Source organism: Zingiber officinale, unplaced genomic scaffold (assembly GCF_018446385.1).
Source record: "Zingiber officinale cultivar Zhangliang unplaced genomic scaffold, Zo_v1.1 ctg130, whole genome shotgun sequence".
Taxonomy (NCBI): domain Eukaryota; kingdom Viridiplantae; phylum Streptophyta; class Magnoliopsida; order Zingiberales; family Zingiberaceae; genus Zingiber; species Zingiber officinale.
In genome coordinates, this window is record NW_024589826.1 from 1 (window position 1) to 69,778 (window position 69,778).

At 37.8% G+C, this 69,778-nt stretch overlaps 8 protein-coding genes across 11 annotated transcripts; 2 read left to right on the forward strand and 6 right to left on the reverse strand.

Moving 5' to 3' along the window:
* Nucleotides 1-3,578: 3,578 nt before the first annotated feature.
* Nucleotides 3,579-8,411, forward strand: LOC122036011 (coronatine-insensitive protein homolog 1a-like). Of its 3 annotated transcripts, none has more exons than XM_042595179.1 (4): nt 3,579-4,336; nt 6,376-6,862; nt 6,956-7,754; nt 7,932-8,411. In XM_042595179.1, exons 1-3 carry the CDS (start codon nt 3,858-3,860, stop codon nt 7,745-7,747), a joined length of 1,758 nt encoding a protein of 585 aa, XP_042451113.1. In that variant the 5' UTR covers nt 3,579-3,857; the 3' UTR covers nt 7,748-7,754; nt 7,932-8,411. The 3 variants fall into 3 exon arrangements, with proteins under 3 accessions (XP_042451113.1, XP_042451114.1, XP_042451112.1); XM_042595180.1 differs by having other exon boundaries at nt 7,965-8,411; XM_042595178.1 differs by lacking the exon at nt 7,932-8,411 and having other exon boundaries at nt 6,956-7,913.
* Nucleotides 8,412-8,679: 268 nt separating this feature from the next.
* LOC122036019 lies at nt 8,680-11,680 on the reverse strand. The gene is made up of 6 exons (XM_042595189.1): nt 11,246-11,680; nt 10,925-11,021; nt 10,500-10,675; nt 10,354-10,420; nt 10,204-10,264; nt 8,680-8,955 (listed from the first exon to the last, which is right to left on the reverse strand). The coding sequence occupies exons 1-5, from the start codon at nt 11,369-11,371 to the stop codon at nt 10,248-10,250; spliced, it is 483 nt and encodes a 160-aa protein (XP_042451123.1). The 5' UTR covers nt 11,372-11,680; the 3' UTR covers nt 8,680-8,955; nt 10,204-10,247.
* Nucleotides 11,681-12,336: 656 nt separating this feature from the next.
* Nucleotides 12,337-17,384, forward strand: LOC122036018 (mitochondrial substrate carrier family protein B-like). 2 transcript variants are annotated; one of them, XM_042595188.1, is made up of 7 exons: nt 12,337-12,811; nt 13,556-13,732; nt 13,822-13,971; nt 14,350-14,451; nt 14,532-14,602; nt 14,688-14,755; nt 15,154-16,495. In XM_042595188.1, the coding sequence occupies exons 1-7, from the start codon at nt 12,557-12,559 to the stop codon at nt 15,183-15,185; spliced, it is 855 nt and encodes a 284-aa protein (XP_042451122.1). In that variant the 5' UTR covers nt 12,337-12,556; the 3' UTR covers nt 15,186-16,495. The 2 variants fall into 2 exon arrangements, with proteins under 2 accessions (XP_042451122.1, XP_042451121.1); XM_042595187.1 differs by lacking the exon at nt 15,154-16,495 and adding an exon at nt 16,502-17,384 and having other exon boundaries at nt 12,343-12,811.
* A 1,266-nt stretch (nt 17,385-18,650) lies between these two features.
* On the reverse strand, nt 18,651-20,008 carry LOC122036020 (noroxomaritidine/norcraugsodine reductase-like). Its single transcript, XM_042595190.1, has 5 exons — nt 19,823-20,008; nt 19,487-19,694; nt 19,194-19,410; nt 19,008-19,114; nt 18,651-18,922 (listed from the first exon to the last, which is right to left on the reverse strand). Exons 1-5 carry the CDS (start codon nt 19,909-19,911, stop codon nt 18,746-18,748), a joined length of 798 nt encoding a protein of 265 aa, XP_042451124.1. The 5' UTR covers nt 19,912-20,008; the 3' UTR covers nt 18,651-18,745.
* A 3,911-nt stretch (nt 20,009-23,919) lies between these two features.
* On the reverse strand, nt 23,920-25,269 carry LOC122036012 (CAX-interacting protein 4-like). Its single transcript, XM_042595181.1, has one exon. It carries the CDS (start codon nt 25,141-25,143, stop codon nt 24,208-24,210), a length of 936 nt encoding a protein of 311 aa, XP_042451115.1. The 5' UTR covers nt 25,144-25,269; the 3' UTR covers nt 23,920-24,207.
* A 3,703-nt stretch (nt 25,270-28,972) lies between these two features.
* On the reverse strand, nt 28,973-33,402 carry LOC122036022 (ras-related protein RABE1c-like). Its single transcript, XM_042595191.1, has 9 exons — nt 33,214-33,402; nt 32,986-33,129; nt 30,242-30,314; nt 30,050-30,150; nt 29,859-29,924; nt 29,676-29,773; nt 29,504-29,566; nt 29,340-29,429; nt 28,973-29,273 (listed from the first exon to the last, which is right to left on the reverse strand). Exons 2-9 carry the CDS (start codon nt 33,056-33,058, stop codon nt 29,190-29,192), a joined length of 648 nt encoding a protein of 215 aa, XP_042451125.1. The 5' UTR covers nt 33,059-33,129; nt 33,214-33,402; the 3' UTR covers nt 28,973-29,189.
* A 17,031-nt stretch (nt 33,403-50,433) lies between these two features.
* Nucleotides 50,434-50,956, reverse strand: LOC122036016. The gene has a single exon (XM_042595184.1). The coding sequence runs from the start codon at nt 50,930-50,932 to the stop codon at nt 50,765-50,767; it is 168 nt and encodes a 55-aa protein (XP_042451118.1). The 5' UTR covers nt 50,933-50,956; the 3' UTR covers nt 50,434-50,764.
* Nucleotides 50,957-52,459: 1,503 nt separating this feature from the next.
* Nucleotides 52,460-55,366, reverse strand: LOC122036024 (fatty acid desaturase DES3-like). The gene is made up of 8 exons (XM_042595194.1): nt 54,936-55,366; nt 54,772-54,861; nt 54,619-54,685; nt 53,722-53,814; nt 53,453-53,638; nt 53,272-53,352; nt 52,946-53,083; nt 52,460-52,792 (listed from the first exon to the last, which is right to left on the reverse strand). The coding sequence occupies exons 1-8, from the start codon at nt 55,313-55,315 to the stop codon at nt 52,601-52,603; spliced, it is 1,227 nt and encodes a 408-aa protein (XP_042451128.1). The 5' UTR covers nt 55,316-55,366; the 3' UTR covers nt 52,460-52,600.
* Between the last annotated feature and the right edge of the window lie 14,412 nt (nt 55,367-69,778).

Consider the following 69,778-nt stretch of genomic DNA (forward strand, 5'->3'; position numbering starts at 1 on the left):
CTTCTCAGGGAAACTCAACTTCATCCTAGTTGTGCCTGATAACTCTTGTACTATTTTAATACATTTTTCTTTGATTATCAAAATAAATAACAAGTGAAAATTGGAAACATACATGAGTTTTGTTGTTGAAGTTAGGGAGTTCCATGCCTATAATTTAACCTGGGCAAGTGTGATGTTCTATGATGTACTTCTATTGAGGGCATTGCACCAAGCAACTAGTGTTTCTAGGATGGAATGAACTTCATCTTGATTCAACGTAGATGATGATAGGAATGAGAGGTCATGTTAAAGCCATAGAGCTCCATGCCCATAGCCAGTAGGACCGCATAGACAAGCTCGCAATGGTCCATGGTGTTTTTTGTACTTGTCCATATGGAGCTATGGGGGTGGACTCACTAGCTTCTGCACATTTCTTTGGAAATATTGTTCCACACTTGATCATAGGCAAATGGAAGTATCTGCAACCTGGGATGGTCGTTTCTCTCCTTTTCCTTTAAAGGGTATATTGTCTGCAGCCTTCTCACTAGAATCTTCAACATGTTCTCACCCCAAACATAGTTATCTTTGTCCAACATTCATAATATAGTGCAACGGCTTGGAACTACGGTCTCAGCAATGCCTTCATCTTCTAAATTGGCCTCATCAGTGTAATATTTATCCTGTACCTTATGCTGTTTTCATAATTACTTTCATGTGAAGTTACATGAATTTCCGTAAAACAGAATATTGTTGAAGCCTAGTCAAACACACACACACACACACACACATGGAATGTTAGCGTGGTGATATAACTTGAATTTGGTGGAGGGTAGAAATTTCTTAAGAAGATTCAAAAGTGATCCATGATTCATGTTCTAGCAGATACTGGGCTGCATATTAGTTTAAAAATCTAAGCTGCAAACTTATTTTACCCAATTTATATTTTTATGGCGGCAAGATATGGAACCAACCGATGCCTAGTAAAGGCATTTTCTCCTACTGAGCTTCACAAATTTAACAAAGAAAAAATTATTAATTTTTTGAATCAATATTCTAAACATAGTAAAACAATAATGCACTTCCAACAACACTATGGCCTACAAACAATCAAAAATACATTTCTCCTGTCCTAGTTATGGAGATGCAGGCACATAGGTCCCAAATTTTGCGTCTCTGAAATGACTAGGCATTTATTATGTAGATGCCACGCACATGAATAATTGGATGATGGATCATCTGGAGAGGTCAATGTTAAGATGTTTTGTTTCCTGAGACCCAAAAAATTGAAAATAAGTAAAGCAAAGAAACATTTTGAAACAATGATCAGATTCTAATGTATTAGGTTCGGCTTATGAGAGAACAAGTATACTACTATTATTTCTTGAATGTTGTTGAGCTTTTATTTAGCATCTCTGTTAAATCGGAGAGAATTTTTAGGGTAGGAATAAGAGGGAGTTTGTTTATTAAATCCAGGAATTTTGAGAAAGCCATACAACAAATATGGCTTCCAGAAATAATATATGATGGCTAACAATCATCTTCTGACTCTTTTTTTGGTGGTTTCAGGAGATAACTAAAATGATATTAATTAACTTTGGTATCATGAAGCGCAGTAAGGAGACCCGTTACATTCACATTTGGAACTTAAATTTTGCCTCGCGTCAAATATATGCTGATGAAGCAGATCCAATGATTGTTTCTTGAGTCCATTTTGTCAGATGTATCTGATGATCCTGTAATCTCTAGATTGCAGCATCGTATTCTTATGGAGGTTTAACTGATACTTTTGAACTGTAAAGGTTGATCGAATTTCCTGTCCAAATGTTGTTTTTTTTGCTTCGTGTATGGAAGTCGATAGAATACCAGAATTGGTCCTTTACTTTTAAATGTTGTAAATTTGTTTGTCTGATCTGCCTTTAGAATGTAAAAGATATGATTTGTCTGCTTAACTTCATTTTTAAGGATCGTCATTTTGTTTGTGCTCTCATGTGCACATGGAATTAGGGATGAGCAAAAATTCTCTAAAACTGAATTAATGTAACCAAATCGGGTTTGGTTTTTATTTTTTAAAATTCAATTTGGTTTTCAATTAATTTGGTTCAGTTTTTATTTTAAAAGTCACAATTTGGTTAAACAATATTAATTTAATTAGTTTTTATTTAAAAAATATGATTAATTAAATAAATTATGTAATTAATTAAATAAAATTTAAATTTGATTATTTTGGTTTTTAAATTTCGATTAATTCAGTTAATTTGGTTGAAAATCTATTTAATCAGTTTGATTTGTTTAGTTTTTTATGCAAAATTTAGGATTTGTACATATCTTTCCATGAAATAACCTACTAATAAACATTCAACCACTCAAAACTTAGGTAAAGACAATAAACTATATGTCTTCAACACACAAATCATATGATATCAAACTTGAATCATAAGTGCTGGAAATTAGGACCACCTAGAACAATAATTTGATGGATTCTTGGAATCCTTAAAAAAAACATGAACCCTAGTTGTTGTGATATGATCCCGCCAACAAAACAAAAGAATATTATATTAGAAGTCATAATTAGGTTTGAATGTTAGAAGAAGTAATAATTAGATTAAACGGTTAAAGGGATTACTTAAGGCTGCTCCATGTCTATTCACATTTTGTGATACAAATAAAATTGTATTTGATATTTAATATCATAAAGAAACTAGAGTGAAAGCTAAAAGTAATAAAAGGTAAATTTGCCCAAAATTTTAGGAATTGGATAGAGATATAAATGAGAAAAAATTGTTGGCCAAAATGCCTCTTACAATCCTAAACAATGAAATGCTTCCAAATAATATCATTTTTCCTAGAGATATAAATAATTTTTTGTTTAAAAAATTTTTTACTAAGATTAAATTAAAACAATTTAGCATTGATGGAGTGAGAATCTTGAGTGCTCAAAACTCTCCAAAAGTTTACATGATAATAAGCACTCCAATAACTCTAATCTGGCCATCTCAATCTGTTAATACTTGTTTTAGTCTTTCAGAAGGTCAAATATAATCATTGAATTCTAGCTATTTGATTGAATTTCATTTTTAATCAACTGCTTAAGTCTCCAATTGATTAAAATAATATTGAAGTAGTTGTTGTTTTATAAAAATATTGTTTAAAAAATTTACGTCCAAGCTAGTTGTTAAAAAAAAAGGAACTATTTTATAATTTTTTTAATAAGGCATCTTTAATTTTGATTAAGTCATTTATTTTGTAAAAATTAATAAAATAATAAAATAAAAAGGTGATTCCAAAACTGATAAAATTAATGATTTAAAAATAATACAATACAGTGTGAATATATAAACAAGTGATACAAATGAATATAGTTATATTTTAAATTAAGTTTAGATGTAATTTTATTTTATTTATAGTTTATATTCTGTAATTTCTGTAAATTGTTGTAACCGTTTGATTAATTTTATATAAATTTGTGCATTATATAAATATTACAAACGGTTTATGAATGGCTAAGCTTATGGATTTGGCAAGTAAAAAAAAAATTGTAAGAAATTTACAGCGGAATGATTACTCACATTCACTTCGTTTTTCTTGTCAGGAATGGAAACATTTTGTCGTTTTTGGGCTTTTTCCTCTGTCCATCGGCGACGACAACACTTAAAATTAGGGCTCGCGGCTCAGCTCGATCGCGATTTTCTTGATCGTCATCATCTTCACCTACCTCACTCTCGCTCCTCCTAGTTCGGTTCTTGGTTTTGCCGGCGCCAATCTTGGAAAGAATGGTTTAGGGTTTGGTTAAGCGTCGGAATCCGCCGCGGATCTGGTCGATAAGGCTAACCTGGAAGTAGGTTTAGAGGGGGGTCTTCAACGTGCTGGTTGGAAGAAGGATGGAGCCGAAGAACTGCCAGATGAGGCTTGAGGTTCCGGACGCCGCGTTGGAGTTAGTGCTGGGTTACATGGACGACCCGCTCGATAGGGAGGCGGTCTCGTTGGTATGCCAGCGGTGGTACAACATCGACGCCCGGTCGCGGAAGCAGGTGACGATTGCTATCTGTTACTCCACAAGCCCCGATCGGCTCCGCCGTAGGTTCCCCAACCTGGAGTCGCTAAAGCTCAAAGGCAAGCCCCGCGCTGCCATGTTCAACCTCATCCCAGAAGAGTGGGGTGGCTATGCTGGTCCGTGGGTTCGTGGCCTCGCCGAGTCCCTTAGTTGCCTCAAGTCCGTCCACTTTCGCCGTATGATCATTGAGGACGAGGACATTGATGTGCTGGTTAGGGCTAGAGGGGACAAGCTCAAGTCGATTAAGATTGACAAGTGCTCAGGATTCTCAACAAACGGCCTCATGACCATTGCCCGTTCTTGCAAGTAACCATTTACTTCACTTGAATGAACTGTTCTTAATTGCTTCTTTTAATCTTTGCTCCTTTTGGCCTATCTTTTCTTGCTATATAATTTTGTGGCTATCACTGAGAGTTTTTTTTTTTTTGGAATGAACTGTTTTTTTTTTCACTGAGGGTTAAAGGTATGGTATTTTGTAAAATAAATATCACCAAGGACAAATTTAACCTTATTTTTTTTTATTATTCTAAAAACTTGAACCTATGAAAACTTCTTGACTAAAGCAATTTAGTATAAGGATCCAATAATGCCTCCTGTACTCTTCATTCCTATACTTGCTGCAATTTTTTTTTTTTTTTGGTGAAAAGAGCCCCTCCAAATGGTTTAGTGAAGATGTCAACCTTTTGTCCATTGGTCCTGTAATACTCAACGTGAACAGCACCTTCATTCACAAGCTCCCTTAAGAAATCGTGTCAAATTCAGATAGATTTTGTTTATCCATGAAGAACTAAATCCTTCAAAATTAAAATTGTTGAAATGTTGTCATAGAATAGGATTGTTGAACCTTCTTAAACATGCTTGAGATTCTCCTAAATATCATGCAACTAAAGTAAATGATATCTTGGAAAAAGAAGGGGGAAAAAATTGTATTTAGCTTCTATGATAGAGAGTGCAATAGTAGGTTGGTTTTTTGAATCATACTATTGCTCCACTTGCAAGATTAAAAACACAATTCACACTAAGCTAAAGTTTCTCAGTGACAGTGTAGACAACAATATTAAGTGGCACATTGCCTAATAGAAAGCATCATAGCCAAGAGTCTTTTCACATATCAAAGAATTCTTTTTTGTTGGCTCCCAATGGTTAGAGAATGGTTTTTTTGGGTAAAACTATGCTTACTAAACTTACAACACACATAATGTCTATTAAGTATAATAAGTTTCCAACCAAACTTTAAAACATGATTGAGTTAATCAACTTCCCTTCAATGTTTGTTTCAATTTCAATCCTGTAATAAGCATTCTCCATTCTATATAAATATTTTAAATCTCTTTTGCATAACTCTTTTGAGCGATGAGAATTCCATACTTGGATCTAAGAACTTTAATTCCAAGGAAATGGTGTAATTCATCCAAATCAATCATCTCGAATTGAGAGTTTTAAATCATTTAGTATCTTCAAATCATTACTAAAATAAGATCAACACAAGGACTTACAAAAGGTAACAAGGTGAAGATTATTCAAGATTGAAAATAAATTCAGATTGGTGCATTCATAATGAAAGGTAACAATGTGAGGAATATTCAAGATTGGCATGCAGATAATAAATTGAAGATTTAATTTTTATTGTGTGGTAATTAGCATTTTTTTATTTTAGTAATATAGAAGAATAATTATAATCCCAATTAAAATTAGTAGATTTTTATTTAGAATATTTATCTTCACATTTGTTGTAGAATTGAGTCTATAAAAAAAAAAAAAAAACTCCTTTATTTTTATCATCTTTGCAATAATATAATTTTCAATTTAATTTCTCCATGTGAGATTTACCTATTGGTGAAATAATTTTTTTTCACTTTATCAATTTTGTACCAAGATCTCGAGTGGTTCAATTTCGATAATGTCTATTCCCTTTAATGCATGTTCTTTGTGGAAGTTAAGAGGATTTGATTCAAAGTCACACATTTTGACTTGCTTAAAAATCAATGGCATAGTTGTGTATGTTTTTGTTTCTGTTCTTCAGTCATATTTGGAATTACAAATGGGTTGGAATCATGGTGTACAAATGTTTGCTACTCGTAGATTGTAAAGATCAGTGTAATTATTTAGCCACTATGTACAAGTAACAATTAAACAAACAAAATATACAAAAAGTTGGCAGACCTAAGCATATTTCATTTGGTACAGCTAATTTGATTAATTATCTGGTGAAAGGAATCCAAGGCTTCTTTTACAATGCAAATCACTACAACTTTGATTAATTTGCTCTCTCCTATAATGATTTTCCTATAAGTTTATCTGTTTCAACCTATCCATGAATACTGGTTCTCACTTGTAACATGCAGAAACATGACAACATTATTCTTGGAAGAAAGCTCAATTGTTGACAATAATAGTAATGACAATAGATGGATTCGAGTTCTTGCTCTTAACAACTGTGTGTTGGAGGCGTTGAACTTTTACATGACAGAACTCAAAGTTACACCGCAAGACCTTGAGCTACTTGCCAGGAATTGCAAATCATTATCTTCTTTGAAAATCAGTGAATGTGATATCTCTTTTCTAATCCATTTTTTCCAAGAAGCAACGTTACTAGAAGAATTTGGCGGGGGATCATTTAATGATCAGGTTGGAGAGATCAACATGTATCAAACAGTTAGATTTCCTCCAAAGCTGTGTTGCGTTGGCCTTATGTATATGGGTACAAATGAAATGCACTTATTATTTCCATTTGCTACTTCGCTCAAGAAGCTGGACTTGCAGTATACATTTCTCCAGACTGAGGATCACTGTCAGCTGATCCAACGCTGTCCAAATTTAGAGGTTCTAGAGGTAAAGGCTGCCTGTCTATAATCTTTCATTGTGATTCACCCATGCACTTGCCCGTTATCCAAAAATCTAATTTACAATCTTAACTGATATCAGGTTAGGGATGTGATTGGAGATAGAGGGTTAGAAGTCGTGGCCCAGACATGTAAGAAACTGAAAAGACTCAGAATTGAGCGAGGTGATGATGAACAAGGCCTGGAGGACGAGCAGGGTCGAGTCACACAAGTTGGTCTATCCATGCTAGCTCAAGGATGTCCTGAGCTAGAGTACTTGGCAGTATATGTCTCTGATATAACAAATGCAGCCCTTGAAGCTCTCGGCACTTTCAGCAAAAACCTCTGTGATTTCCGGCTTGTTCTGCTTGACAGAGAAAAGAAAATAACAGATCTACCCCTTGATAATGGTGTCCGGTCTCTGCTCAGAGGTTGCACAAAGCTCAAGAGGTTTGCTCTCTACCTTAGACCAGGCGGACTGTCGGATTTAGGTCTTGCTTATATTGGAGAGTACAGCGGCAATGTCCGCTGGATACTGATGGGCAATGTTGGTGATTCTGACATCGGATTGCTGAGGTTTTCGAGAGGATGCCCGCGCTTGCAAAAGCTTGAGCTAAGGAGCTGTTGTTTCAGCGAGCGTGCTTTGGCTATTGCAGCTCAGCAACTGCCTTCTTTGAGGTACTTGTGGGTGCAAGGGTACGGGGCATCTCAGAATGGCGCTAGTTTTTTGTCAATGGCACATCGGTTCTGGAATATAGAATTAATTCCTCCAAGCCAGGATACTGCTTCCGAAGAAGTGGAAGATAGGCGTGGAGAAGCGCAGATACTTGCCTACTACTCCCTTGTTGGTCGGAGAAACGATTGCCCAGAATCTGTGATCCCACTCCTGGCATGAATTGATTGTACGTACTTAAGCTTTTATTTTTTGTTTCTGTTCAGTTGTCTCATTTCCCCCCTCTTTCCCTTTGATCTCTGTATTGGTCGCGAGGGAAATACATGCATCTCATCTCAGCATAACAATTTGAGTAGTTAATCTGATGTTCTACTTTGTTTGACCTTCACTTTTGTTCGATCCGAAGAATTAAATGCAATTGCATCCACCTTTACACTAGTAAGTTCCATAACGAAGGACAAGTTCGGTTTGATCGTCCGCATATGAATGGTCAAGTTTCCTTGAAGAAGAGGAAAGGATCACAGAAGCAGAACATGGATTCAGAGCATAGTCATGGTCGTGCTGCTGGCTTAGTGGGTTGGATTTGGCATCTTCGCAAGGGCTGTGGCGGCGCGCATGTGGTGCTGTATACATGCGCAAGCAATTACTTGCCATGCCATCTAATGGCACCGGGTGGGAAAGCACCGAATGCCTGGACGTCTAAAGACGATGGGTATGAAGGAGTGATGAGATTTTGGACGGATGAGAGTGGGTGCGTATGGATGTTGGATGAATACTACTTTTTATGATTGAATTTTAGATGTCTATATGTTCTCATATACGCATTCAGTTCGTAAGGACTATTTTTAACTAGTGCATATGAATCTTGTATGTCTTTTAACTTGATGAGCTTAATTTGACTATTTTTACATAGTGCATATGAATCTTGTATGACTTTTTAACTTGATGAGCTTGAATCATAGAGATTGAATACTCGAGTGTTAATGGAGTTTATGCACAAGGGCATGATTGTGATCTTGATTGAGCCTAGTAACCAAACAATGTAGAGAAAGCTGGTCTATTGGGGCAATTGGATAAAAATGTCATTTGAGACGAGTGTTAAATAATTATCAACTACAAAACTACTTGTATAGAAATATCTGAAAACTTTAAAATGCTTATCAACTACGAAGAGTAATTTTTTTTTTTATTAGTGAGTCACGGAAACATATTGAGCTACCTTACAACCTCACAGATATAAAAGCAGGAGGCGAAGGTTTGCTGCCTAGACTTGATAAACAGTTCACAAGACTATGAAATACTTCAACGACCAAGTCCCATGCTACCTGTTAAACTAAACTGCCACAACCAAAAGAGGCAAAGAACAGACTCCTGGATTATTTTTACCGTCGCGAACTAGATACATGAACAGCAGCAACTCTCTGACAGATCTGTCACAATAAAGAGTACAAGACATTACAATATGAGATATTAACCAAAGCAGTATGGAGTACTAAACCTCAAGATATCTTGAAAAAGTCCCATTATTTTAATGGTAATAAAGGTTCTAACTCAGACCTTATCTACTTCTTATGCATGATTCTGAATTTGAGACGAGCAGAGATAACCTCCAAGTGACAGATTCACAGATAATTTTTGGCTTCCATCACTTAGATTACCTTCCTCCTTGCATGCAGTGTGGTTGATTTGCTTTTGCCTTTGATCTAAAATTAGCAGCATCACACTCTAAATTGACTAAAAGGAGAATGGATGGCTCCCTAATGATACGAAAGGAACTTCTGTACCCCCTAATTGGTATGAAGAGGAAGATATTATTCCTTCACCATGTGAAAGTTTGTGCTTGAACATTAGAAGGAAGCTGGGAAGAGAGAAAACCTCTCTCAAGCGATCCACACAATACACAAACCATGTTTCTAAAGCCTTGATAAAGGTTGGTATGAGCCAACTTGAGCCATACCCACAGCTAAATAGCCTTGCTTTCTCTCAGAGTACAGCACAAGAAGTTCCATTGGGGTTCAACCCTTCACACAACAATGTGCTACCATAACAAGTATGAATAGTACACCACACAACATAAACTGATAAGCGATATACTTCCAAGCAATAATAGAATTATAGCAGTAGTTCCCTATTGTAGGCATGGATTAAGGCGGTTAAAGAAGTCAAAGCCGACCACACTCGTTGCTCCCAGCCTGGATTTAGCTATCAACTAATTCTTCACTGAGACACATTACCAAACCCAAGTGTGTGTGTATATATATATATATAAACCAAAGTAACTCCTGATTAAAAAGGAAGGCCGCCAATTAGCATCTTGTCAAAATCCTGACTAACTTTCACAAGTAGAAATCATTTTCAAAACATGAAAAAAAAAACCTAAAGGACAGAGAACAACATGGGTAATGTTTAAAGAAGGCAAAACTAAGGGAGGGGCAGCACTTTCTTCTGCAGTCTGAAACAATATAGTCAACAATATAACGACAAGCTCAGTCCAGATGTAGTGGTAACAACTAAGCATAGAAGACACAAAAGAATAAAATCACATCAAAATATAAATTAATTTTTGTTCCAGATCACTTGCACATGAGAAATAGCAATGAGCTAAAATGATGGCAAATATTTTGCAAGTATCGAATAGAAGGAAATGGATGAAGGAAAAAACCCATAGTTCAAAGTACCTTCTTTAAATATTGAGTGAGAGCATACTCATTGAGTTGGTACTTTAATAGTACAGAGAACCTGATAAATGAGTTAAACAGAAATCCAATTTAATAGTGGATTTTTGAATGCAAGAGATTCAAGACAACGCCAATTCACTTGAAGAATACCTTGCCACCATTCACCTCGATTGGCAGCATCAGAGTCATCTGGATTCTCCCCATTGCTATCTTTATACTGAGACAATTGAAAGGCAAAGATTCATGTCGTCACAACATTGTTCTTCCTAATTTTTGCAATTTATTGCGTCACTTACAGTTTTTGGTGATCCAGAAACTTGAGTGGATGCTGAACTGTCATAGAAATCACGACCACCATAGTGCACAGAAGAGCTAAAATAGGCAGATTCTTCGTATGGACTAGGAGCTACAGGTTCTCCATCTTTGTTCCGCATCATTTGTTTCTTAGTTGGATTGCTCTGAGATTTACCACCTGCAGAAGGATAATTTGATAAAACGTCTTTCAACCTAAATTCTAATCCATCAGAAATTCAGAACCAAACAAATCCTCATGAAACCTTGTGTCATGGAATTAAGACTTCAGCCTCGCTTAAATGATAGGAAGATGATAGTGTGATCTCAAAGATTTTACTTGAACAGTTCCAAGATACAAAGTTCAATTAAACTGATCGAAATCCCTAATTGAAATGAAGGACTAAAACAAGCCTACTCATTCAACGACCTGGAGCTACGCCCTGAGCGTTCCCAGCTTGTCCATCCATCTTTGGCTTGCTCAACGTCCAGTACAAGTCGCTCTGTGAAGAATCTTTACCCACCACCTACAACGCCATTTCGGAAGTCACAAGGGAAAAAAAAAACATTTTGAAGGTTCAACGACAGAGAAAAGGGAATCAAAATGACGAGAAAGCGACACGCCCATCGAATGATCGACATGCAAGAATCTAATTTCAAAACCCTAAAATTTAATCCAAATTCCACGCTCCCCCAACCAACCAATCAATCAATCAATCCACGAAATCAAAAAGGGAAAACCTTGACGTACCGCGGAAGCAGGGGGGAAGACGGTGCTAAAGTAGCCAGGCGACGAGGAGGACGAAACATCCTTACCCGCGGGGAAGAGCTCGTCGGCCACCGACGATGAAGACGGCTTCTTTCCTCCACCTTCCATCCGATCTTCACCCTAATATTGTCGCTACGATGCGTGTGCCCTCCGGATCGACCGAGCAGAGGTATAAATAGACAGGGGAGGAACACGTGAAGAGAGCCGATAAGGTTTTAAAGCGAAGTGGGGAAGGAGATGCAATGGCGGCGGCACTGCTGCTGCTTCGATCAGGCGCTGTGTCGGCCTCAAAGCCGCCCAGGTGGCCGCATTAATACCCTACTCGATCCTTCAATCTCTCTGCGAGGAAATCTTTGCAGATCTCTTTCCATGTCGATCTATCCATGACTAATTAGAAAGGAATGGATTTGGATCGGGATCCGATTTTATATTTTTGATCTCCGTCCTTATTTATTATATTCATTCTTATTCCATCAGATTTTTAATTTTTATTTCCATTTTTATATCCATGAAAAATCAGATATCCATTCTCTTACCATAAAACATCATTATTCCATAAAAACATAATAAAATTAATATCATATTAAAAATATATAATTAAATAAAATAGACCTACTTCCAATTTAATCATGAGGTTATTTATTATTGAATTTTAGTTCTATAGATTAACATGATTTCAAATCTAAATTTAATTAAGTTTTGACTTGGTTTGATTATTTCAATTTTATGAAATCTATGTATTTGCAAAATCGTAAATTATTATATTTTAATGTGCATGATCAATTTCTTAAAATATTGTATAGGAAAGCATTGCAAAAAAAGATAATGCATTTCAGTAATAAAATTCTTTATACAGTGTCCATTTAATTTGTTTTATTGTTGGTAAGGTATTTAAATTTGAACATTTTGAATAAATGCAATTTACTTTTACTTTATTCGATCATTTAATTTAATTAAAACATTAAAAATGATGGACCCAGAATTGTTATTGGTTAATAATAAGGGCCCCGCAGTTCTACTCCGCATCAATCTCCGAGATGTTAACAACGGGCAAATGGAAACAGTCGAGAAAGTCTAGTTAAAAAGGTCAAAAACTGCGAGAAAAGGCGAAGAAGAATACGAACATACTCGAGAAAATTGATTAGATTTCGGCGTTGCGGCAGAGGCGACGACGTGAGCGAGGGTTTCCCGTTTAGGGTTTCGAATCTCGTTTCCAGGCGAGGTTGTCGATGCACGCCGGAGCTTTCCGGCTTCGCTCTAGGGGTTCGAGGCGCGCACGCGAGGTGGGGGGAGATGCATACGGACGCGCGGGTGGGGGTTGTGGTGGAGGACAGCAGACAGAGAGCTCTCTCGTCTGGCCACGGAGGTGGTGGTGTTGGTGATGGGAAGCAAATGTACTCCACGCAGCAGAAGAGCCAAACACCGAAGCAGCGCTTGCAGCACCAGCCGCAGATCGGAACGGCGGAGCACCTTATAGCTGGTGGCGTCGCTGGTGCTGTCAGCAAGACGTGTACGGCTCCTCTTGCTCGCCTTACTATTCTTTTCCAGGTATCCTTATTCTTCGCCTCCTCTAGCCTTTGAATTGAAAGAAATTATTCTTCATTCTTTTTACCTTCTCATGGTCTATTGATCCTTGGAATTTTCTTCTATTAGAACCCTCCTGCAACTCGCAAATACTTGGCGTTAATTACTTTCTGTTCTAGGATTCGAAGAAGCTTTATAGAATATATTATAAGCTGGGTTTTGGGGGGCGACAATGGAATCTGACGTTTCAATTTTTCCACCTATAATAGATTGATTAGCATGAATAATCATTGTCTCTGAGAACTCATAACATTGAAATTGTATTTTGTTGCTGCTACATACTTGTCAGCATAAAGAATTGCAAAAATATAGTTAATCCAGAGCTTCATCGAAGTTTTATCAGGAGCATTATTAACACAAGTACCACTTTGGAAGCTTAAAAACACAACTTGGTATCCTAAAAGGGAATTTGGCAGGCGCATCTGTTTTAATTGCTTATACTGTTTTAGAGATTTTAGCCATTCGATGATTTTCTCCCTTTATCATGTATCACTTAATTTGGTTCGAGCTATTAAGTAATTGATCTATGATATCAACTAGATTTTTAAAAATAGTGTATTCTTTGAATTAATTTTCATTTATTTAGATAATTATCTAACTTACAAAGTCAATGTGTGTACTCCAATTTTTAATTTGGACTGCAAAGATGCTGTCACTTCATTTTCTTTTTTATATGCCATGGCTTTTATTATGGGTTGCCACATTTAGGTCCAAGGAATGCACGCTGATGTAGCCACTCTGAAGAATGCAAGCATATGGAGGGAGGCTTCTCGAATTGTTTCTGAAGAAGGTCTTCGAGCATTTTGGAAAGGGAATTTGGTGACAATTGCTCACCGTTTACCATATTCTTCTCTAAATTTTTATACTTATGAGCGATACAAGGGTGTAAGTTGGAAATTTCAATAGAGATAGTATGTTAATTTTATATAGCACCAGTCTTTTATTTCTATTCTCTAAATTAATTATTTTTGCAGTTGGTGCAAATGATTCCTGGGTTAGATAAGCATAGAGATAATGTTGCTGCAGATGTTTGTGTAAGATTGTTTGCTGGTGGTTTGGCTGGAATAACAGCTGCATCAGCTACATATCCATTGGATCTTGTGAGGACACGTCTTGCGGCTCAGGTAACAGCATACTTTTTTTATATAATAACAAGCGGTATTCTATCTTTTAGTCTTTATGGATAACAAAATCTTATTTGAAGCTCTTAACTTTGACATATCCAAAATTTCAAAGCATATAGATGGTGTGAAAATGGAATGAATTATAATAATCTGTTGATTTCACTGTAATTCAATTATAAACTGAAACTTTCATTTATATCATTTCAGGATTTGTGTTGTCTGTAGATGTAATTGTATTATATTTAAATTTACAATATTTTTCATTTATGATTCTGACTGTTAATTTTAGCTGTATAGTTATGACTGTGATGATAGTTTGATTAGGTAATTGCAGGATTAGTTGATTCATAACATTTTATATCTCCTAATCATTTGCAGACGCGTACTATGTATTACAGGGGCATGTCACATGCTTTGTATACGATCTGCAGAGATGAGGGTATGCGAGGCTTATACAAGGGAATTGGAGCAACATTATTGGTTAATTTCCTATTAACCTTCATAATGTTATTAAAATTTAGTTATGTTCTGGATTCCTAATGACCATTGTTGGATTGCAGGGTGTTGGACCTAGCATAGCAATTAGCTTTTCAGTTTATGAAACTTTGAGATCCTGCTGGCAAGTTGAAAGGTTAGTCATTTTTTGTGATTTGTGCTGGTGGTTTCTTTCTATATAAAATGTGTTTTTTATTTTATAATATTTATTTATGTATCAGGCCACATGATTCTCCTGTATTGGTTAGCTTGGCTTGTGGAAGTCTTTCTGGTATAGCATCATCTACAGGTATGTTACTAACAAACATATTAATATGCTACACAAATAGAGGTTAATCTGTTTGACATAAAATAGTTATTGTGGAAAACACAATTTATCTTCCTAATCTATCAATTATAGGATTGCTGTGAACTAAATGAGTCGCTAGTTCTTAAGAAGTGTCATACATATAGAATTATTAGTTTCGAGGAAGTGAATACTTAGTCTCAAGGAAGTCACAGAAAGAATGTGCAGGGAGAAAATGTGTATATGCTTAACAATTCCAGCTTGGTTATTTTTTATGGATCACTCTGATATAACATGTTGTTGGGGTGTCTGTCATATTTCCTCTTAGTTATCTTAGGTCTTTATTTTGATCAGCATAATTAGGAAAAAATGTTGCCTTTAAGTTGGTTCAACATTGGCAGACAATGTAGAAGTGGGTGATGAAGTTAATTGACACAATACCATCTTCATGCCTCAAACGTGATGAAGCTGACTCTGATACCTCTTCATGCAGTACAACTGTGTGCCTCAATTGACAATTTTGCTGTGCAATAGAAGGAGAGGAAGGAACAAGAGAATTTTATTTAATGATTCAAAATTTTTCTTGATCAATAGTTTCAATTATCTTATATATTTGCTTTTACCACCTTGGTAATAAACCTACTCTATTTGAAAAGGTTAACTAAATAAAATAGCAGTACGTCTGGGCACAAACCAAGAAAAGGTTCAAGCTTTGAACTGGTTTGTTTATTTTTCACCTGTAAATCTTAATATGAAATCCACTCGGCTTCAAAATAAGCAGTATTTTGAGGAAAACAGCCACTGTAATAATTCTTGAGGGGGCTATAATTGATGAAGTCACAGAAGTGGTTAGTGCATGGACATTTAGTAGAGATAGCTCATGTAAAGAAATTAGATTCATAAGTGAACCGGCTGATATTTGTTTGTGAATGTTTTGAGCAGAATGTCCAATATTTGATGCTTGTGTTGACAGCTTGCCATTTGAGTCATCCATTTTTTGTTGTGAAATTGTAAAAATATGTTCTACCTATAGTTTAGGAACCTCAAGATAAGATCTCGTTGGTCCCACAATATGTGGAATTGGGTTATGTTTGTGTTTCAAGTAAAATAATAATAATTATATTTTTTTAGATTATATGATAATTTATTGGTTTTTTTACTAATTCTGGCAGACCTGATAAATATTGCACTGAGTCTCATGAGACTGGACTAATATAGTATCTATAAAGAATCCATATATTGTTCAATTCATTCAATACATATGGGTTACAATCAATGATACTAAAACTTTGGAGGTCCTCCCTCCCTCATGAGATTACTGATCAAGGCATACTGTCGTGAGATTGCTGGGATCTACACTCATCTTGCGTCAATAATTCAATGAGTTGATGACTAAGAATCAATTATTCTGTCATGCCCTTACTAGTAATTTGCAGAATTGCCTAGTTGAATTTGCTTCTGTATAATATAGTGCACAAATTTGTGTGCCCCCATTGTGTTCTAGTGTGTTATGTGCGGACACTGAACTGATGCAACGGAACAGTGCAACCTGACTTGAAATATGTGCTAATTTCATGATTGTTTTGCTGATTATTCTTTGCAGTTTCAAGCATTGTTTATGCATTGCACTAGGTACATTTTTAGGAAGGAGAATGCATGAACCTTTGTGCCTCATGTCATGTGACTGTGTTCTTAGGACAGAATAAGAATTCAGGTTGTTAGCCACACTTTCCTTGTGTTTTTCTGCAGCAACATTTCCGCTGGATCTTGTGAGACGGAGAATGCAGTTGGAAGGGGCAGGCGGAAGGGCACATGTTTATACTTCTGGCTTGATTGGGACATTCAGGCATATAGTTCGGATTGAAGGAATTCGAGGTTTATATCGAGGTATCCTGCCTGAGTACTTCAAAGTTGTACCCAGTGTAGGAATTGTTTTCATGACCTATGAAACTTTGAAAATGATCTTGTCAAGGAGATCAACAGCTGAATAATGCACTGAACATTGCCATATGCCTGTGGCACTGATGCTACTGACTCATTTTTTCAGTTCCATTGGTACAAGATAAAATAGTTTTCATCACAAAGGCATCACATGATGGTGAGTTTTGCTGTTGACGCCATGAAGGTTTTTGACGTACATATATTATTTTTTTGTTCAAGTGCAAGTACAAGTCAGGTTACTGATTACAGTTTCATGGGTTTTCATAAGCCTTGGTACCATGCAGAACGGCTTATAAAGAAATGGAGTTCTCCCTCTTTATTTGTTGATATGTACAATTATGATTCATCAATTGCACTGAGTAATCAGGCAACGTTCTCCGTCCTTTTTTTATTTTTTAGCTGAAAGATGATTCTGCTGCAGTTGAGTGTCAAGTGATAAAATTACATGGATTATCCTCAATACAGCCAGGGATGGAGCTCAAGACATGTTTTTGGGCTCGCTATAGCATCAGATAGTGGATCTGGTGTATCTTCTGGAGACCTTGTGATCACCAATTGATTTGTTTCAACAGTGAAGTTAGATACCTAACAATTTGTTCATTGTAATTGGTTGGTCACATGGCGACACTCATAATATAATAGGGATTCAATTTGCTTATTCATGATTTTAATTGGTGAATAATTGTGTACCTATATCATTCTTTGTTATCAGTCGTCGCCTTGATTAGCCAGCACTGGTTTTAATTTATTAGATATGAATCTGAATGCTTGACTTGGATTTATGGTAATAAGTAAGAATAAAGATAATATAAATTGGGAAGTAACGTGTTGAACTCCACCAAATATTTTTAAATATTTTTGTGACTAGTTCTAAACAAGCAGAAATTTTCCAGTACCTTCTTCTGCATGACATAGATTATATTATCCCATACTCTCTGTATGAAAACATGAGAAGTGACTTTGTTAAACACGGACTGATTTGGTACATGAAAGATATGAAATATGTAGCTATATTTACAAGCCATAATTAACATCGCAAGAGCCAACCGATATCTGTTTGCATAACCCTGATCAGTTAGTAACTAATTTCTCTGTATCTGCAGCACATCCGAATACAGGAAAGAACTATATGATTAAGATATGGTTGCCGAAAGCTTTAAGATGAAAGCAATTTGAATTAAGTATTCGAGAAGGTGCCGTTCAAGCTGAGCTATAAGAAACCTAATAATAGAATGCCTTCTCCATCACATCTTTATTTAAACTTGAATGATTTTTAAAAACAGGGACTTTAGGTGGTAGTGGAAGGCGGCTTCGTATGATAATTACGTGCTACCTAATTAAACATTATCATTGAATTTGGAGAAATTTTCATTTTTGTCCTCAAAGCTTTTTCCGTCTTTCGAAATACCGACATAGTTTTGAAATTATTATTTTACGCACCTCTTATAATTTTTATCTATTAATTATTGAAATGCCATGTCTATTGTTATACTGTGCAAAATTGCAGAAGTGTATGGTAGATTCTTTTTTTTTATTTTAAAAAAAAAACTATAGTTTTAAAATTTTCCAAAATTTAGAGTCAACATTGGTCCCAAAGTCTCTCGATTTCACTAGTTTTCTAAAAAAAAAAGATTCGGAATTAGTTGAGGCATTAAAAATTTAAAATGATGACTAATGAGTAGGTAGAGTTTGACGCAGCCGGTAGAGAAAGTCTCGATTTTTAATTAAAAGTATGGTTGATAGGTGGTGCCCAAGAAAGTCAATTGTTCAAATAGAGTGGGTGTGGATGTCATCGAAAGTCATCACCTAAAACTGCCAAGTTATGACCAACGGACTCTCACATTTGACTTCCAATCCGTTTAGAAAATATGCATTCAATAAAATTAAATACGCATTTCTTTTTCTTTTTCTTTTTTGATAAATTGCCAATAATATTATTAACTAAGAGACATGTAAATTGGTCAATCAAAACACAATTCTTACGACTGAAAATACAAGGAAATTGCCAAACGGCCATTGCATAACAAACAAACTCTGGAAGGGCAGCAGTGCTCAGTAGTAGCCATTCACAACGCGTCCTCCGTCGATCACAATGACTTGTCCGGTGACGTAGGACGCCGCCGGCAAGCAAAGGAACGCCACCACCGGAGCCACGTCCTCCGGCACTCCCAGCCTCCCCAGCGGCACGTGCGCTGCCTCCCTCTCCACGAACTCCTTGTTGTCGAACGCCTGTCGATCGCCCCAAACTCATCAAACCAAACTAAAACTAAAACTAAAACTAAATTTGTATCTTAAATTTCACAGTTAGGCCTACCGGCTTCATCAGCGGTGTCTCCACGGCGCCGGGGGCGACGCTGTTCACGCGAATGTTGTCCTTCGCCCACTCGCAAGCAAAGCTCCTCGCAAGCTGATTCAGCGCACCTAAAAATATCGCCAGGTCAGTTAGAATTTCTATTCGATGATGATTCAATTCTTTTTCTAGATCTAACAATCTCTAGACCTTTGGTGATGCCGTAGATGGAGAGGTATTCGAGAGCGATGATGCCGGAGATGGAGGAGTTGAAGACGATGCTGCCTCTCCCGGAAGCCTTGAGCAGAGGGTGAGCCAACTGGCAGACGTGGAAAGCCGCTTCGACGTTGGTCGTCATGATGAATTTGAAGTCGTCCGCCGTGCACAGCGTCGCCGGCTTCGGGTACCCTGTTCCCGCATTGTTCACCTGCGATGAATTAGGGCAATCAAGAGAAGAGAAGAAGAGGAGATCGAAATTGAGGAGAAGTCATATAGATATATACGAGGATGTTTAGCTTTCCGTCGAAGACGGCCTTGACATCCTGTAGCAGGCGCTCCCGGTCAGCCGGCGAGGACACGTCGCAGACGGTGCCGGTGATCTTGAAGCCCTTCTTCTCCCAGTCCTGCAGGCACTTGTTGAGCTCGGCTTCGTTTCTGGAGCAGGTGTGGACTGCGGCTCCCAGTGCGGCCAGCTCTTCGACGATGGAGAATCTACGAACAGAAATTAAAAAGACGCATGACGATCGAGGTGCGATCGAATCGAGAATAATTAATTAATTAAATCGGTTGCAAAAGACGTATGAAAGAAAGAAAGAAAGAAAGAAAGAAAGGGAAATTACCCGATTCCTTTGGTGCCGCCGGTGACGAGAGCCGTGGATCCGGCGAGAGACCATCTGTTTGATAAAATGCCGTTGTGGGAAGCCGCCATGATTCTGGATCTGTGGGAGTTCAACCCTAAGGACTCTGTTTACTAGTTACTTACTAGCTAGCTAGCTAGAGATGATGGATGAGTGGCGAAGATGGAAGAAACAGATTTGGTTTAATAGAGGACGGAGGATGGGAAGTCAGAGTTGCGGTATTGGTGGGTGGGGAGTTGGTGGGGGATTGGTAAAGGAGACATCTTTTCTTTGTTTAGTTTTCATTTATATTTTTCATATACGGACGGCTGGAGATGCGCCAACTCGATCCATTATTGCACGTCTTTACTTGGTCAGTGGATCATTTCATTTATTTCTCAGTTGGTATATATATAAACTTTAAAAGTAAAATTAACGACATTATTGAACATAACAATATTTAAAATATCTAATATTTATAAAATTATAAATAAATGATCAAGTCTAACTTATTTTACCTGAATTATATATATATATATATATATATATATATATATATATATATATATAATAGAAATGATTTACACGGAAAAAATTTAATAGGACTTGCGTTTGTATTGACTTTTTTTTTAATTATTTATTGTGGATATCTTGGTTTTTATGTTATAGTTTTTCTACTATTGTTTTTTTTAGAATTGTTTTTGCAGATATATAATAAGATTCACAGCATAATGGGTACGTAAAGGTTAGTCCATGAACTAATATTACATGAACTAATATTATTGAATTAATGTTTGTTCAGATGTATCTATCCTTACCATTCATTTTCCTTGTACGTTGAATCAGGGGACCTTTGAATGCGTTCTTGTATTCACTTCTAACAACCATATATATTAACTTCTTTCTTTTTCCTTGTACGTTGAATCAGGGGACCTTTGAATGCGTTCTTGTATTCACTTCTAACAACCATATATATTAACTTCTTTCTGCTTTAATTTGACAATTGACATGCATGAGCCTCCTCATTCACACTGTTTTACTTTATATATATATATATATATTTTGATCCTGTCCGAATGCTGAATCAACGGACGCTGGGCACAGGGCACTTTCCGACTGTTGACGTGGATCTTCGACTGGTAGCACGAAGCTCCGACGAACCTGCACAGAAGTCGGGCCGGGAAGGGGTTCCCGGCGGCGACCCTCCGACGCTCAAGTCAGGCGAAGCTCAAGAGAGAAAAAGTGGCTCCAAAACTCATAGAATGCCTACCTCCGGCGAAGGATGAGGGCCTTTATATAGGGCAGCGAAGAAGCGAGTGTACACATATCGAGGTGTACACGTGTCCATGGCCCATACCCTAGTAAGGGCTTGTCAGTGAGCTTACCTAACCCATACTGCTACAGTCCAAGCATGTCCTCGATGGGACAGCGGAATCCCCCGTCATAAGATTTAGAGTATGACCTACACGTGAAACATACCTGCTATCAGAAAAAGATGTCCCTTGTCCTTTTCCCCTTTACTCCAGATCTAGTGTCTGGCCGGACATTTCTCTCAACATCCGGCCAGATATATGCGATGGTTTACTTGGGGAGATTCTCCATCACGTGCTTTGTGGAGACTATTAGCAGTACGTTACCTTATGACTTTGGCCGAGCGTGCAGTCCGCTCGGCCCTGCGACCTTCTCCACTGAGCGCCGGAACCCTGATTTCGACAGGGCGCCTTTAACCATCAGCCGAACACCGGGCGGTCGGCCAGCCGGTCGGACCCATCCATCTCCGGACGTTCGATTCCACCGGACGGCCGGCCGGCCGTTCGGACCCGGCCCTCTCCGGATGGACAACTGCCACTTTGACTTCCACGTGGCGTTGACTCCACAGGACGGGATCCCCTGTTCTTACTACCGGATCATATATATATATATATATATATATATATATATATATATATAAAATTATTTACAATTACATCAAATCATAGCTTATTTCAATCATAATTTGTTACAATCCCTTCGTAAATTCATCAATCTCCTAAATTATAATTTATATCAAGATGGATGATCGGAGACCTCCCAAAGTCGTCTGAAGGCCATCGGCGATGTACAAATAGTCAAGTTGTCAGACGTTAAAGGGGATGACCTTCGACTACTCGTTCCGATTCAAACTATAATATGAGGGATAATCATAATTCAACAGTAATTTCAAATGATCCATCTTCTATATTTTTGTATAGATAAAAAGATCTGATATCAAAGTGTAGTCAGGCATTCAATTTTACTATTGTCCTTATTTGATATTATATATGGCAAGTCTGTTTAGGCATCACCGAAAATTTGGAAGGATAGCTAGTCACAAGGTTAATTTATTTCATTCTTCGAATAAAAAACAAAATAAATAGACATTTTCAAAATATAATTTATTTCCTTTCTCCACTCCTCTCTCCTTCCAAAACAAACACGAAATAAAAGGAAATTGTGCGATCGTCGTAATCAAATTTGATTTCTGCATTCATATATTCCTTTATTCGACAACACAAGCATCCAATACCTTTATTCATATTTCTAATACAAGTAACTACTTGAGATTTTTTTTTCATAAAGACAAGCATGCATCGATGAGTTTTCCACATTGAGACTATTTTATTGACATATAAAAAATATTATCTTTGGAAATTAAAATTATATATAAAAAAATAGACTTCTAGAAATTAATTGCTATTTATTGATTTGTTTTTTTAGCTTATCCATTTATTTCCAATCAATAGGAATAGGGATATGTAAAACTCCTTTTTCAAGTTGCATGCATCAATTAAATTAACTTGAGTCTAGTCATTTCCCAATGATAAATAGTACGATGCAATGCAACAACCAAAATAAAAAGAAAAAAAGATAAGTTCAAATAATTTTCTTCCATGAAAATTAATGTGTTTGTTTCTTTTGTTAAATAGACGACATCTTGTCTTTAACTTGTAAGTTATGTTACCAGAATTTATACAGAAAAGAAAAGCTATTCACAATAGGAACCTGTTTGCACTTGTGCTTGACCTAAACTTGCAAGATTAAGTGTGAATGAATATGCAGCTACAATGTGGAAGAAAAATACTTTCATATTTAGATTACCAAGGTGGAAACTAATGAACTGTCTATTCCTTAAATTCTTGTTTCAATAAATCAAAGAATTCAGAATAGAGGTTGCAGCACCATGCCTCATTTTCTAACTTCTCAAAAATATTTGCAGCATGGAAGAATAATCACTTCAAGAAGATATGTATCCTCCAACATCTTAGTGTAATAAAGTCTGACACATATTCATTGCCACTGTTGAACTTAAGTTAAAATTTTAATGAACAAATCCAAAGAATGGTAAAGTATGAACATTCCATATCCATCATGACTAGAATCACAACAATATTTGTCAATTTCGATCATCCTTCATTAGGGCCGTAAATAAATTAAGCATTTGTGAAATGTTCGACTTGATAAGAACTTGTTTATGTTCATTCAATATACACAAAATTGATTAAACAAACAAGCTTGAACAACTTGTTAAGCTAAACAAACAAGTTTGAATACATATGTGTTCAGCTCATTAACGTTCGTGAACAATGTTCACAACCCATATTTATTAATAAAATTCTTTTAAATATGCTAAAAAAATAATAAAATAAATAAATAAATTTAAATTATCAAATTCAATAACCAATCAAACAACTAAAACTTTCAAACAATCAAACATGCTTAAATTGAGAGCTCGATAATATATAAATGAACCAAGCTCGAACCAAGCTCAAGCCAAGCTCGAACCAAGCTCAAGTCAAGCTGGAATTGAGAGCTTAATAACATCTAAATAAACCAAGCTCAAGCCAAGTTTCAAACAAGCTCAAACTCATAAAAAATAAACCAAGTCAAGCTTGAACACTCATTTCAAAAGTTTGGTTCATTTTAAGCTCGGCTCGGTTATCTTATCAAACAAGCTTGAACATCCCAAAGCTCAACTCGGCTCGGCTTGTTTACAACCCTATCCTTCGCAGGCATCTTATAATTCCGAAAGAACAATTGGGTAGTCTAAATCTTATCATTTAAAAGACAGCATGCAAGCAGAATTCAAGAATGACAAAGCATGATAGCACAATCATCACAAATTACAAGATCATATGTCCATTTAGAGACGGCTTTTGAAGTTTTAGCACAATATAACATCTCAAACATATAATTTGAAGTCTTAAGAGTTAAAACATTACAAAAGCAAACCACAAATACTGTTTTTATAGCATAAGAAAACCCTACTGACCGAATTATTTGTCCATCGTGCTTGTGCTTGGCACTCTTATCTTCGCTTGATTTCCTCCCACCATGCACATCTCAGAACCATCACTCCTCTGCTTTCTGTGTCAATCATGGTGCCTACGAGACTTCTTCCGGAATTTGGCTTTGTCACTATCGCCGTCATCAGAATCATGATGCCCCCGTTTGTGATGGTGATGGTGTCGGTGTCGTCTATCAGATTCATCTTCAGAGTCATCAGATTCATCCCTCTTCCGGTGGCTCTTGCTCCTCTTTTTATCCCTCCTACTCCTCTTGCTGTGCCTGTGCCTGTGCCCGTGCTTGTCCTCTTCCACATCATCGTCCGAGCCCCTACGTTTCCTCCTCTTCTGTGTCTTCTCGTCCTCTTCGTCACTGTCGGATTCATCACTATCATCAGACCTCTTCCTCCTGCTCCGCTGCCCGGATCTCCCTCTGTGCCGATGGCTCACCTTCTCCCCTTTAGAATCATTCGCTCTCTGGCGGCCGGTGCTCTTCTTTGACTTTTTACCGAATCTTGCGGCAATGATCTTCTCAATCTCTGGATCCACATCAGAGTCCGAGCTTTCAGTCTCCTCTTCTTCGTCTTCATCGTCCTCCTCGCTGCTTTCCGGCTTGAGTCCGTTTGACTTCTTGATCTGCTCGAAGACAGCGGTAGCAGCAGCCTGGAGGGCGGCGTCGTTCTTCTCCTTGTCGGGATCCTTGGCGCTGAGGAAGTTGCGACACTGGAAGGTGAGATGGCCGACGCGGCCGCACTTCTTGCAGGCGCCACGGGCCTCGTTGGAGCCGGAACCGGTGACGCGTGCGAGGGCGAGGAGACCTTGGAAACTAGCGTAGGCGTTTTCCGAGGATGCCGCGGCGCCATCCTCTCCGGGGAGGGCGGATCCCTTGTCGGCGTCCTTGTTGGTGGGAGCGTAGGGATCGTAGCCGATCGCACTCTGCCAGATGCCGTGAGTCTGCAGGGCTGCGCTACTATGCACCCGGTTGTTCGCCGGCATGCGAACGCGGCCCGCCGTCGCCGGCATCTTGTTCGAAGAGGATTGGGGAGCCTAGGGTTTCTTCTTCGAGATTGGGGATTTCCGACGTTTGGGAAAGACCGAAGACGTGATAAATAGGAAAAAAACGGTTTTGTCGCCCGATATAAATTCTGACGGGGTTACTAGTTAGAAAGGGAATGGAATTGGATTGCGATTCGATTATATATATATATATATATATTTTTTTTTATTCCTCTTATTTATTATATTCTTTTTTATCCCATCATATTTTTAATTTTTATTTCCATGTTCGTTGAATCGTATCTTAGGAATTAGATATCCATCGCTATATCATAAAATATTACTATTTTTTATTTTTAAAATATATGAGTTGAAATATTAAATATTTAAAATTATGATTAAAATAATTTTTACCGACTAGAGTTATTTCTATTCATAATTTTATTTTTTATCAAATTAAATTTAGTCAATAATTTTTATTTTTATTTTTAATTTTACTAATAATTTTTTATTTTTTATAGGTTAAATTTAAATTTGATTGTTTTTAATTTTTTACTCGTTAAAATTGGATTTGATAAAATAATTTATTTTTTATTGTTTGTTTGGTTTTTTAATTAAAATTTCATTTATTTGTTTTAGATTTGATCAAGAATTTTTATTTTTTTATAGATTAAAATTAAATTTGATTGTTTTTAATTTTCTATCATATTTGATAAATAATTTTAATTTTTAAGTTAGATTTGTTTGGTAATTTATTTTTAATTTTTATTAATAAAAAATTAATTTACTGATTAAAATTAAATTTGATTAATAAATTAAAAATATATATTGATTAGAAATTGTTTTTTCTTTTATAAAAATTATTTACATATTTAATATTCTACTTATTATTTCTTTGTAAATTTTATTTTTATATTTTCTTTCTCGTTTCTCTTTCATTACCATTATACCGTTATATTGTGCTTGGCTCCAAAAGTTATTATGCATATTTTTAAAATAATTTATTAGTTAAATATTTTTATTAAATAAATTTAATTGATAATTTATTAAAATTAAAATTAATAAAATATAGTTTAATTTATGGAGCTTCCATAGATATATAGGATTTCGAAGAAGGATTTATTGTATATATATATACTATATCTATTATACACGATGGCTATTTTTTTTAAAAAAATACTAATTAAAATTTTAGGATCGAATGTGCTATTGGGGGGTGAATAGCGCTCGTGACTTTCATTTTCGTTTCGAAAAACTATCGAGTAAAATATGCAATGGAAATAAATAAAATAATTGCAAACACACGAACACCAAAGGTTTTACTTGGTTCGAAACATGGGGCGACTCCTGCTCCAAGGCCCACACTTGTTGAGTGTTTACTTCGGACAATCACTATAAGCTCGGAAATATACAATTTTGATTTACAATATAAAGTAAAATGGAAATTATACCGATAATGAAAAAATGGAGAGTTTGAAGTTTTAGGTCGTCCGTGTCGAATTACATCTTTGTAGAATCGATCTTTAAGCAGCACACAGAAGAAGGATTGTCAGTTTTCATTGTTGTTCTTGTTGCTGGTCAAACCAGACATATATAGCCTGTTGAGGGCGCCCTTAATCTCATTGAGGGTGCCTCCAATCCCCGGGTCAGCTGCGCATGGATAAGCCCTGCTTCGTCGCTGCTTATCCTCCTGAGGGCGCCCTCCACCTAGCGTCCAGGGCGCCTCCAGCTCCATGGAGGGCGCCCTCCACCTAGTGTCCAGGGCGCCCTCTGCCATGCTGCGCGGAGGTCTCCGGTAGTGCACTCGAGGCGCCTCCAAGCTTCATGGAGGGCATCTCGGGTACTGTTCATCCGAGACTTAAAGACTTTTTCACTCCCTGTAAGATGTGTTATTCCAAAATACCAAACATATCATGCAGAACAGAGTTTAGCATAATAAAATAAGATTAAGATAAATATTTGACAGTCACCGGACTGTCCGGTTCTGACTTCGGATTTCCATCCGGAAACCCTATGTCGAACCGACGTCTACTTTTCCCTCACCGTGGAACACGTCCTCACCTACTCCACTCAGGAGAGTTTACATGTTACCAGTTGATCCTCCAGACCAACTGGACTTTTGCTCAGCGTCGGAAGCTTCCGGTCTTCATGTTGGACGTCCGCTCCACGACCCGTCCAGTCTTCTACCCGGTTCGCGACACCAGGATTTCAACCTAGGGTTACCACCCCCTAGGATTTTGCCCGAAGCTCTCGACCCGCCAAGACTTTCCGCCTAGGGTTACCATCCCCTAGAACCTAGGGTTACCGCCCCTTAGGGTTTTTTCCTTTGCCTAATCGCGGCTAGGACTTTTCCTCACATAGGGTTACCACCCCCTAGGGTTTTCCACCTGCCTAACCATAGCTAGGACTTTTGCCTGAGTACACTTAGGACTTTCCTGCAATCTCATTCAAACTCATTAGATAATAAAATAATTTAACTTTAGACCCTTTGAACTTAAAATGAACCAAACCTTTGAAATGATTGTTCAATCTTGACTTGATTTATTTTTTATGAGCTTGAGTTTAGTTCGTTTAAATGTTATCGAGTTCTCAAATCAAGGTTGGCTAGAGCTTGGTTAGTTTAGATGATATTGAACTTTCAATTCAAGTTTGTTTGATTGTTTGAAAGTTTTAGTTGTTTAATTAGTTATTGAGCTTAATAATATAAATTTATTTATTTATTTTATTATTTATAGCATATTGATAAAAGTTTTATTAATAAATATGGTTTGTGAATATTGTTGACGAACATTGTTCATGAATATTGTTCACGAACGTTAACGAGCTGAACATATATATATATGTTCAAACTTGTTTATTTGGTCTAACGAGCTATTCAAATTTATTTGTTTAATTTATCTTGTGTATATTAAATGAGCATAAGCAAGTTCTTACAAAGTCGAACACCAAACTTATTTACGAATACTTGATTTATTTACAGCTCTACTCCCAACCACTGATTTAAATTAGAAATACAAGTCGACATTTAAAAAAGAATATTTCGTCAAGATAATATTTTTTTAAAAAAATGATCACATATTGTTTAAAATATAGAACCAATCATATGATATTATGAAATCAAAAAAGAGTTTGATAAAGTTTTCCAATTAATTAGAACGATAGAGTTTGATAACCATTTGTTAGTTCAGAAATATAAATATTGTAATAGACTAATAGGTCTGAAAACATTTAATATAAAACATATAAAAGTTAGAGTAGATTTATTGATTAATTTATATCTTAAATGTGTTGTCTGAATACTCAAATAAAATAGGTAAACTTTATTTTTCCAAGATTTTTACGTGGTTCTTGAATTTACTAATTTAGTTTTAACCGGCGAATATCTGGGCTATTCCTTACTCTTACCCGGCAAAGTTCAATAAATATTTCCATTTTTCAATTAATTAATAGAGTTCTTATAACTATAAAATCCATGATAGATTTATAAGGCTTTAAAATTCGCAATAGATGAAAAATAAATGCAAAATTTGTGATAGATTTAGCAGCAAAACTTGTTCTAATTGCTAAAACCAAATGCTCTTTATTACATTAAGCCGCATCGTAAAAGCTAACCTATTAAGAAAACAAGAAATTAAATTGCAACAAAAGGTTGTGAATTGTGATAGCTTTACTAACATATTCAAACTTTTACACTAATCCGAGCTTAATAAAACAACAGTGTTTTAGCATTTATAATTCTGATAACAATTGCCAGTGATATTTTCCAGTGACGTGAAAGTCATAAATTAAAGCATACATTTCAAAACTTATTTCACAAAGATAAGAGAACAAGAATTGCAGGTTTGCAATACCAAAAGAAAAAAACAAAACAGCGAGGGAGGGCGGAATTAAATAAGTAAACCAGCCAAAGATTCCATGTAGCAAAAAAAAAAAAAAAAAAAAAGTAAAAAAGAAGGATCGAAATTACAGAGCACCGATCATGAGTCCATTATGTTGATAACTTTTGTTGCTTACAACATGCAAATTAGTTATCAACTACATTTGGATGCATCCCAGCCACCTCAATCCATCTCTTAAGATCCACAGCATGCCGATCTCGGGACTACAGCAGTCTCAGCAGCTCCCTGGTCTGGTTTGTTGATCTCAATTGTCCCATGCTGCAGCAAATCAATAAATGCATAAGAATATTACGCAGAATTTAGCACAAGCACATTTCTTTCTACCTCAGCTTTGTCCGTTTCAGAAAGTCTTTGCTTAATGTCTCTAGCTATTGAAAAGAAGACCTGTTCCACATTCAGATTTGTCTTGGCACTCTATGCGGCTCAAACACTAGTGGTTAGAAAGTAGAAACAGCCATCAAATGCAAAGAGGCATTTACTCTACTTACAGTTTCGAAGAACTTGATTCCATATTCATCAGCAAGTGCTTGTCCCTTTGCAGTAGGCACAGCCTGTGAAATCACAAATGTAAAGCCTTGACAAAGGGGAAACCCAAATCACTATCATAGTTCGAGAGATAGAAGACATAATTAGTACCTAAAATGGACCTAGGGAACATACCCGTTTGCTTTCATCCATATCAGCCTTGTTACCAACCAGAATTTTGTTCACATTGTCTGAAGCGTGCTGTTCAATGTTACGGATCCAATTCCTAATGTCTGTTGAGATAAGCAGGCAATAAGGCAGAAAGAGGAAGAAAACAATCTAAATAATTAATTATAGAATAAATGTAGATATGATTACTGTTAAAAGATGACTCATCAGTGACATCATAAACAAGCAAAATGCCCATGGCACCTCGGTAGTAAGCTTGTAAAACAGAAGAAAAGAAATATTGTGTTAGTCCAAAAAAGTTTTAGGAAAAAAAAATTCTAGAATGCAAAAGTAGCTCCCTCAAAGTACTTGCTTCAAGAAAAAACACAATGTAAACCTACCAGTTGTTATAGTTCGGAAACGTTCTTGACCAGCTGTGTCCCAAATTTGCAGTTTAATTCGCTTCCCATCCAATTCTACAGTTCTTATTTTAAAATCAATACTGTGCAAAAGACAGTAGTCATAGTCAGAAAAAAAAAGTAGCACCATAGAAAGTAAGCGAGTTCAAAAAAAGAGCTTTAAACATAACCTACCCTATTGTAGTAATGAAACTTGTTGTGAAAGAGCCATCAGAGAAGCGCAGAAGGAGACAACTCTTCCCAACACCTAAACTTCACAACAAGGAGTTTCATAAACATCAAATTTCTTTTACATGTAAATTAATAAGGTGCAATTATTTTTGGTATATACAGTTCTATATGCGCGCCCTCATTTCAATACATCACAGAAATAATTGGATATCAGTAGACACTGGAAAGAACAACAAAATTCTATGCAGAAGCAACATGTCAAATACATGCACGCCTCATTTCAATTACCTCAGAACAATGATGTATGTAGTGGAGATGGATTAATTGACTAAACATACACAAAGCAACAATGCTCTATACAGCAGTAATATCTGATGTGCAATCATACTTGAACTTGACTACATGGATACATTTTTATGAAGCCAAGCCTCATCCTGAAATATTTGTTTACAAAAATAGAACTGTAGGATACTCCCAGTATGATCCAATTAAAAAAGGACCATTTATGGCAACAGACAATCCAAGTTACGGCTTAATACAGAAACAAATACTCGAAAAAGAGAAAAGAAAAACAGAGAGCCTACCACTTGGAATAGTAAGCTACTTCATATCTACAAGATAATAGGCATGGTCAATCCTGGGTCCTTCTACATAAACATGAAAGAACCCATTTCAAAATGCCATACAAAATTGAAGCATAAGGAACAAATTTGCTAAAGAATATGAAAGAGAATTTAGCCCTTTTGACAAACTTTATATCTGTGAACCACTTGGAGCAATTCTTGGAATTTTGTAAACCTCAACATTTGTTTTCCCTAAATTCAGTAGTTATAATCATAATATACATCTAAGGACTCACTGCTCTGATCCTAAATGATGTTAATAGAACAAGCATAATTGCTAGAGAGATTCAAACTAAGGAAAATTATCCACTTTACAATGAGAATACTCTCCAAAATAGGGAGCGCATGTTAACCAAAAAGAGGAAGCCTAACTTCATAACTTGTTCATCTTGTGACTGACCAAGATTCTGTTGATGTTATTTAAAAGCCAGTTGATCTACCTAGATACAAAATTGCGGTAATGAAATACTATCAATAGTCTTCTCCGTAAAGACTTCAGAATCTCTCAAGTATATAGGATCACAGGAAATGATCATTTTGAGAACAGAGATTTTGTGCTATGTATGTATTTTTAGAACATGAAATAAATACACTTTCACCAGAACATACAAACCTTATAAAAAGTACAATAACCTTACTTAAAAAATAATTAACAATTACTATAGCGTTGACATAATTCGTGCATATAAAAGGTTAAAATAGGCTTGTATAGAGAACAATAGAAGGATAAAATAAAAATATTAAATTGATATAACCTTGCATAGAGCTCAATGAAGGGATAAGATTCATGTCTTCATTCTCAAATGTGCCACTTATTGGATGAAGTCTCATTATAAAACAAAAGTCGGGGACAATAGAAATTGATAAGAAGCATGCACAAAGCAACAAGAGGCGTCAAGTAACTAAAAATTGAGAACCCAAGTTCTCTTAGGACATGCTTACAAGGAGAGATTGGAGGAAATAAAACATGAAAGATATATAAATTTAGGTACACTTTGTCAAGAAAATAACTTTCATATCCTTCTCTTGTTTTCTCTCTCCAATAAAATAACTTAACTTTCATAACCATGGACAGGGCCGGCCCTGGAGGAGGGCGGCACTGGGCGATGCCCAGGGCCCATGATTTGAGAGGGTCCAAATATTTTTTTTTTAGTATTATGTATTATAGGCATGTAATTAGAGCCTTGAATAGTTGGACCCAAATTCATATTTCAGAATTTTTTGATATTGTCTTTTACTTTTATCTTTTTAGGCAGGGCCTTGAGTAGTTGGGGCTCAAATTTATTTTGGACCTTTTTTTTTTCTGCCCCGGGCCTCCTCTGTAGAAGGACTGGAGCTGACTATGGACATGCCAATGTGGAACTACATTGAACATTTGTTTGGTAATTATGTAGAGTTATTCCTATTTACTCATAAAACCATAGAATATTGTAAAATCCAGTGGTTTAAGGTTTTATTCTTGAGAAATAAAAGAAAAAACAGATTAGCAATTGGATTCAACAAAAACCATAATGGTTCTGTAAATGGTCCACAATAAAGTATGCATGGCATTCTGTATCTGATAATTAACGCCCATCTAGAAGCACCAAATTGTACTTTACTCGTTACACAGTAGATGAGAAAAAGGCAACTTTAAAGTTTTCTAAACAATTAGAACTATAGAAACGAAAGTCCTTCAGAATCTTTTGCGATGTATGCTGCACCAAAAACAAAATCAAACACCTCTAGATAAATAAGCTAAAAGGACTAATACTTTCTTTGTGAAATATAAGAAGAAAAGTTAATCCACCGTAACTGAACATGGAGTACAAAATGTCTTGACTTTGATCGCGTCACACAATAACCAAGGGAAGGTATGATAATTAAGAGATCCAATACAACGCAGTTCCAATATTGCATTTGAGGAAGCATAACAGTTTGATCTGGTACAGCGACCCCTAATAAAAGCTTCACGCAGAGCCATTTAATCCAGACCCAAAATCACGTCCATATCATGCAAAAATCAAAATTGGGAGAAAAGAGACAAGAAAAGCTAGACCTTTCAGATGACAAAACGAATAAACAAAAACACATGAAAAACTTCACTAAATCCGTGGTGGAAAAAAAAGCGCGGAATGGCCTTACCGCTGTCTCCGATCAGCAAAAGTTTGATCAAGTAGTCGTAATCGGCTCGTGCCCTAGCAGGCGGAGCAGCCATTGTATAACCACCGATGGAGGGATCAACGATCTCCTCTATTAAGCCACCTCCACCGTAGATCCCTCCCCTCCCTCCCAAGGAAGCAGATCAAAAACCATAAGAGCATAAATCGAAGAAACCAAACGGGGGGAAACGAATGGCCAGCAAATGCTTACGAGACTAATCAATCCGCTAATAGGAGGAAGAAGACGTCGATCTCAAGAGCTGGAGATATGAAGAAAAGTAGACCGACAGCGGTGTTGCTCTTCTGGCAGAGAAGGAGGCCGACAGCAGTGTCGCTCCTCTGGCCGTGGGAACGGCCGTCGAAGTAGGAGGCGAAGAGGAACGAGAGAGCACCACCGAAACTCTTTATTAACGTTGCGAAACTCCAATTCGCCCCCCTATAGTTTACCTTTTATCTTTACCTCCACAGATCAAAAAACTTGTGTTCCACACATAAAGTTTGAAAAACATAAACAAATTGCACCTTTCTTAGTTCTTACACTATCAATGGAACAATTAGCATTCGTTAAAAAGTTTAAAAATTAAATTTATCTTGTAGCGTGAATAACGAGATGACGAGCTAGGCTGGTAGAGCATCGAGATTAATTTTTCTAAATATGGAATTTATCTAAAATTTTATATTTTATGTGAAAAAAATATTTATGCTATATTTATTCCTTAAATTTATATTTCATAAATATATTTTTAAATTTAGAAAATAAATTTCATTCAATAAATATTAAAATATTATTTAATTTGGAAGAGATAAAAAATAAAAAATAGATTGAATAATGAAAATATATATTATGTAAAGAAAGAAAAAAATAATAAAAAATAAAAGAGAGAAGAGAGTAGAAAATAATAAAAAAAAAATGAAGATAATAAAAATTTTAGAATAGCTGATATAGTGTGTAAGCAAAAGTGATTGTATGTAGACATCACCAGTAACAAAATCTCCCCACGATACTCACAAGTGAAGATTCTATGTTCTACTATACATTGTAGCCTTAGGTGTCGACTGTCAAATTGGTTGGAGGTGATTGGGATCTGTCGAGAATTGATCTCTTATCTTATTGTAGTAAGTCATGTCACCTTCTAGTCAACTGGGCATCTTGTGAGGACCTGTGTTCAAAATACATGATCAAAAGTAGAGATGGTTGAAAAAAAGATTAAAAGATGTTCACTGATGGTATCATTTTTCACCGGCTCAAGTTCTTTCTTGTAGGACCAGATCGTGCAATAGAGGGGTGGGTGAATATCACATTTAAAAAAAATTCTTTTCTTTTGAAAACAAATCAAAGTGCAACGAAAAAAATATACTACAAAATAAGACAAAAGAATTTACTTGGTTCACAATTTAGCAATTGTTACTCCAAGGCCTACTATCTCTTGGATCATTTTCGGTTAGGTAATACACTAATCTTCTCCTTTCCAGAATCTCTTGGAGACGAAGAAAACCTCGTACAATAATATAGAGAATAATACAAAATTATTTTCTATTACAAATGAAATATGCACTAATAAATGTTACCAACAACTCGAATAGATTGAAACTCGACGTAGGTTGTTAGTAGTAGATGAAGCACAAATGGACAAAGCCAATTTGTAGAGCGAAACAAGGAGTTTGAAAGACTTGATTGAATTATATTTCAAAGCCTTGGATACCAAGGCTTCTTTTATATTCTTCATTTGGTTGATTGAAAACTCATTCTAAACCTTCTATTAGGTGATTGGACTTTGATCTTTCCTTGCTTACTCCGATCTGATCAAATCAATCTCACGAAATCTGTTTGTCCAGTTGGCTGAACACCTGTACAGGCGACTGAACCCCATAATTTTCTTTACTATTTGATCTAATCTCATTCGATCTGTTCTTTCCATATTGTTAGATTGAGACGCACGTTGGGGGGGGGGGGGGGGGGGGGGAAACATGTGGTTTTAAAAAACTCGTCATTTTCGTTTTAAAACAAGAGTATGCAATGGAAACAGAAATAGATAGAAATGAAAAAAGGCACGAACACAAGGATTTACTTGGCTCGAAGCCTTCGGCGACTCCTACTCCAAGACTTAGGACCCGTGGACCTATCGATGGGTAATCCACTAATTATCTCTTCCAGAATCGTCGGAAGAGGGGATTCAATAAAAAAGAATTAGAGAAGTGTAACACGCTACACTTCTCGTCTGCAAAAATTAAGTACAGTAATTAATTTAGTTACCAAACATTGTTTGTAGCTGGTCGGCTTAGCATTTAGGCGGCTTCTCGATAGCAATTGGGTTTAGGAGAGTTGTAGCAGGGCAACAACAGCAAGCTGAAGCAGTCGGAAAGTCAATCAAACGCTTAGAATCTCATATAGACAATGATATCAAAGCCTTGGGCGAGAAATCCTTTTATTGAGCATGGAAGGTGCCTTCCATAACCTTGAAGGCTCTTCCATAGAACTAAAAGACGTCTTTCATGAACAGTGCGGAAGGTGTAGGATCGAAAAGAATTTAGATATCTCCACAATGACATGATATTGTCCACTTTGGGCCTAAGTCCTCATGATTTTGCTCTTGGGCTCTACCCAAAAGGCCTCATGCCAATGGAGATATCTTTTTCTTATAAACCCATGATATTTTCCATGTGTTTTCAATATGGGACTATGTTTGCAATCTTGCAACCCCAACAATCCCCCCCTCAAACAAAGGACCATGGGCTTCCCACGTCCGATCCTCGACCCACCAGGTCTTCCTGCCCCTCGATCTACTCGACCTACTAGAACTTCCTTCCCCTCGGTCTACTCGACCTACTAGGACTTCCTGCCCCTCGGTCTACCCGACCTACTAGGACTTCCTTGCCTAGCCGCAACTAGGACTTCCTGCCCCTCGGTCCACCCGACCTACTAGGACTTCCTGCCTAGTGTCTGGTCCTCTTGATCCGAACATAGGAGCCCCCACTTTCTTTGTTTGAGGTCAATATTGTACTCACATGGTTCAATCAGACCATAGCTCTTGTGCACAGTCAGCGGTTAAACCTTCTGGCAGTCCGGGCTCTGATACCAATTGTAGGACCTTCGGATGGCTAGAGAGGGGGGTGTGAATAGCCGACCTCAAATTTGCGTTTCTTTCTACAAATCAAGTTAGCGCAGCGGAAAAATAACAACAGAAACCTAAATGGAGAAATCAAACCTCAAGCACAACGATGTAACGAGGTTCGGAGATGATACTCCTACTCCTCGGCGTGTCCGTAAGGTGGACGAAGCCTATCAATCCGTCGGTGGATGAGACCCCGGATAACCGGCTAATATGAACTCCTTCTGGGTGGAGAAACCTCGCCACAATCTCTTGCAACAGCAAGATAGGAGTACAAGAAAGAAAGCAAGAAACAAAAAGCAATACGAATGTAAAAACACTTTGCCTTCTCGTCGACGGGAGTCCGTTGATGAAGCAGCAGCTTCACGGCTCCATCAACTAGAAAACCAGCACGAAGCTCACGCGAAGCTTCAGCAAACCGAGAGCTCAGCAAAGCTCAAGAGGAAGAAGAAGAATTAGCAGAAGCAGCTTTTCCAGTGTTGAAGCCCTCGACCTCTTTATAACCTGCACCTGCTCACCTGGCGACAGAGTTCTGCGAAGAAGACGGAGATAGCCGTTGTGACTCAACGGCTATGCCTGGACCGATCACCTGATCGGTCCAGGAGATCCCTGATCGGTCCACAGACCAATCAGGCTAAGCCTGGACCGATCAGACCATATCCTGATCGGTCCAGGAGGGATCTGATCGGTCCCTGGACCGATCAGTCCTTTCTCTCCTTTTCCTCTGTGTTGCTTCCTGATCGGTCTCCAGACCGATCAGATAACTCAAAGTACCACACTGATTGGTTACTGATCGGCCTGCAGACCGATCAGCCGTATCATTGGATCGGTCACCAGACCGATCCAGGTTTAGAGCTCCCAGCCCTAAACCCTACCTGGTCCTGAGAACGAGCTACCGAACCCTCTCTGACCTAGTCCGGAGAACGAGCTACCGAGCCCTCTCCGACTTCGTCCGGTCCAGAGAACGAGCTACCGAGCCCTCTCTGACCTAGTCCAGAGAATGAGCTGTCGAGCCCTCTCCGACTTCGTCCGGTCCAGAGAACAAGCTATCGAGCCCTCTCTGACTTCGTCTGGTCCAGAGAACGAGCTCCCAAGCCCTCTCTGACCTAGTCCGGAGAACGAGCTGCCAAGCCCTCTCCGACTTCCCATGCCAAGCTTCCATACTTGGACTTCTCCCGTGCCAAGCTCCCTGCTTGGACTTTTCCGTGCCAAGTCTCCATACTTGGACTTTTCTCGTGCCAAGCTCCCTGCTTGGACTTTTCCGTGCCAAGTCTCTATACTTGGACTTTTCCCGTGCCAAGTCTCCATACTTGGACTTTTCCGTGCCAAGTCTCCATACTTGGACTTTTCTCGTGCCAAGCTCCCTGCTTGGACTTTTCACCAGATGTCTGGTCAACCTTGACCTATCTGGATTTCCCTTGCCTGGCTTCACTCACCAGGACTTTCCAACTGCCTGGCTTCACTCACCAGGACTTTCCCTTGCATGGCTTCACTCACCAGGACTTTCACCTGGCTTCACTCACCAAGATTTCCCGAATCAGGTCGACTCACCTCGGGTCAACCAGGTCAACCTTGACCAAAGATTACACCCATAATCTCCCAAGTTTGTATCCTTGTCAAACACCCCCTCGGACATTGACTTCTATAATGTTCCCTTCGCTTGCATTGGAAGCACACCACGTGCTCCTTGCTCTTGCGTTTCGGGACTCCGGCTTCCTTGACCTTTGGTGCCGGTGGAGTCTTCCTAATCCTCTTTGGACATTTACTCTTGTAATGCCCATATTCCCTACACTCAAAGCACATTATATGTAATTTACTTGAAATTAAATCGCTTGAGTTACCTAAGGTTGAGGATGGATGTAAGCTCTCTTCTTCATCCCTTCCGGAGGTAGAAGCTTCTTCTTGCACCAATCTTGAAGAAGAACTCTCCTCCTCTTCTTCCATAGATGTTGAGTAGCCCTCAACTTCTAATTCCTTACTTCCATGATGTGAGCTACTTGGCTCACTTGACTCCTCTTCATGACTTGAATTGGAGCTCTCCTCATGGAACTTAGCCAAGTTGTTCCACAACTCCTTGGCATTGTTGTATCCACCTATCTTACACAAGATATCACTAGGTAATGAAAATTCAAGGATTTTCGTTACCTCGTCGTTGATTGTGGATTGGTGGATTTGTTCTTTCGTCCACTTCTTTTTCTTGAGAAGTTCTCCCTTTCTATCCACCGGAGGAATAAAACCTACTTGTACACAATTCCAATTTGCTAGGTTAGTCATAAGAAAATACTTCATTCTTACCTTCCAATACACGAAGTCATAGCACTCGTAGAAGGGTGGAATCGTGATGTCTTCTCCGAGTCGATCCATTCTCTAGCTTGTGCTCCCCCGGGTGTTAATCCGACGAAGAGCAACCTTGCTTTGATACCACTTGTAGGATCGAAAAGAATTTAGATATCTCCACAATGACATGATATTGTCCACTTTGGGCCTAAGCCCTCATGATTTTGCTCTTGGGCTCTACCCAAAAGGCCTCATGCCAATGGAGATATCTTTTTCTTATAAACCCATGATCTTTTCCATGTGTTTTCAATATGGGACTATGTTTTCAACCTTGCAACCCCAACAGAAGGTGTCTTCCATGAACAATGCAGAAGGCGCCTTCCATACTATGGAAGGCGCCTCAGGCACTGTTCATCCAAGGTATTTTTTGCTCCTTTTGCCCTACAAAAAATATTAGTCCAATAACATGCAAGACAATATTAGCACAATAATAATGAGCAGCAATTAGATCCTGTCTCTCAAAGACCAGGATCAAGGTCTCAATTTAAGTTTTTAAAATTGACTGAAATTGGATCGATGCCTACTGTTCCTTCGAATTGGGACATGTCCTCACTTAGTCACTCTCCTCCAATGACTTACCTCTACTTACTAGGTGTAGAGTTACCTTCCGGAATCAAATATCCAGATTTCAGGAATTAAACATCTGATCTATTGGAATTGTACATCCGGTCTTCTCCAATTGGGAATCGTACTTCTCGACCTACCAGAATCGTACATCCGGTCTTCTCCAATAGGGAATCGCACGTTCCGGCCCTTGCTAGAATCCAACATCCGAACTTCAACCTTTCGGGAATCGAACATCCCGATTACCATAATCATACATCCACTCTTCAACCAATTAGGAATCAAATATCCTGATTAGGGTTAGTTAACCCTTCACACTCGGTAACAAGGTTAGATTACAACACGTCTAACTTTAACCTATTTGTCATTCATCAAAACTCAGGTTTGACCATTGGTGCTGACTGTACCAACAATCTCTTCGTTCTTGATGTAATGACAACCTTGGTTAAAGTTAGAAGAATAATAAAAAAAGGAATAGTAATAAAAATTAAGTAAGTTTTGTTCTATTCTCTCGAGCATTTTAGGATTAAGGTTTTCAAGTTTTTAGTTTTTCTTACTTTAACCCTTACCCTCCTCCTTTGACATTTATAAAAAAAATATACAAGTATACCAAGGAATTGAGACACACAATAAACGTTTCAAAATAAGCATAAAAACTTACAGGTTTATTGTAGGGAGGAGGTTAGAGTTTTAAAACAATTTTCACTAAACTTTGAAAGATTTTCAAAATTATAACATGTTTTGAAAGTTAACAAAAGCTATAATAGGTTTTGTAAAATTTCTAATTAATCTTTTTCAACAATTTCTAAGTAAAAATTTCGAAGGATTTAAAAAATGTTCTGAAAACTTTTAACCATGGATTGAGAAATATTTTTAATTTAGAAATATTTTGGAAATACTTTAAACCAGAGTTTTTAATTTAGAAATATTTTTAAAATACTTTAAATAAGAGTTTTTAACTTAAAAATATTTTCAAAAGCTTCAAACAAGAATATCGTAAGTTATTTTGAGAAAAAAAAATTAAGTAAAGATTTCCAAAATAATTTTCAAACACAGTTTTTAATTTAAAAAATAAAATTTTTAGGAAGTTTCAAAATATATTTTTGAAATCATTTTTTCAAATATCCTCCTCCTAAACTTGATATTATTTAAGAAAAATATTTATCTAGAAATTATCCTTAAATATCTAACCGTTTATTACTAACTGTCTATTAGAAGATAGTAATATTAACTTGGTTAGTCGAATTACATAAATGTATCTAATTAGTATTTGATTAAGATGGATTACTTAACCTGATTATTATAATTTTAGTATTTTTTTACCTAGACTTGTGTTGATACACTGATATAAGTATCTTAAGTCCAGGTAATTTGTCTACACATTTCACGTCATTCTAAGTTTTTAAATACACAATCAAGATAGACCTAGTGTGTTTGTGAGATGTTCAATTTCTAGATTTATAGAAACATGCTTTCTAAGGATTTGATGTAGTCTAAGATCAAAAATCATTTGAAATTCTAAGAAAATAGGAATTTTTAGAAAATATAAGGAAAGAATTTTCCCTAGAATTTGCAAACCATTTGAAAATAAATATTTTAAAAATAGTAGTACTAGTCTAAGAGGATTATCCAAATAAAGTGGTAAAAAGTAGCTAACTATATAGATCAAGTCAATCAGATATACAATATACTACAGTGTACTAAAAACACTCAGGCCTGGTCATTATCAGCCAGAGGAGGTGGGGGCTGCTTAGGTGTTCGGAAAGCCCGAAGAATCTATCAAAATCTGGTCGTCATCTCCTCCCAAAGAGAGGAGAATCTAGTAGTCATCTCTCCTCAAATAGTGTTGAATCCGTCTGAGACCGACTGCTGGATCTGAGCAGAAGACTCCTCAAGTTGAGCAAGTTGATCCTCGATGGATTATGAAGTCAAGGGTTGAGTCGAGGTCGAGGGTTGGGTCGGAGTTAGAGGATGTCCAAAGAGCTCCTCAGCTGTAAATGTCGATAAATCCTCTCCCTCGACCAGAATGATGGGTGGAAAGTTATCCTCGGCCTCACCTAGAGCGTTTGGCTGCAGTCGCACTCTCCAACCTAGTCCCCCCTAAGTAGTCACGTCTATATGCACTAATGCAAGCCGACGCTAACCAATTTCGTCATATGCTCTAAGGGGAGTGAACATACCCTAAGTCATATTTACCCCTATGGTAAAAAATATGCATGCCAAAATGTGACAATAGGGCATATGAACTTGCCTCCTAGTGATGAGACTAGATGCATGGATGATATTCTAAAACATATGCAATGCAATATTGATGTCTTGACGTTGGCATTGTGCATACAAGAAGAAAGAGAAGGAGGGTCGCATCATCGCAACGTCACGAGATGTAATTGGCAAAATACAGGTGGTCAGGACTTGATACAGGATATAGTCTTGTACCCTAAGGGGGGGGGGGGGGGGGGACCTACAGTCAACACAGTAGGTAGTCTCTCCTCCCCCAAAAAGTATATGTGGATAGTATTAAATGTAACGTGTGAGTATGGTTCGTCAAATGGTAAATCCCTACTATGATAATACAAAATAGAAAGGTAGACTTCCTAAGTCCTAGGTTATCATACAAAAGAATGGGGGAGAAGCTAAAGTTCTTCCCACCAACTCTAGTGGAGTATGTCAGATCATCAATTTTAACTAGGTTATTATAAAAATGTGCACACAAGTCTAGGTTTACTAAATGACTACAATAAACTAGCCTATTTAACTGGTAATAATCAATGACCTCTATGATAGTGACCTACTCAAAAACTTGGATTTAAGTGGAATATATGAATATTTTATGAAATCTAATCTAAGTTGCTCATTAGGAAATTTAGCATCAGTAGAGGGGATGCTACTGGAACTAGGCTGTGACGGAATAATATTACATCATTTCTTAAAATAATTTATACATGTAAATATTCACATAACAACATATAGATAGCAAAACTAACTAAATAATTGAGTTAGAGTGTACCAAGGAGGCATTGTTGAGGTTTGGAAGGAGAAAAATGGAGAAAGAGTGGAAATCATCCGCGGGAAGGCACCTTGTTGTGAGTAAAATCACGAATAGAGCAAAGTTCTGTTCGCTATAAAAAGTTGGATTGGAGATGCCTTCAGCCTGTATGAAGGCGCCTTCCATGCGTTATGGAGGACGCCTTCAACTGACAGTAGACACCTTTAGTTGGTTAGGGTAGGATTTTTTTAGCCCTTCCGACGGTACCTCCGATTTTATTGGAGGCGCCTTCGGTGGCTGTAATCATAATTTTGAATTTAATTTAAATTTAATTAACTTGGATTTAAATCTAAATTTAATTAACTTGAATTAAATTAATTTGAATTTGAATTGAATTAATTTAAATTTGATTTTGAATTAGATTTAATTAATTTAAATTTAATTTTAAATTTGAATTTGTTTTAACTAATTCAAATTTGATTTAATTAATTTGAATTAGATTTTAAATTTGAATTTGATTCAAATAATTTATTAAATCCTTATTCATCTTACACAATCTATATTTTCAATTAGGAAATCATATAATTTTATGAAATGAGTTAAGTTAAATTTCTAACCCACTAGGTCTTTCTGATGCCTAATATCTAGTCTCCTTGATGTTGGTGCTGGAAGGACTAGCTAATCAAATCTACATTTTGATATTGACAAAGGTTCAAAGTTATGTATTATTATTATTCTAATGAACTTGACTAAGTGTGCAAGAAAATCCAAGTTAAGTTTGCGTAAAAAAGTCCTTGTCAAGTGGACTAGGCAAAGAAGTTTTGGTTGAGTGGACTGAATAGAAGACTTGGCAGATTGAGGACATCATGCAGAAGTCTTAGGGGTCGAGGACACTAGGTGAGAAGCCTTGAAGTCAAGGACACTAGACAGAAGTCTAGACGGATATATCGAGGACCGGACATCTAGCGGAAAGTCCCAAAGGTCAAGATCGAATACTGAGTAAAAGTCCAAATAGGTCTGGAGGACCGGATGTTTAGAAAATAGGTAATCTCTCCTTAGAGTAGTGGGTGAGGATGCATTTCCCAAGAGAGAATAGTAGGTGCTAGTCAAACCTAGGGTTTCGCTAAAGACCGAAAAATCAAGACCAGACAATCCAAAGACTATCAAATTATTTCATGCTTAATATTATATACTTGTTGTACTAACTCTGTGATGCAGGTATAAGTTTTCTAGACCAACGTGATCCACGCACTTGGAAACCTTCCAGGCGCTTGGGACCTAGATGCCTGGAAGGGATCTAGGTGTAAGTATCGCAGGTTAGTTTTGAAGTGATCAATCGAGTTAAGTTAGGCGCTATGTACTTGATGTCTTGTGTTTGAGTGTGTAGGGACTTAGAAATGCAGGAAGTTGAGCGGAAGATGCAACGAGTGAGAAGGATGACATGGGAAGGAAGGCGACAGGCTCGGTGCATCCAAGGGATGAGGAGCTGCAGAATAATACATCGATGGAGCGAGAAGGATGCGCGCGGCGGATCCGAGGGATGAGGAGCCAGGAGAAAGTTTGCTCAAGGAGAAAGCTAGAGTTGGGTTCGGGTGAGCTCAACTTTGGACGATCGGGGCATCACCCAAACGAGTAGAACGAAGAATGGTCAATGCTGAGTTTGACCATTCGAATGAACTATGTTTGAGACGCCTCAGATGGGACTGAAGGAACCTCAAAAGCCCAATAGATCAGCTACCGTGGAAGAGACATGAGGCGTCTCAGTTGACTGGAGGTGCCTCAAATGAAACATAGCCGAGACGTCTCATATCAACTTGAGGTGCCTCCAATGGAGTAGAGCCATTGCGTAGCCGTTGCAATGTGGATAAAATTTTATCGACATCTTGGATGGCATTGGTGGTACCTCAAATGCCACGTTATCAATGGCGACTAGTGATTATAACACTATAAATAACACCCTAAAGCTAGAAGTTCAATAACACACTCAATATTCATTTTATGTAATCAAATTTTGAGCTTCCAACTGCTGTAAGGGGTTTCTCTGCCTCTGACCTTTGTCAAAGAAGGAGTTTGTTTTAATGCTTTCCATTGTCTTAGATTAATAATCATCTAAGTTGTAATCAAGTAAATCTTCTAAGTCCCTTTTTTATTTTTTATATTATTTTTATCTAATTAATTAGTGTGTCTTGGCTAAGACAGAAGCAAGAGATGTTATAATTTTATTTGTAGGCCATTCAACCCCTTTAATTGGTCAATCCTATCCAAAAAATGATATCAAAATCCAACCACTTTAAAAGGACTAATCGTCAACTGAAACAACAAAAAGATGGTCAGATTAATCATTCACCCACCAAAATTCAAGCAGGAGTTCATGCTTTGAAAGGACCATATGAAGGTATTTTCAAAATAAAATTTGATGTATTGCTAACAATCAAATAAGGTCTTAAAGCACCTAGGGATGAGAACAGAGAGGAAAAGGAAGACCATTAATGGAATAAAAATAGCAAGCTGACTTTGTGGTCAACTGCAAAGTAGAGTTCCATTTGCTGAGCATACTACCGCTCCAAGAAATCAACTAGATTGACGCCTATGACTTTGCCAAAGAACTTTAGGAAAAGTTCCTAGAGCTTGGTGAAGAAGCATCGGAGGCCAAGCTAGCAAGACGGGATATCCTCTAAGATCAACTAACGAACCTCTGGATGGAAAAGGGAGAGAAGGTGACTCAATTTCACACAAAGATCAAATAGCTGATCACTGGACTGACCAACCTCGGAGAAATACTTTCAAATCGAAATTCTCTCCGATATGCACTCAATGCTTTTTCGAGAATCCAAGAATAGATATTAATAGTAGATGTCTACTACATCTTAAAAGACTTAGAGGTAAATACTTTACAAGAGTTATTTTCTACCTTCAAATTACATGAGTCCAGATGTACATGCTCAAGAAATGAAGACAAGTCAAGTTAGAATTTAGCACTAAAAGCTAAGAAGATCGAACCAGATTCGGAGTCATCCCTCAACGAAAACGAAAAAGCATACATAATAAGAAAGTTTAGTAAATTCTTTGAAATTAACAATTTTGACAAGAAATAGGCAATGAAGCTACTTCGGAAGAAGAGAACATTAAGGTGCTACAATTGCAATAAAAAAAGACACATCAAAAACAATTGTCACAGATTGAAGAATAAAGAATAAAGAAATAGAAAAGAGAAAGGGACAAAAAGGTTCAAACAAAAGAACCTACAAGTAACATGGAGCGAGTCATCATCAGAAAAGTTCGAGACAGAATAATACCCCGGGCTATGACTAATAGCTAGTTACCAAGAAGATAATGACAAAGTTATTTCGAAAGAGAGCAACAATAAAGGGAGAGCCTCAACCTATGAATCCGATACAGTAAGTGAAGTATGATTCTTATCTTCTGACTAAATGTACGATGTTATTAAAATGTTAAGTAAACCTTTATGTAAAATTAAAACCATATATATATATATATATATATATATATATGTGAAAAGAAAAAATATGCAGGTTCACTCGAAGAAATGGAAAAATAAAAAAATACTTTAATAAAGTTTTAACTTAAAATATAAAATTAAAAGAACGAAAAATTAAAATTAGAAAAAGTTTTTATATGTTGAATTTCATATGCCCTAGAAAATAATTTTAGATATTATGGAGAATTAAATTGGTATTTGAGAAATTATAGGGGTTAAATTATAAAAGTTTTAAGAATTATATTTCAAGAATATTTCTGATAAATCTAATAGATAGAATTTTGTTTGGATTTTAAAATTATACTTAGTCTATTAAATTAATTTTATGTGCATACTTGAAATTATTTTAGTCAAATTTTTAAAAGCATTTGCTAAATTAATTTTCGTACACTTTATTTTCCTTGAATTTAAATTTTGCTATAATGCCCAGATAGATTAGATTGGTTTTCTGTTAGCCGAAAATATTTTAATTTTTTTTTTACTATTACATAATTTTTTATGATTTTTTTCTATAAAAATGAAATTTTAAAATTAAAAATGTTTGGAAATTATTTTTTAAAAAATTATATCTTTCCCAAATATAATGGTTAGATTTAGAAAGATAAAAAAATCAAGATTATTTGTAGAAAAATATATTTTTAAGTATTTATTTTATAAAATATTCATGTATGTAAATAAAAATATTTTATAACTAAAAAAATAATTTTCTCATGAAAATTTTTCTAACATCATTTTTACTGTGTTTCATATTGACAAAAAAATTTATAATTTTTCTAAGGTTAAAAATAATTTTTAAAGTCGATGAGTTATTTTTGGACAAAATCGACTGATGGATCAGACGATTTCAGATTGACATAGAACCAATACTTATGTATTCGAGTTGGTATCCTAAATGTGTCTATACCCTCAAACATCATTATGATATATCATATTGAGAGCAACAATTTTTTTAACACGATTCAAGAACTTTTAATAATCGTTTGATAAATGTGTCATTTTTTAAATATCAAGACCAATACAATAATTTAAAACAACGTAACACTAATTTTATACAATCCAACAATGATGAACAATTTAGACCAACACAACATAATAATTTTACACAATAACAATCCAATACCAGAATAATTTAAAACAATACAACAAAATAATTTTAAACAATTCAAAACAATCCAATAAAAAATAACACAATAATTTACACAATCAAATAATAATCTAATACAAGAACAACACAATACAATAATTTTAAACAATCAAATACGAGAACAATACAATAATTTTAAACAATCCAATAATAATCCAATACAAGAACAAAATAAAAATGTTAAACAATCTAATAAAAAACAATACCATACAATAATTTAGAACAATAATAATCAATAATAACAATAATCTAGACTAAAAAAATTGTATACCAAATAAGTAGATGAAGTATTAATTTACAACAAATAAACCTACTACATTATTTAATATACAAGAAATATAAACATACTATAACACGTCAATAATAAGGTTGATGATTCATTCTAATTTTCATTTAAAAAATTTATTCTTAATGATTCATACTGCAACATTCACTTTAAATCTATGAATATCTTTTTCCGTGGACTCAACGTTGTATTCACTCAAAATAATTACAAAAACTATAATGACTTTTTATTGAATATTTAAACATTGCCGACAATCTGCGCCCAAACAACCATGTCTTATGTGCCCTCATAAGCTGTTTTAGCATCTCCAATGCAAAATTTTTAAAAAGGTTTGAAAAATAAAAAAATTGAATAATTTTTTTTTAACTATTATGAATGTAAAATTTGAGCTTTGTATTTTAAGAGTAATAGTGAAATTAAAGCTGTTTTTTTCTTTGAAATTTATGCAATATGCATGTATAGTCATGCAATTACATGTTATTAATTAGATCATTTAAAAATTATTTAGAATTTTTTAGGACTCTAACTATTGAAGTTGTTTCAATAGATTTTAGAATGTTGATGTGACATATTGGAATGATAAAAAAAACTTTTGTAGAATTTTAATCATTGGAGATGCCATTAGAAGCGTTCCCTTAGAATGGTGCAGTAGTTGAAATATAAGGTGATGTCACATAAGGTCATTTTTTCATAGTGGTGGTCGTTGAAATATAAGGTAATGTTACATGAGATTTTGCGGTTGAAATTCGATGTGCTTGAGCATTTCTTCCTCATACCTTGATCTCTTATACTAATGACTAATAGTGAATCATGATTTATCTCCTTTAGGTTTACCTAAAGATAGATTGGCAAGAGACCTCCGGGTCACTGCCTACCTCCGCAAAGGAAGGAAAGAGGAAAGAGGAAAGAGGAGCAGTGTGGTTCAGATAAATTTTTAATGAGAACGAGGGGTAACATAAAAACCATATACGTGGTTTGGTATGTCAATTCACGTACATGATGATCAAAGTAGAGATGGATGACAAAAAGTGTCCTCCAAAATAATGGAAACAGTCCGACGCAAATTCTTCGAGCTCCTGTCTCGAATTAGCAAAGCTTCCACTCTCCTCCACATCCACTGCCCTGCTCCTCTTCGAGCACAGCGAAGAAGGAGAAGAAGGAGGAGACTTTCCTAGACGGTGGCCACCGGAGAGGTGCTGGAATTCTATGAGTCGGAATTGACCATCTCTGATTAATAGATTGCCTCCTTTGGAGACCAAACAAGTTCGAGGCTGAAGTTTTTGGTTTTAGGGGCCGGAAATTTGAGAAGTAAACATGAAATTTTAAATAAAATTCTTTCAAATGTAAGCTATTTGTTGATTAAAAGTGAATGGAGAAGAGGTGGAAAAAGAAAGAGACTCCATTGTGAATGAGACTTTAGTCCCACATTAGGAGTTTCATAATACAATGGTTAGTTTATATTGATTCACATGCATTAATTATATGAATAAATGCATAGGGAGAGATTCTCTTTCACGCATGTGTGTGCAAAAGGGGGGGTGCAAATCTAAGGTTCGGATTGCATTGAACCATGTTGACTTATGTGCGGGCACCACCTGCACGCGCCGAATGCCTGACCGATTAGGATAAAATTTGCTTAAGGGAAACAATCAATATTTTGCCATGTAAACCTTTTTGCTGCTGTGTAACTGATGCATTAAAGTCGAGATTAATGCAGAATTAAAACGGTCGAGCGATAATGAGTGAAACGGTGAGCGTTTCACTGCTCGGTAAGTAATGGCCATTAATCAACCATTAACGCTGCTACTGATCTGAGCTCCTATATAAGGAAGCTACGATCGCACTGTAGGGATGACAATGGGGCGGGGGCGGGTTTGCCATTCCCATCCCTGCCCCGTTCTCATTTTTTCGGGTTCGGGGATTCCCTATCCCCGCCCCATTTCTAAATTTAATTTATATTATTATTATTTAATAATAATTATTAATGATAATATTAATATTAATATCAATATCAATATCAATAATATTATTATTAATAATATTTTCAAAAATTTTAATATTAATATTAACACTATTATTAATATTTTTTTTAAAATCATATTATTATTTAATAATAATAATAATAATAATAATAATAATAATAATATTCGGGGCGGGTTCGGGGATGGGGATAGTATTCCCATACCCGCCCCAAACCCGCCCCATCCCCAAAAAATCGGGGATCCCCATCCCCATTTCGGGGTTTCCCCGCGGGGCCCCAAACCCGCGGGGAAAATTGTCATCCCTAGATCACAGATAGAAGATACATAACAACACAAACTTCTCTCCACCTTCGTTCCCTCATCCTCTGTCGTGCAACTCCTGCTCGGCAGAGTGCCCTTGATAGCATTCGGGTATCACTCAGTTCGCCATGACCACTAGTGCTTGGTGGGATCACGGTCAACCGTTGTATCCTGGGAAACAGATGACCCGACTAAACCTAGAAGCACTGCCGGAGGTGGGGCGAATCTGTTTCAAGGAAACTGCGTTAGTCGCAGGTCTCGGTCAGTTTTCCCGATCGGTCTCTTCATCCGCCCGGTCGACCTCTCTATTTGCCCGACCTGTCTGCCTGCCTCGTCACGGTCGGTCTGTATGTTCGCCCAACCCGTCTACTTTGCCCGGTCGGCTTGACTGCTTCGCCCGACCTGCACCATCCTACTCTGCCTGTCTACTTCGCCCGATCGACCAATTTGCGCTCGACCTGCTGCTACTCCCGGCCTATTTGCTTCGCACGATCGGCCAGTCTGCGCTCAACCTGCCGCTACGCCTTGCCTGTCTGCTTCACTCGATCGACCTGACTGCTTCGACCGGCTTGACTGACGCCCGACCTATCTGCTTAGATCGGTCAGTCCGCGCTCGGCCTGACTGCTTCGCCCGACCGACTTGTTTGCCTATCAGCTCGCTCGGCCTGCCTCTCGCCAGGCCTTTCTACCCGCTCGACCGTACTGTTCGGTCACTCTGGTCGGACTGCTGATCTGTCGGATCGGCCTGCCTGTCTCTTGACTGCTCAGCTCAGAAATACAGACCTACTGCTCAGTAGATCTGCCCGCTCGACGACTGAGTCTGATCAGCCGCTCTTCGGCACGTAGCAGAAATCAACCCTAACTGGCAGCCTGGGATTATCTGTTCAGGTCATCTTGATTATAAGTTGAATTTAGATTATGTAATTTTAAATCCATTTAAGTCTCCAAAACTCTCCGGCACCAAATTATTAGTATCCAACACTATTACCATATTTGAATGTGAAACCCCTCACACAACTCCATGGGCACTTGGGTAGCAGTTGGCAAATGACAATGTGCTGTGGAGCTGCGGCAACTATCTAGAATGCAATGTCTACTTTGACGAATGCAATGATTAAAAAGCATTGACGTATTCTGACAAAGCATCACAATTACACTTGAAAATGGGAAAAAGTTTGCAATGGATAGCATTCATCCATAAATGAGGAGCTAAACCACTGCTATATTTCAAATTGCGATCAAGATGTCGCAAGATTCATATGAAATTCACAAGAAATGTTAATTTTACAGCGTGAAGCTCAAATTCTTCATCCGTGCAAAGTATGTTGCAGTGCTGAATTATTAATACATGTCAAGCAAATTCTGTAACAATAGGTTGAATGAAGCATACTATAGCACAAATGCTGTTATCCATCAGAAAGATAAATGTGCAAGTGTATTATCTTGTCAAATCATGATCAGCTAAATGTAGTGATCTTCCAACCATTCTTCAGGTAAGGGGTCCATGGATAATGTGAGAAATCAACGCCAAGGAAAAGATTACTTTTATGCCGGCTAATCGTCATCTTTCTTAGGCTTCCTGTAGGATTCTTCAATGTGCTTTGCGACAAACATATATGTATTTATGAGTTTCTTTATGTTTGGGACATTGTAATTCTGAGCAACGTACACTCCGCAACCAGTCCCTACTAGAAAGAAGAAACTGCTTCTGATCATCCCCATATTTTCTGATCATCCCCATATTACCTGTAATGCATAATCCAAAAAAAGAAATAAAATATCAAGGAGTTTTTAAGTGGCAAAGTCTGTTAAGATCAAAGTGAGACAGCTATGCCTAATGATCTAGATCAGAACACACACTTACATTATGGACTACAACACATGCATAGCAACACAAGACAAATGATACCTAATAAATATGACAGATTTGAGATAAACATCCATCCTGAGATAAAATTCTGATTGTACTCCAAGACAGTGGATGTTTTAGAATACATCATCATCAGCCACAAACTTTTTCTGTCATTTGGGCAAGTTGGTGGTGTGTTGAGGTGATGATTTTTGAAACAAAAACAATCTTTCCCTACTTAGCTTCTGCAAAACATCTCCCATAATATGAGTTGGCGATGGACACATTGAGACAAACTTATTTTAATTTTAGTTCATTATGGACTCATGCCAAAAACATTTTTAAAAAGTATCAAATATTATTGATATTTTACATCAATTTCTAGTTATTGATCAAACCATCAGAACAGGTTATGAAAAAACAGTACTCTGGTAGTTGAACTAGGCATTGATTTATTGGTAAATGATTCATATTTGAGTGACTTGAAAATTTTTTTTCTTAACAAAATTCAGGATCAGGCACCAGAGAACAGGATCTTGAGTCTTGACAGCAGGCATACATTTAATTTCAGAAAAGAAAGGCCAAGCAACTGCCTACATACAAGCCCTCTGCTAGTTGCCTCAACAAAAAGGACTAGATGATCTGGATTTGTCTTAACAATCTGCAAGAGCCGAGATAGCCACTAAATCCTAAAAATTTGTTATGTTGCATTTTATTTCAACCAAAAAGTTCCACCTTCGTACTTTTAACAATATTCTCAAAACCAAGAGCCTAAAAGAACCAACAGTTAGCAAGAACATCGAACACTTGACAATCAGCCAATTGCTGACTTCTTTTCCCCGTCAGGGAAAACCTATAGCTTGCAAGTTTAATGATTGCATAAAGGTGGCAATTAGATAAATGCTTTCACTTCATTTCCTTGTCCTTACGAGTACATGGCTCTCCGAAGAACAAAGAACCCTAACTGGTCTTTTGGTACCTTAACAACCATACCAAGCTCCCTTCCCACCCCTTTTTCCGGAATCTTCCCAATCAAAAATAAAATATTTTTTTTCTATGGAAATAATCATCGAATTGTAAATCAGAGAGTGGTGATCGAATCGAAACCTGCTTTGGACCGAGAAATCGATCGACGAAGTTTTCGTCTGGGCGATCGACTGTGCAGGGCAGCGGAGTAGCGAATGTAAACAAGAAAAGTGAATCGGAGAGAAAACGGTGGTAGTAACTGTCGTCCTCCGTCGCCGTCGCCGTCGCCGTCGCCAAAAAGCGTGACTAGAGATTCGTTGTTCTTAACCACCCAACCGGGTCGGATCTATCTTAGACATTGTATCCACGATCCGGATCCGCCTCACAAAACCATATGTAATTCTTAAAAACATTCCCAAATTTTATAACATTTGAAGTATCTATAAGCATGTGGTTTAGCACAACGGCATTTACATGGCCTGTGGCTGTGACATATCTGAATTCCGAAGGCCATGAATTTTTATTTATTATTTCAAACTATATATATATATAATTGAGATCCGAATGTTCTTCCTTTACATGGATTTGTGTTTAATATCACCAAACAAATGAGGGTCAGTTTGGTAGTAGACAACGTCTCCCTCATCGCTAACAAAGTGATCCACTCTGAAGCTTCTCAGTAGAATGGCCACGAGGTGCAGCGGAAGAGGCCCCGACTTGTCAGGTTCTCGGTAGTACTTCCCAAGCACAGGCTTTGCTGCCTTCGTCTGAAGCATGCAACATGGTCCGCAGCAAAGTTATTTGTGTGTTTAGTTCATGAGAATAATTATCACATTTTTATAAATTTTGACGAACTAATTAATAATTCTGGCATTTGATTGCAAAATAAGCGTACATCAGAGAGAGGAGAAAGAACTTACTGCTTCGATAAGATGGTAATGTGGGATCTGGGGAAAGAGATGGTGCATGACATGAGTTCCAGCGTCATGGTGGATAATATTGATCCAACCGTAGTCCCTGTCAATGGTTGTTAATCCTCCTCGCAGGTGGCTCCATTCCTAGAAGATGGAAGAAGGTACTGAGGTGAGCTTGAGATGGAACATGTAAAATTAGGCCTTAGGAATCAACAAGAGCTTTTATCTTCTTGGATCTAGTTAATATTATCACATCAGATGTTTCAGAAATATGTTCTATAGCAATCAACCTACTGCAATCCCACTGAGCAAAGAAATGATGTACGAATTACCTTGCCTCGGTACCAGGGGAGCTTCTGGCTATGGCCGTGATGCTGCAAATAAGTGACCAAATCTAGGCACATAACAAAAACCTGATCAAAAGAATCGCAGGTTAATAAACTTATGCGATCTTAAATCAGATTTCTAAGCAATTTCTGTTGATAATTTTTTAAAGTCCGTGAATGCACCCACCATATAGGGTAAGCCATACAATTTGAGCATCTGAAGGGGGCCATATAACCAGGATAGACCCACAAGCAAGGCAACCACGGCAGACCAGCACATGGTTGATACCACTACGTCTTGTTCGTCTTTAGGATCAAACAAGCTACTACTCGGTAGGAAATGGGAGCCTTCCTTTCCTGGGCTCCTCCACATCTTTTGGATTATAAGAACAAAGAGGAAAAGTCAAGTTAAGACTCTGGAAAGAGACAATTCAATAAATTTAACAGACTCATCACCAGGTATACGGGGAAAGCAAACAAGGGGAATGGTACAGTGAACCGCAACTTTCTGCTCGTTGAATTCAGTTCCTTGTAGATCTTCTCAGGTAACTGCAGCAAAGAAAGACTTCTGAAATGTTGTTTCTTGAGAACAGATTAGAAGGCTAAGAACTTGAGCTCACATCTTTTTCTGAGATTAATAATTACTCCATTTTTTCAAAATTATTATTTGTTCTACCATCGCTAATTTCTCCCCTTCGGTTTTTTGATCCAGGAAACTGGAAAATAATAGTTAAATTGATTGTACCACTCACCGTTAAGTTGTCCTGGGAAATACCATATACTATTGTGCTATGGCTGATGAGTGGGCAAGATTTTAGTAGCACAATGGAAACTGAACATTTTGAACCATAATCAATTCGTGTCTTACATAACTGGGGTAGAGCAGGCGATTGTGCGGTGGCTATAGTATTATCCTCCATGAGTTTTATTTCTGCTTCTTTCCCACCATGTTATGGTGTAAACGAAGCACTCAAAAGATAAGGACATCACATGGAAAGAACGAACAAAAACACATTAAGCCACAACATCTATGTTTGCCTAACAAACCAAGAAACAGGATAATAGTTTGACAGTCTTCCTAATCGTAGGCAGCAACAATCTCAAAGTTAAAGAAAAATAATCTCTCTTTCATTTTTCTTTTAAAGGATTTCCCGATCACTGCAGCTAATCCTTTTATTTACTTCACTGAGGCTAAGAGAAATGTGATATTATGGACTATGAAGCACTAGATTGGGAACAGAAATAGAATCAAAATATATATGGAACTTTTACGGGAAGAATGAAAACAATAGAATAAAGTGCAATGAAAACACAAATTTTACAATGTTCAAAGCGAGAGAGACAACTACTGACCGGGTGCCAAGATTCATCCTTGTCCACATTCCCATGGTTCTGGTGATGAATCTTGTGGCCAATCCTCCTGGTTTATAAATTAAAAACAATTTAAGATTTTACACATCAGATTCATAGAAACAGAGGTCCATTTGTCGGAACCAGAACAGTCACCATCCATGGTATGGCACTAGAATGCTGGAGTGGAGCAAATGGCCCATCATGTTGTTGAGCCACGTGATGTCGGAGAAGCTTCCATGGCCACTGCCGCCGCAATCCGCGTCGATTAATTAGGTCTAAGTCGAAATGTAGAATAGGGAAATGGCAAGGGCACTTACCAGTCGTGGCCGAGAACGAAGAGAGCCCAGAACATGATGCCCTGGGCGAACCAATAGAGAGGCCAAAAGGCCCAGCTATCCAGGTAGACGGCGCAGATCGCAAGAGCGGCGATGACGGCGGCGTCTCGGAGGACGTAGCTCATCGACCGCCACGGGTCCTTCATCCAGCAGTGGCCAGGAATGGCGGCTCGGACGTCGCTGATCCGGAACGGCGGAGGCTTTCCTGGATCGGAGTCGCCGAGCGCCAGGACCTCTTCCGCTCCCCCATTCTCCGGCACGCTGCTCATCAGCTGGTCGGACCAGGGCCAGATGCAGAGGAGGAGAGAGGCAATGGGACGGGTAGGGAAGGAGTTCAAGAGCCTGGTCGATGCCCCGGCCATGGCGATCGAGAGGACGATGAGTGAGTCTCGAGTGGTGTTGGGCGAAGGTATTTATAGGTCCGCACTCGTCCACCCCTTATTCCCCGCTCGTACAAAGATGTCCTCCACGCCGAGCAAACAAGTCGCTGCCTCCTTTTGCCACCGTGAACGCTGCATCGGCACGGCAAGGGAAAATTCCCCTACACTCACAGTCAACTTAAATGCATGCAGTCTCGGCGGCCTATTTCGACTCTCTGACCACCTAGAACCTTATTACCCACCTTATTACCCAACGGAACAAATAAAAATAGAAACTTCTCACAATAAATAAAGTCTCTACAAATTTATTATCGAGCCATGTGACCGAGGGAGTTCTTCACAAAATCCCTTCTCTTTTTCTTGCACGGAACAAATAAAAATAGAAACTTCTCGGACAAATAAATCTGTAAATTCATTATCGAGACATGACTGAGGGAGTTCTTCATAAAATTCCTTTTTCTTGCACGGAACAAATAATAATAATAAAAGTTTCTCACATTGAAATAAAGTCTGTACAAATTCGTTATCAAGCCATCTGACTAAAAAGAGTTTTTTAGAAATGACGCACCCAGAAATTTGTGTTTTTTTTTTTTTTTAGGAATGATGCACTTAAAAATTTTAATTGATGAAAAGACATATATTATTTTGATATTTATTAAAATAAATATTTTTTTAAGTGTATTTTTCTTTTTATCCTTCACAAATCTAATTTTTTTTTTCCTCTTTTCTTTCCTATCTTCTCTCTCATATCTCCTATGCATGTTGTTTTTTTTTTTTTTTTCCTTTTCTTTCTTTTCTCTTTTTTATTTACATGCATGCATATCACAAGCTAGATATACAAATTATATCAGTCCAACGACATTTAAGATTTAGTTAATTTTTTGATAACATTTTAATACATTTAGAGGAGCTAAAAAAAATCATGAATAACAAATTTGAACTCATTGTAATCTCAGAAATCCACAGGAATTGAAATAAGTACAATCAGACTTCTTTAGGTCAATCAGTGAGTTTCGGTCAAAACTCACTAATGAACTTAAAGAGCTCTGATTGTACCCATTTCAGTTCATGTGGATTCCTGATGTTGTAAGGAGTTCAAATATGCTATCCATTATTTATTTTAACTTTTAGAAGATGTTAAAATCTAAGAAGAAAGAATCAGCAAAAAACCTACACGTTAGACCTGATATGAATCATATCAGGTCCATGTTAGGCCTGATATGATTCCATATCAGGCCCAACGTGAGCATGATATGATTCCATATCATATCAGAGAACTCTGATTGCACTTATTTCAATTCCTGTGGATTTCTGAGATTACATTGAGTTCAAATTTGCTATTCATGATTTTTTTAGCTCCTCTAAATGTATTAAAATGTTATCAAAATATTAACTGATCCGATGGTAAGAAATGGGGGGCCCGCAAAAGTAGGGGTCAACGACACGTGGAGGTCAAAGTCAAGATGGTCAACCTGAGAGTTTGGCCGAGCAGAGAGACTCACCTGGCCGATCGGTTGGAATAGTGCCCAGGCCGGCGCGATGACAACTCGACCTCAGGTTGGGTTTCCGACGCTCATGAGTGCTCGTATAAAAGAGCTGATCCGCCGGGCGACCTGTCTGCTCGGCTAAGCGGCAGATCGACTAAGGCTGCAAGTCCGTCCGAGTATGTGACTGAGTGGCCTTTTCGCTCGGTCCGGTATGCTTGCACTCCCGGACGCCAGGATGGTCGAGCGGTCCTCCCGCTCGGCCTAGTAACCAACAAAAGACTCAAAAGAGGACAAAGGGGACAACTGGTGATATCTTTCTTGAGACACGTGCCGCCGACAGACAGCATGGTATGCTGCCGGACCGGACAGAGAATCATACGATGAAAGTTTCCACTGTCATGTCAGAGATATGCTTGGACGATTGCGGTATGGCGTCAAACACACTTTTTTGACACGTCCATTCCCAGGTATGCTTTGAGGAGCATGCACGCCTCGAGAAGCGTGTGTGTACCTCCCAGGGATCGTATATAAGTAGCTACGACGGAGGTACACATTCATCTTTACTGTAGCTACAGTCCTCATCTTGTTACTCTGCTTCTCCTTGCCGTTGCCTGATTTGAGTGTCGGAGGGTCGTCGCCGAGAACCCCTTCCCGGCTCGCCTTTGTTGCAGGTTCGCCGGAGGTCCGCGTCATCCGAAGACAGCAGCCGCGTCATCCGAAGACAGCAGAGAGCGTCACGTCCCCAGTGTCCATCAACTCAACTCTCGGACATGATCAAATTGGCGTCGTTTGTGGGAACGTACCTGAATCCGAGCCGAGAAGATGGAGGAAGCTGGACGCCAACACACCGTGATGCTCTCCCCCGAAGAACTTGACACACTCATCCAAGCGCGAGCGACGAAGATAGTGGAGCAACAGCAGAAGGCTCAAGCCGAGCGGTTGGCACAGCAGGTCGCCTCAACATCAGGTGGCCGAGCGGCGCAGGAATATCAACCGGAGCAACACTCCACTTGGGCGCAGAATAAAGGGCAGACCGACACACCAGGAGACGTGCCGCCCGCCCCTATTCCGTTCCATCGGGTCCTCTTCCAGACTCCCTCTAAGCTAGCCTAGGCCAACCAGGGGTCATCTGATGAAGCCCCTACTCGAGACGTCAAAAAGGGAAAGGCGCCTCAGACCGAGTCGTCTCCCGAGCGGATTAATCGCCAGTTCTCTGAGGCGATCCTGCAGGACCCACTCCCCAGGCACTATGCCCCTCTGACCATCGGGGAGTACAACGGCGCGACCGACCCAGACGACCATCTCCGTAAGTTCGATAACGTCGCTACTCTCCACCAATATACTGACGGAGTTAAGTGCCGAGTCTTCCTTACCACACTGTCCGGCTAGTCACAACGATGGTTCCGGAGACTGCCGGGCGGATCAATTCGGAGCTTCAATGACTTCCGAACGGCATTCCTCCACCACTTTGCTAGCAGTCGATGCTATCAGAAGACCAGCGTCAACTTATTTTCCATGAAGTAAGGGCCGAGAGAGACCCTCCAAGCCTACATCCAGCGCTTCAACCAGGCGGTCATGGACATCCCCACGATCTCATCAGAGACAATGATGCATGTCTTCACTCAGGGCTTAGCCGACGGGGACTTCTTCCGCTCTCTCATTAGAAAGCTGCCCCGCGACTATGACCACATGCTGAAAAAGACAAGTGAGTATATCAATGTGGAGGAAGCTCAGGCGGCCGGGAGGAAAGAAGTGTCGTCCAAGCCTTTAGCTCAAGCCGAGCGAAGGGCGCTGGTCAGCCATCAGCCACCGAGAGGATCCCGTGCTGAGGGAGCACATCCTCATCAAGAAGCAAGGTCGCACGCCGTCCAACATGTAGCGACCGAGCGGCCCAGGCAAAAAGGAAAGGTATGGACCCCCATGTTTTGTTCACTCCACCAGTCTGCAACTCACAACACCCGTGATTGTCGGGGGTTCGCTCTGATCGCTCACCCAGCACCAAGAAGCTACCGCCGCTGGTCGCCTTCACCTGATTGACGAAACCGACCCCAAAGTACCGGGCGGCGGGTGGCCAGGGAGTCACCTGAGCGACAGCGTCATCACCAGCCAATGGCCAATTCCCGAGCCTCGCATGAGCAAGCAAGGTCGACCGCTCGGGAGGAGAAAAATAGAAGTAACGCTGCTCAGGGCGAGATCAACATCATTGCTGGTGGACCAACAGGCAGTGATTCCAACAGAGCAAGGAAGTCGCACGCCAGGCAGCTCAGGATTCACGTGGTCGGCTGCAGTCAAGAACAGGCACAGGGGCTCGAAATCAGCTTTGGGCCCAGAGACTTAGAAGGTGTTGAAGTGTCGCACGACGACACCCTTATCATACGTGCGGTAATAGTAAATTATACTATCCGCCGCATATTCATTGATACAAGCATTTCGGTCAACATCATCTTCAAGAAGACATTTGACCAGCTGCAAATTGACCAAGCTGAGCTGCTGCCGATGACAATCCCCCTATACGGGTTCACTGGTAACGAGGTTACGCCGGTCGGGCAAACCAGGTTGGCTATCTCGCTAGGAGAAGAGCCACTTCGGAGGACGCGGACCATCAACTTCATCGTGGTCGATGCTCCCTCCGCATACAATGTGATATTGGGGCGACCGACTCTCAATGAGTTCTAAGCGGTCATCTCCACTTTTTGTCAGAAGGTCAAGTTCCCTGTAGAGGATCAAGTAGGAGAAGTTCGGGGAGATTAGCTGGCCGCCCGATAATGTTATGTGGAGATGGTCCGAGCTGAATCTAGGTCTGCTCGGAAAACACCGCGCCTTGAGGTAAACACCATAACCGAGAAGCCTCAGACCTTAGTTTATGAGGAAAAAGAGGAGGTGCAGATTCAGCCTTGCCGACCGGAAGCTACCACCTTCATCGCGTCCGACCTGGAAGCGGGCTAGAAGGAAGAGCTGATCGCGTGCCTACAGCAGAACCATGACGTCTTCGCGTGGTCGACACATGAGCTACCAGGCATCTCACCAAGTATCGCGCAACATGAGGTCCATGTCCGACCGGGCGCTCGGCCAGTGAAGCAAAGGAAGAGGGACTTCAGTGTCGAGCAGAACGTTATAATCCGAGCGGAAGTCGAGAAGCTTCTGGAGGCCGACCATATACGGGAGGTGCAGTTCCCAAGCTGGCTTGCGAATGTGGTGCTGGTCTCCAAGCCGGGTAATAAGTGGAGGGTCTGCATCAACTTTCGGGATCTGAATAAGGCATGCCCAAAAGACTTCTACCCTCTGCACCGAATTGACCAAATGGTGGACTTGATTGCTGGATGCGAGCTAATATGCATGATAGATGCCTATCAGGGATATCACCAAGTGTCGCTCGTCTGGGACGATCAGGAGAAAGTGAGCTTCATTACAGCGGACGACACCTACTGCTACAACGTGATGTCGTTCGGATTAAAAATCGTCGAGGCTACATAACAGCGGCTGATGAACAAAGTGTTCTGGAAGTAGATCGGGCGCAACCTGGAGGTATATGTTGATGACATACTCATTAAATCACTCCGAGCGGTTGATCTTTGTGCAGATATAGAGGAGGCCTTTTGGACGCTGAGGATGTATGGAGTCAAGCTTGTAGGACCGTTAGATTCGATAGAGGGGGGGGTGGATATCGATTCGAAAATATCGAGTATAAGCGCAGTGGAAAAGTAAAGTAGACACAAGGTTTTTTACTTCGTTCGGAGCCTGTGACGACTCCTACTCGAAGGCCCGTACTCCTTGAGTACTTTCGTTGGGCAATTCACTAGCAATTCGGATAATTACAATTTAAGTACAAAAAGATGCTAATGAAAAGAAAAACAAAGCTGTACCGACAGACAAGGAATTTAAAAGAGCGGGATCGTGTCGTCGGAGCTTTGTGAGCGTCGTTGGAGCGCAGAGCGAGTAATCTCAGAGTTATCAGATGTGAAAAGTTGATTCTGAAGCTCCTGCCTGGGGCTTCTTTTATATGTTGCTCCAGGCGCCTGGATTCCTTCCGGGCGCCTGGAATGTGACGTAGCTGCTCAAACCGAGAAGCTCCACGTGGTGACGACTTGTCCTAGATATAATTTGCTTTCCGGGCGCCCGGACCACCTTGTTCCAGAAAACTCCTTTTTCCTGCAAAATAAAGTTAGTCCGAGGCAATATATATCCTGCAAAAAAGATTGTTAGCACATTTTATAATAGTATGAATTAGCACAAATAGTATGACTTAGATTCCGTCTTTCCGAGATCGGAATCTAGTCACGATCTCGACTTAGACATCCGAAATGGATCTAAGCCGAATCGACGCCTAATGTTCCCTTCCCGGGAACGCGTCCTCGCAGTTACTCCCCTCTAGTGACTTACCTCACTTACCTGCCAGACGTCCGGTCAGCCCTTCGACCCGTCTGGACTTCTCGCCAGCTATCCGGTCAGCCCGTCGACCTAGCTGGACTTCTTGCCAAGCGTCCGGTCAGCCCGTCGACCCGCTTGGACTTCTCGCCAGCTATCCGGTCAGCCCGTCGACCTAGCTGGACTTCGTGCCAGACATCCGGTCAGCCCATCTACCTGTCTGGACTTCTCCTGCACACTCGATCAAAGTGTCAGACAACAACAAAATTAACTTAACCTATTTGTCATTCATCAAAACCTAGGTTAGACCGTTAGTGCTACCCGCACCAACAATCTCCCCCTTTTTGATTGAATGACAACCTGGTTAAGTTAGTGAAATGACGCAAAAATAAATAAAACAGGTACATCGGTTTTAAAGTTAGTTTTAGTGTTTTCAATTTGGTTTAGCTAATTTAACCACCTTACCCTCCCCCTTTGTCATTCATAAAAAAATAAGCAAGGGTATATTAACATAGTGTAGGGTTACTGTAAAAAGTAATCAATTAAAAAAAACAGTTTATTTTGAAAAATATCTAAGTTTTGATTCAAAATTCAAAGATACTGATAAAAGTACAAACACCAAGTTAAAAAGATGGTCAAGTTGACTTGGGGGAGACAAGTTTAATTTTGAAAAGTATAAGTTTAAAGTTAATCAAGTTTAACTTTTCAAACGTGTAAAATTTTTCAAATCCGGTTTTTCAAATTTACTTTTCAAGTTTAAGTAACATTTACTCGTCAAAGGTAAATTCTAATTTTCAAATTCTAATTTTCAAATTTGATTTTTCAAAACAAAGCAAAATTATTAATTTTTCAAAAAACAAGTAAAATTTTAGCCAAAATAAATTTCTTAAGGCTACTTTGATAAAAGCTAAGTTTGGAAAGTTTAAGTTTCAAGCATATGTTACAAAACTGAATAAGTTTAGATTTGTAATAATTTTCAACTTTAAAATCAAGTTTAAAAATTAGGTGGGATTTTTAAACTTCCAATTTTTCAAACACTCAGTTAAATTTTAACCTTTTTGAAGACTGGTGTTCAAAAATAAGTTAGTTTTAAAATAGATGTACAAAAACATATAAAATTTTAATTAATTTCTCCCCCTGAACTTGACACTTAAAATTACACAACTGTCTAACCAATTAGGTACTAACTAACTACCAGAAGATAGTAGCTTTCACTTGGTTAGTCAGATTAAGTTGATTATAAGCAGTCAGTGTTTGACTTGACTGATGAACTTAATCTGATTAATGTCTGATTTATATTTAACGTCCAGACTTATGCTGATGCACTGAAATAAGCATCTTAAGTCCAGACAGTTGGCCTATGCATCTCACCCCTTTATATGTTTGTCAAACACAAACAAGGTAAACCTAAGGTGTTGGTGAGATGCTCAAACACTAGTCCTATGAGTACATGCTTTCTAAGGATTCAAAAACTAGTCTAAGGCCAAAACTGTTTTTGAAAATCTAAAAATGGAAAGTTTTGAAAACAAACAGGTTTAACTTATAATCTGAAAATAATTTTTGAAAATATTTTTGAAAAATCCTAGTCTATTAAGCACATCCGTAATTTTCGACGTAAGTTGCTAAATTCACTTTCAGGGTGTGATTTTGTGAAAATGTCAGCTAAATTTGATTTGGACTCAATGTACTTGAGTTCAATATCACCTTTAGTAACATGATTCCTGATAAAGTGGTGCCTAATTTCAATATGTTTGGTTCTTGAATGATGCACAGGGTTCTTGGTTAAGTTAATTGAACTTATATTGTCAATTAATACTTTTACATTTGTGATGTTTAAGTTGAAATCTTTTAGAGTATGCATCATCCATAATAATTGTGCAACGCATTCGCCTATAGCTATGTATTCTGACTCAGTTGTAGATAGAGCAACACAATGTTGCTTTCTACTAAACCAGCTGACAAGTGATGAACCTAATAACTGGCATCCACCACTTGTGCTTTTGCGGTCTAATTTACATCCAGCATAATCTGAGTCAGAATACCCTATTAGTTCAAAATTATTTGTCCTAGGATACCAAATTCCTACATTTGTTGTTCCCTTAAGATATCTAAAAATTCTTTTAACTTGTGTCAAATGGGATTCTTTAGCACAAGTTTGGTATTTAGCACACATACTAACTGCAAATAAAATATCAGGTAGGCTTGCAGTTAAGTATAGTAGGCTTCCTATTGCACTCCTATAATATTTTAAGTCAACTGGTTTTCCACTTGGGTCATTGTCTAAGATTGTGTTTACTGCCATAGGTGTTTTTATTTCTTTTGTATTTTCCATTCCGAATTTTTTAAGTAAGTCTTTAGTGTATTTATGTTGATAAATATAATTTCCTTCATTTGTTTGTTTGATTTGTAATCCTAAGAAATAAGTTAATTTTCCTACTAAGCTCATTTCAAATTCTTTTTCCATTAGATTAATAAATTCTTCTAAAAATTCTGAATTTGTTGAACCAAATATTATATCATTGATGTAGCGAATTCTATATTAAATGTCACAAATAGGCTTATCAAATTAACAATTTAATATTCCACTGAACCCCTTAATTAAACAATAATGTTGTAGTAACGTGCCCAGGATCGCTCTTGAGGAACCAACAATATGATGTAATCTTAGGATTATATTTTTATTCCTATTTTTTAGGGTTTTCGATATAAAAATGGAGTTTGGGGTTTTAAAGCTTTGAATATAAATCTACAAAGGAAAACACAACAGTAAAGAAATTAATGTAAAGCAAGAGTGAAACCTAACTATGTGCCAATGAACAAATCATTACGCATTGTCACTCTACGTTGTGATAAATCCATTAACACACATCAAACTAAGATATAAAATAGCAAGACACAATTAAATCTGATCTACAACATCGATTAAAACCCTAGCTTGAATTTAAACTCTAAACACTTAACCAAGCAACAAATTAAACACAAACTAAACTTCAACAAGGTAAGAAATGCTAAACTACTTGCTAAAAACAAAACAAACATAAGTGAAATCTATTTAAGCTATAAACAGTAACAAAATGAACTAAAAAGGTAAACCAATCCATTCTCACAATCAATTCCACCAAACTTCACACTCTTGCCGTCACATAAGAGTGCCAAAGTCGAGACCACCCAACTTTGGACCTCAGTGGAGCATCTCTACAGCGTATCAGCTCAAGGAAGGTTCAAAAACGCCGACGGACCACCCCCGACGAGCTGAAATAACCCTAAACCCAAGAAAATGCCGAAAATCTGGAAATCTGCCTCAGAAGATCGGGATGACACCGCCGAGAAGCTTACCACCGAGATTGAAGCTTGAGAGATCGATTGGAGAAGAGAAAGGGGCCGGAATCCAGAGAAATGCCGCGGGGACGAAGCTGCTGTGCGTGGAGGATTCGACGAAGGAAGTTGGGTACTGTAGCTTCTGTTTTGAATCAGATCTGGATCTGAACGGACGGCTGGGATTGATTTGGAGCTAAATCAACGGTGAAAGTTTGCCCAAAATCCGATCTGAAAGTACTGATCTTGCTCTAGGGTCTGGATCTACCCTCCCGTAGGTCGGATCGATCAGATCATCACTGGATGGCCCAGATATGCCCAGTCTTCAATGAACGGCCCAGATTGTTTCGGCTGGATCAATGGCTAGATGAACTCAGATCTGGATCAAAACTTCTGGATCTTCATCAATGGCTCATATATGCTCCCCATTAGGTTGGATCGGCCAGATCTTCAACGGATGGTCCAGATCTCTCCTATTCTTGATGAATGACCCAAATCGACCCAAAGCTTGATCTTGTCGTTTAAACTCCGATTCGAGCCCAATTTCGGTCCAAATAAATCCAAATCCAAGATCCTTTGATGCCTACAAAATACGAATCAAATATTAGCATCAAATAATATAAAAATAAAGTAATTTGCAATTAAGTCCAAAAATACACACAATGCACAAAATGTGATGTAACCATGATTTTAACCTATGAAATCAACATCAAACCATGCATATATGAATCAAAATAATGCAGTAAAATCATGGTTATCAAATCCCCCACACTTAGTCTTGAACGTTCCGTGAAAGTAAAGAAAACTAAAAATCATCTCCATGAAAATTCCCTAGCAATACCTAAAAGATAGTAAAAAGAATTTAACTAAGATCATCTAAAGATCACAAACAATCATGCATACCATTCCAACAATAATCAGTAGGTACGGTAGTTTCAAACCAATTGAAAAATCAAGCAAGTTGCAATCTCACAAGGTATTTACCTATTCTATCTCTCACACTCAAACATGTGTATAAGTGGAGCTCACTCAATGCAACTCACAACATTTCACTACCATAAGCTTGCTTATTTCCTACTTCTCCACCACTATAAAACATAACATACATGAATCAAAAGGAATTTATCATGAAGAATTAACATGGAATCAAGAAGAACAATGAAAGTGAATGAATTGGCAAAAGAAAAGGCATTAATGAAGAAAATGAGAAGATGAGAGTATTGGAGGAATATACTTGATGAGTTGACCATTTGATGTAAAAAGAGATGAATACCATTTGTTTTTAACAATTCAAAGCACCAAGCTAACCTCCCATTCAATTTGATGACCAACAAAGAATCTTGAAACTTTTTCTCCACCTTTGATACACTCTTGATGTGCCAATTTTCAAAAATTTCCTTTCACTGTTTTTTTTTACTTCAATTTCAGCAATTTGAAACAAAAACAAACTCACATTAGCTAATGGAAATTAGCTCCCTCCCCCACACTTAAAACATTGTCCGTCTCGGACAAATCAACATATCATGCTATCCATATCTGCTGCAGATTCTTTTCTCTGTTTCTGTTATCAGCAGATCAATAAAGATGTGCATCAGATTCTTTTCTCATTTCTCTGGTTTGATTAAAGCTTCACTTCAGATCTATGCTGAAGAGGACAGATTAACATTTCCTGCAACTTAGTCTCATAAATATTGCATCCTGCAGATTCTGCTTCTGGAATTTCTGTGCTCACTGCTTCAAAATTAAAAATCCATTCCCAGAATTTCAGTGCTTGAATCTTAACTCCTTTCTGTGACTTCCTTCTGCTTAGAAACAATTTGGTATAAACTTCACCCGTATAAACCAAAGGTAATAACTGAATTCTGGTTTTCCAGATTTCAGAAGTTTGAGTCATTCAAATTTAAATCTGAATAGCATTATTGCAAAGCTAAACTTGGTCCTTGAAATCAGGAATTTAATGGACTGATTCCTGATCAACTTCCAGCTTTACCAAACTCACAGAATTCAACAATGAAATGCAGCTACCAAAACCAGAATTCAGCTTCTTTCACAAACAGAATTTCTGCATTTCTGCATTTCTACACAATACAATGTCTAGAATTCAGCCATTCCAATCTGCACAATTTAGCCAACCATTCCTCCATTTGAATTTAACAATTTGATTTGATATCTAACTAGATGAAATCTCACAACCTTTTGACTTTTGGAAATCTAGAATTCACTTTAAGAAGTTCAAAATGAGTTCTGATTTCTGTAATCTGCTGTTACAGATTTCAGTTAAAGAAATTGTAAGTCAATGAAAAGCTTTTATAGGACTGCAAGGGCTATTACTGCCTTGATGAAGTATCAATTCAAACTCCATGCACTTGCAACAAGCAGAGTTGAACCTGCTGTTCTCGCGGTTATCTTTGTTCAGAAAATCTGCAGATTCAAACTTTTGTTTCCCATCCATTTCACCAAATTTCCTTAGCTAGTAAACCTTGGAAGTTAGCACATTAACAATGAATAAAACAGCTCAAACTCCATTCATTTAAGATTCAAATAGCAAGAGAATTTAGCTCAGATCATCAGATTACCCTTGACACAAAACAGATCTGTTTCCAAATCAGGTTACAGTTTCAATTCTGATGCTAACTGTTATTGGCTTAACATCTTTTTCTACAAATTAACCGGCTGCTAGACTTACTTCCTTTTCCTGCAATAGCTCACAAACTCCAGCTTTGAATTTACTTTTTTTTCTACTGCATTTGCCATCTAATATCCAATCTGCAGTTGCAATTATGATATTCAAGCTGCAGATTTGGTCAGTCTTCAACTCCAGCTGTGCTTTTCCGTTTGGTATCAAATTCCTTAACTAAAAATCTTGTAAACTCTAGAGAAGAAAAACAACCATTCATCAAAACTAAATAGCAGCTGGGTTTCAAATTTTCATGAATAAAGAGCTTTAAACTCATTTTGTGCAGTACTGATTTCAGTTTATATCATTGATGCCCTTTGTATCACTATATCACTGTTAAGTCACAAAAAACTCTAACACTTCTTTCATCTTGACTCTTAAAACTCTTTACAATGCATCACGGAGAAATCTACAAGTTTCAGCATCTCTCAATATTTACAATCCATATTTCAATTTGGCACAAAACTGCCCTATTCTGCACAATCTACACTTTCTGGAATTTCTGCACTTCAATTCTGTCATTACAGCCCTTTTGTTTTCATTTGTTCCATTCCAGATCTAACATTCCATTACTTGGATTAAACATCACTTCTCAACATCACTGTCTTTTTTTATTCTTATCATTCAACCAATTTCAGCCTTTCAAGCAATATCAAATGTCATTGCTATATAAAACTTTTCAATGACTGACATGAATCTTGGTAGACTTTTGATGCCAACATTTCATTTGTTACTTTACATTACAAAACTTCATCTAAGCTTCTCCTTTTCTTGTGTAATTTGAGAATTTCAGTAATGAGTTTCAACAAGAATTCAGCCTCTAGATAAATGGACAGAATATATGAAAGGACATCAAAGGCTGAAATACCATTTGTTACTACAAATCCCAAAGCTTCTCTTAAATATCTTATTTGTTTACATTTTATTCTTGATTTTTGATACCCTTTTGGCACAAGGATTCGGCACAGCTGTCAAGCCAAAGAGCTTAGAGTGCAACTGCCTTTAATGAATTCTGGACAGCACTGCCTCCTTCAAATAGAATGAATTCAGAAACACATTTTAAGGAAGTAACTTCGAATTCCAAAAAAGCAATTCAAAATTTAGCTCCTCTTCTTCTCTTGTTATTGTAACTAGCACTTAATACCACACCTAAAGTTATGCATCTCAATTGGACTAAAAGAAAACCGAATCAAACTTCATTTGTGAACAAAACTATGTAAAGACTTTGCATGTGCTGGAATTTACAGAACCCACTCAAGCTTTTACCCATCATACAATATTTCATAGATAAACTTCATCATTTCTGAATTTGCAGTTTCTTTCTTCTTCAGAATTCAGTTTCAAAGAGATTCATCTATTCCCTTCCTCCATTATATCTACATGTATAAACCATGGAAGATTCTAGTGGATTAGCCCCTAACCAAGCCTTCCTTTTTAATCTCCCAAAGGATTATCTTCTAAACACTGCTCTGATTAGCTTTGAATGCTGAATTGAGCCAAATCTTTGTGCTGTTTCTGAAATTCTGAATTGGGCAGTGCTGAGTTCAATTCAGCATTCCATTTCTGATTCTTTGAATTCTTTTAACACAAAAGCTAAGCTTTACATCAAATTAAATTCTGCTGAATCAGATTTTGCAAATCTAGAACTTGAAACAGATGATTGAATTCAAAAAAATGCAAGTCTAGATCTTGAAAGGTTTCCTTCAACAAGGACAGAATTTGAAGATTCATTCATTTGCCCAACTCACATCTAACACCTTCCCCACACTTAAAACTTAGTTCATCTTGCAAATCTAACTCATCAAGCATTTAACCCAAAACTCTCAACAAAATAAAATAAGAATGACAAGCAAAGATGTTCAAAGATTAAAATGCTAGATGAGAATGTTTAAAGAAAATTGTGGGAAAGAAATAGGAAAGTATGAAGGGAAACACAATTGACAAAATCCTCAATTTCCATGCACACAAATGCTATTGTGACTTTAAAAAGAAACTAAGCAAGTTCTAGAGTTCAATTGCTATGAGTGCATGCCACACAAGAGAAAATAATAGTGTATAGGCTTTAAATGGTCCTCTCTAGGTAATATTATGCAATCAAGCTCAATTAATCAAATTGGAATCCACCACCATTTTAACCAATTTCATGTAAGGAAGGCATCCAATCATGTTAAATGACCTAAAATTGATGGTCAAATTTAAAAGACTTTTATCATCTTACAAATATTACTTAGAAAATCCCCAAGGAGACTTTTATTCAACTAAAATGCTATGTATTAAACTAAATGCAAAGTATGAAAGCAAAATGCAATTGTAAGTATGGAACTAAAGAACTGTATAACTAATTTATTAGAAAAAAAAACTAATCACAAAGCATGAATTAAAATGCAAGAGCAAGCAAAATTGGAACTAACTCCCCTTTCATTCCCGGTGGTTGAAGAAGGTTTAGAAGTAGTAGCCACCCCGGAATTGGAGTAATCATGGTTCCACTCAAATTCTCCTTATTACTCATTTTTCCCTTCAAAATTCTTTCCGGAGGTCTTAATCGGTTTAGTTTTAGCACCCACTCCGGAAGCTCATGTTCTCCTACAACATCAATAAAAG

What these genes read in the sequence shown, in the direction of transcription:
- LOC122036011 (XM_042595179.1), top strand. Translation starts at nt 3,858, where the DNA reads ATGGAGCCGAAGAACTGCCAGATGAGGCTTGAGGTTCCGGACGCCGCG. An exon ending in ACCATTGCCCGTTCTTGCAA is followed by an intron (nt 4,337 to 6,375) that starts GTAACCATTTAC and finishes TGTAACATGCAG; the next exon opens with AAACATGACAACATTATTCT. An exon ending in CAAATTTAGAGGTTCTAGAG is followed by an intron (nt 6,863 to 6,955) that starts GTAAAGGCTGCC and finishes AACTGATATCAG; the next exon opens with GTTAGGGATGTGATTGGAGA.
- LOC122036019 (XM_042595189.1), bottom strand. Translation starts at nt 11,371, where the DNA reads ATGGAAGGTGGAGGAAAGAAGCCGTCTTCATCGTCGGTGGCCGACGAG. An exon ending in TCTTCCCCCCTGCTTCCGCG is followed by an intron (nt 11,022 to 11,245) that starts GTACGTCAAGGT and finishes ATGGCGTTGTAG; the next exon opens with GTGGTGGGTAAAGATTCTTC. An exon ending in CGCTCAGGGCGTAGCTCCAG is followed by an intron (nt 10,676 to 10,924) that starts GTCGTTGAATGA and finishes ATCCTTCTGCAG; the next exon opens with GTGGTAAATCTCAGAGCAAT.
- LOC122036018 (XM_042595187.1), top strand. Translation starts at nt 12,557, where the DNA reads ATGCATACGGACGCGCGGGTGGGGGTTGTGGTGGAGGACAGCAGACAG. An exon ending in GCCTTACTATTCTTTTCCAG is followed by an intron (nt 12,812 to 13,555) that starts GTATCCTTATTC and finishes TGCCACATTTAG; the next exon opens with GTCCAAGGAATGCACGCTGA. An exon ending in GGACACGTCTTGCGGCTCAG is followed by an intron (nt 13,972 to 14,349) that starts GTAACAGCATAC and finishes AATCATTTGCAG; the next exon opens with ACGCGTACTATGTATTACAG.
- LOC122036020 (XM_042595190.1), bottom strand. Translation starts at nt 19,911, where the DNA reads ATGGCGGCTTCCCACAACGGCATTTTATCAAACAGATGGTCTCTCGCC. An exon ending in GGCGGCACCAAAGGAATCGG is followed by an intron (nt 19,695 to 19,822) that starts GTAATTTCCCTT and finishes TTCTGTTCGTAG; the next exon opens with ATTCTCCATCGTCGAAGAGC. An exon ending in ACGGAAAGCTAAACATCCTC is followed by an intron (nt 19,411 to 19,486) that starts GTATATATCTAT and finishes AATTCATCGCAG; the next exon opens with GTGAACAATGCGGGAACAGG.
- LOC122036012 (XM_042595181.1), bottom strand. Translation starts at nt 25,143, where the DNA reads ATGCCGGCGACGGCGGGCCGCGTTCGCATGCCGGCGAACAACCGGGTG.
- LOC122036022 (XM_042595191.1), bottom strand. Translation starts at nt 33,058, where the DNA reads ATGGCTGCTCCGCCTGCTAGGGCACGAGCCGATTACGACTACTTGATC. An exon ending in ATATGGATGAAAGCAAACGG is followed by an intron (nt 29,567 to 29,675) that starts GTATGTTCCCTA and finishes GTGATTTCACAG; the next exon opens with GCTGTGCCTACTGCAAAGGG. An exon ending in GAATCAAGTTCTTCGAAACT is followed by an intron (nt 29,430 to 29,503) that starts GTAAGTAGAGTA and finishes TGAGCCGCATAG; the next exon opens with AGTGCCAAGACAAATCTGAA.
- LOC122036016 (XM_042595184.1), bottom strand. Translation starts at nt 50,932, where the DNA reads ATGGGGATGATCAGAAGCAGTTTCTTCTTTCTAGTAGGGACTGGTTGC.
- LOC122036024 (XM_042595194.1), bottom strand. Translation starts at nt 55,315, where the DNA reads ATGGCCGGGGCATCGACCAGGCTCTTGAACTCCTTCCCTACCCGTCCC. An exon ending in AGGATGAATCTTGGCACCCG is followed by an intron (nt 53,815 to 54,618) that starts GTCAGTAGTTGT and finishes TCTTTGCTGCAG; the next exon opens with TTACCTGAGAAGATCTACAA. An exon ending in TCCCCTGGTACCGAGGCAAG is followed by an intron (nt 53,084 to 53,271) that starts GTAATTCGTACA and finishes TCCATCTTCTAG; the next exon opens with GAATGGAGCCACCTGCGAGG.